The sequence below is a fragment of the Lissotriton helveticus genome, chromosome 9 (assembly GCF_964261635.1).
Source record: "Lissotriton helveticus chromosome 9, aLisHel1.1, whole genome shotgun sequence".
In the NCBI taxonomy this organism is placed as follows: Eukaryota; Metazoa; Chordata; class Amphibia; order Caudata; family Salamandridae; genus Lissotriton; species Lissotriton helveticus.
The window spans coordinates 378,708,920-378,781,008 of NC_136070.1; positions in this window are offsets into that span (position 1 = coordinate 378,708,920).

The window sequence follows — 72,089 nt, forward strand, 5'->3', positions numbered from 1 at the left end:
TGTGTCACTCTCCTTACCTCTCTCAGAGTTGATGATATGGTTAGATTGCCAAGTTTATAATATATTGACCTGTTTAGCTGATCTTTCAGTTCCCAATAGATTAAAGAAGTGGCTTTGCCTCCTCTCAATCAGTTCCCACCACCACCAACATATTGAAGTGCATCAGTTAACTAAGGAGGTCCATGTTCTCCTGTATCAAGAACATTGATGTCTGGAATCCGAGAGGTTATTTGCATATCAACAATGTGCAGTTAGTGTTTGGTAAACCGGTCATAATGAAGTAAAAGGGATTTTTGCAGCAAAACTAGAGGAATAGACCATTGGTGTGGAAGCTCTCACAAGCATTCCTGAGCCACAGTCCTCGTATATCCAGGAATGCTACTAAATGTATGTGTATCCTGCAGACCTTAGAGATATTTACAACAGTCTGCCTTCTTTCTACAGTATACATTCTGTCCAAGGACCTGCTTAAGAACAAACATATTTATGCTCCACACATACGTATGTTGACCGTTCCAATCAATGTGTTTTCGCTTTACTCATATGCTAAACTTGAGAATATTGAAATGGCTGAACGACTTGAATGCTTGAGTAGATCTGACAATAAGCGATTAAGCCTTGAGATAGATACAAAGTGCCTCATAGGATACACATCCCTTTGACCTCTCTCTTTGTTCAGTCCTGGGTGGCTTGTAAAATAAAGCAAACCAACACTCCGTCTATACCGACTCTTGGAATACAGAGTCCTTTGGCCACTTAATGCTTGCTGTCATCCCTCCAGACATAACATCCCTGAGACGATGTGCCCTGTGCCAGTGGACAACAGAAATGGATAAGAGCTAACTCTCAACAGTTATTTGGATTTGAAAGGATGCCTAGAGGGAAGCTCAAGATAAGGCATCTGACCATGAAATTAAACCTCATGTTGCTGTTATCCCCAAAGCTGGACCCAAGACTAGAGCTTTAAGAGCTATTTTGCTTCGCCCTTCTGGGGCTCTTTTATCTACATACTTGCTTACATGTAGGCAATTTGAGGGAAGCAGTTTGGTCTGAAGAGACAATATCCTACGAGACAGCTGACTGATGTGAAGTGAAGAATTACCTGATGACATCTGTATCACTAAGGGCCAATTCCGATGTCAGTTTGAACCAATGCTCTGCTGTCATCTGTTCTAGTCCAGGAAGTAGGTTGCGACCGAACCTTGATCGGTCGCATGCCTATTCTTCACAATGGGAGCATGCATTCCGAACAGAATGCATGTTCTCAGTGCAAAGAGCTTAAGGTGCCTGCCAATGGGTGCTGGGATTACAGGAGGGCCCCATAGGGGTGCCATTTATTTACCATTGGGTGAAGGCTGCCATTCGGCAGCCTTGCACACAAGGGGGCCCTGCTGGGGGCCCCCAAAGAAAGATTCCCAATGCCTTTCTGTGTCGGAAAGGCTTGCACAGAAAGGCAGTGGGAAGCTGCCATTGTACTCCCTCGGCTGGAAAGAGCCGGCCGAGGGATTACTGAGGGCTTTCCCAATGGTGGTCGGTCTCTCCGAACCCATCGGAGGCCATTCGGAAATGGCTCAGTCGGAAAGAAATCCAAACTGGCAATTCCGATGGGGTCGGACCGGCTCCGATCGACAGTCGGAGCTGTTCCCAACCGCATGGGAATTAGGCCCTTAAGGGTGAAGGATGGGTGGGGTCATTAAATGGCCACACCTGTTCATAAGCCTGCACTCCTTCTTAGCCCTTCCTATTTTATGTGTGTTTCTATTACCTTCTTTTAACACATGAGAGTGTGATCTTTTTTTCCCTAAGTCCTTGGGGTATGTCCATTGGTGCAGGCAGATTTCCCTAATGAAGGGACCTTTCAAACCACCTCATTATGCCCTACAGTTTCAGACACATGTTTTCTGCAACTTCGATACAAAAGATTAGAAAATTCCTCACGAGGGAGGCCCTGATCCAAGGTGTCCTGGCTTTGGTTATGTCCAGAGTTGATTACACAAACTCTCTCTATCTGGATCTCTCAAAATCCCTCTTGCGTAAGCTTCAGTTAATCCAACACCAGGCCGCAAGGTTGATAGTTCAGCTACCGAGAGGGGGCTCTATCACACGGGTGACAAAGGACCTCCACTGGCTGCGGGTGGCACAAAGATGCAGATTTAAGACATGCTGCATGGCATTTAAGGCACTGCATTTGAGCTGCCCCAGCTTTGTGGAAGTTCGAATTGTAAAATATCGTCCAACTGGAGAACTGAGATCAAGATACCTACACTACCTGGTCACCCCCACCTATAAGAAACTCAGGATAGGAGGCTGCAGGTTCTCTATCATGGTTCCACATGCCTGGAGCTCACTCCCCTTGAAAATTAGGCAGTCATCTGTCTACACCAAATTTAGGCAACTCCTGAATACGTGGTTGTTTACACGGGCTTAACAATAGTCGGGAATTACGACATCTCATTACCTAGCTCCAAGAGAACTACCCGGTGATTGTGTACTCTATAAATAGGCAATAACATACCACACTACTAAGACAAAAAGGACTGTCCTCGTTGAAACTTTTAGCATTTATATGTTAGACATCATCTAGAAGTAGCTGTGATGATTATAGGCTAAATATCATTCAATCTTAGGGTCTTGTAAAACAGAACAAAAAAGAAAGTATGTCAGTTTCTTGTGGGCGACCTTCAGAGCAATAAAATCACAGTTGTCCTGACTCTATTTGGTCTGCATGGCATTAGAATTAGCAAATCCATCCTAAAAAGATTTAGGATATTTCTTGTATTAACATATGCCAACCATGGCGGGCAATCATCAAGTTACACAGAACATTAAATTAGCATTAAACATCTGTTCCCTTTCTAGGGAGTTTAACACCATGTAAGATTCCATAGGTGGACAATTATCTGCTCATCACAGAAAACGGATCAATGAAAAGATCAGATTGCGACTGGGATTGTGAAAAACTCTTACATTAGTTTTTCACTGCTGCAAGGCCGGCCTTTCCCAAGGGATAACCTTGGAGTTACTGTAGCTTCCAATTGGGAGCAGGTGGACAAGTTGAGTTTGATGTCTGAAGAATTGTAATTAACAGCCCTCTTAAATGGTAGTCTGATTTTTAGTCACAACTCTGAAAATGCCACTTTTGGAAGGTTGGCATTCTCTTGTCCTATGTCAAGCAAAGACAGACTCGGCTGTTCCTATAGATAGAAGGTAGAAAAAGATGAAGGTACGGGCACAAGAAGGGTGAAGGTAGTGCTCAGTGGAGGGCTACCCTGGGTATCCAATTTGTTGGTATTAAGTGCCTCACACACCCTTGCGAGTGTCATGCTTCATCATTGGCGTTTGCTCCTCATTGGGCAGGCGGTGCAATGCCCAACGGGCTCACCTCAAAGAGGGGCTCTTTGGCGGAGATCTTTTTACCAACTGCCTAAGGGTGAAGTGCAGGTGAGGGGCCAGAGGGGAACGGATAGTGTAAATACGTGAATTAAAATGTGGCACAAGGTACCGGAGATCAATTTATTTTGGTGGTCCCCTGCCACAAGTAAAAGCAGTGGGTAGCCTATGATCTCTGGAAATTAGGATTCCACGTCACGATCCAGGACTACAATACATATCGTGAGGTCAACATGTTTCTCGCCTATGCACACTGGCTGCGATTCTTCAGGACCTAATGGTTACATCTATCTCTAATAAGAAATGACCTAGTTTAGTGTCAGTTTATAAATGGTTGTACTACCTGTATGGGACAGCTCTTGCCTAGGGAGACAAAAGAAATCGTTACCATGGTTTAGTGACAACAACCGCCTTTAGTGACCGTGAACACGCAGTGCTGTAGTGGGTGCAGTGACATAAATGTAGTGACATACCAGTGATAATTTTGTGACCAGTATGTATTGACTTATATCACAATGCTACATAACACCGCATTTGTAAAATAAAACCAAAGGTAAAGTTTAAAAACAGCAGCAATTACTTAAAAGACTTCTGTCGACAACCTGTAGCAAGGGTACCATGTTTACTCACCTAAAAGTCAAGGTGTCTAGGTGTCAACAGTACCCGGTAGGTTTTACATCAAGGGGAAAGAACCATAGGGGTTTAAGGCTAGAAGGGGGAACAAGCACAAAGGCAGTCTGCATGAATCACTTTCATTAATTCTATTTTCAAACAGTCGCCTGTTGGTGTTGGGAGGGGGGGGGAGTAGTTGGTCTGCTATGACCAAGGAGCACTATTAGATCACTGTGTATGGCTTCATATCGAAGCTACCAGTTGGATAGTTACTACCAATATTAGATATTAAACACATACAAGGTTAAGCTTCACGCTTAGACTGCTATGCACTGTTAGGTGGCATTATGTCTACCCTTCTTATGCCTATGTTCGGGGCGATATGGGCTCTAGTTGACCCTTATCAGTAGTTGGTTAAGGGTACTCTAAGCGCTTCAATCGTGTCTTAACAGCGCCCGCTCGAAAGAGTGCATTCAATGGCTCCCTCTCTCCACCCATCGCGTGTGGTTATCGCAGCGCCCCGCAAAGCACCTGGTAGATATATGTCATGGTGCTTGAGGCGGACTCGGGCCAATTACCCTTTCCTTATGTTGCCCGTATTGTGCGTCAAGCTCCCGCTCGGATTGTGCCAAATTGAGGGGAGAAACAAGTAATTCGCATACTGCTTAGGGCGGTCAATGCGAGGAAGAGCTGTCGGGGCAGAACCCTAGTTGCTAAGCAGCGTGTTGACAAGCGGGACGCGTTGCCATTCTTCCGATAGGCGGATTGCCGGACGCGCGTGTCGGTCTGAAAATTTTTTTTTGAAAACCTTTATTAACATCAAAAGGAGAGACAGGTCGAGGCCTACAACCAAGCCGGCCGGCCGCAACGTGCAAAACAGTCAGGAGTCTCAAAGCAAATTTTACACAATCAATCAACACAAGGCAGAGGCCGTACAATCGTGTAGGAGAGAAAAGATACAGGAACCAAAGGGCTAAAACACAGGAGTAAATAAGGCTTAATTTTATAATATGGGAAGAAGACTTACGACAGGCTCATTTTCAATACGGAGGCGTCCGATATCCCGTAAACGACCTCAATAATTATAAGGGGGCATGGGGCCAAAATATCGTGGGGACAATACAATGCATTCAAGAAAATCAGGATATGCGACACACAATCGGCCCCTAAGCAGTACCCTCGCAACATGCCCACCACCCAGGACACCACCAAACCAGAACCGAGGGATCGGAAAGACAATGCATCAAAACCCGCCCATCATAATAACCTCTGGGACACAGGAAGGAAAAAGGGGGAGGGGGACGAAGTTGGAAGGGGAAGAGGAAGGGAAAGGAAAAGGGAGGGAAGACAAAATAAACAACAGAATGAAAGTAAGGAAATAAGAAAAACAAAAGGAAGAAGACACGCCGACACCGGCCCCCCGTAGCGGGAAGACAGGAAACAAAAGGAGTAGCGGCCCAAGTGGGGGTATGGCGAACGGGGAGAAAGGCAGCCAAAACATAGCAGGAGGATTAACGACGACACACCCCCACCCGAAACATACCATTTGAGGCCGGGACAGACGCGGCCTCACGAAAAAGAGATACAAAAGGGCCATAGAACCAGAAGACAAACAAAAAATAGAACCCAATCCACCCGTCCCACCCTGCACCCCTGTAGAAGGCTATGGCCTACCCTCCAAACAGCGTGCCTGTCGCCCTAAACCAGAACCCGAAATATAGCGAGAAGTAAGAAAGAAGAACGAGACAAAAAACTACAAAAAACAGAAAAAAGGAAGACAGGAGGGAGGAGCAGAATAATTATAATCCGAACGGTCGGCCGCAGCCCTCCGCCCAACCAAACAAGCACAGTCGAAAACAGACCAGGACGACATCCCATCACGTACCACAAAACATTATGAGAAGGGGACCTCCCACCTTTCCACGCGTAGAAACAATTGTGTTACCAAATTGTATACCGGGAATCAAACAGAAGTCGTACATTTCACCCCCAACCCTTTCGAGCAACAAACCCCACCCACGACATGGCAGTGGAAAACCACATAGTTAATACGATATCAGCATACAATCGAGTGGAATGGTGACTGGCATAGCTACGTGGGGGGTAGAGAGATCCGCAAGGGAGCAGAAGTCCAAACGGAAAGTATAGATGCATCAACAACCGCAGCACGCACAATGAAGAACAGGAGTTCAGTTGCGCCCCTGGAGCGGGCGAAGTGGTCCCGATTATAGACACAGGCAAAGTCGTCGAAGTAAGCACAGGAGGCAGTCTATCAAGAGTCACAGGCAACAATGTCGAACAGAGTCGCGGTGCAGCATCCAAGTCCCCGGGGTCCGAATCTTGAAAAACAGGGCGCCCCAAAGTCACCGGCACACTACACGATCTTCGATCCGCGGAGGAGACACTCAAGTCAATCGAGGGGGGCGAGGCAATGGAGTCCTCGAAACAAGAGGGCGACAAGAAGAAGTGGCTGCCCAAAATGGCGGCGGATCGTGGCGGACCCACCGAGACGCCCAGGGCCAGGGATGCGTGCAGGGATCTCAGGGCTTCCAGGATATCCCTGACCGTCGGCTCACGCTCACCGGATCCGATCCCCGCACAATGAGGCAACACGGGCCCGCCGCCATGGGGTGATTCCCGTTCCAGAGGGCCGGCCGCCATTTCGTGAAGCAGCCCAATCGCCGCCCACCAAGACCCCCGGAAAGAACAGTTCTCAAGTGTAGGACTTTACAAGCTCCGGGGGTCCCAGCAAGGGCGGCCTCGATATCAAAAGGATGTCCGCCCAAGACGAGTCTCCGCCAGCACCAGCACCGGTGCCCCGAACAAGCAGAGTCCGGGCCCCGAGGACCAGGGCCGCCGGACCAAGCAGCGGCGGGGGGAGACCCCTCCACAGAATCAGGTCCCGGGACTTCTCACCCACATCGGCCGCGCGGCCACCAGGGCAGGCCCGGGTCAGGATCGCCGGGATCTTCGCACATCGGCTCCCAACACTGGTTCTCGCTCTCGGCAGGGGCCGAGAGCCGTCGGATCCCACCGGCCAGGTCCCGGTCCAAGTCTCGCAGAGGCCCCGATCTCTCGGAGGACACAACTCCGGAGCCACTGCACGCCGAGACCCCGGGGTCAGATGGTAAGTTCGAACAAGCCGTTATGTCACCAGTTTCCCAAAAATGTGTCGTCCCCGGACAGGATAAAAGACAGGATAGTCAATCAGGACGGAGGGCTGCGGGAGCCGAGCTAAAGGGCGACCATTACGGCCGCGAGCTAGGCTCCTCCCCCGTCTATAGCAAAATTGACCCTCACCAGTTTATCAGCTTTTTGGCTGCCTCCAGGACTCTCCCCCAAGATAGCCTGGAGGGATATGTTAATGGGTTTAAAACTTGGATCTCAGACACAGTGTCTGCTCTTGCAGTTCCCTGTTGACCCAAGTTGGCAAGAGACTCGCCTTCTAAACCATGGTTTTCCCAGGAGTTGAAGGCCCTTAAACATGAATGCAAGGTTTTGGAGAGAGCTTGGCGTTCCAGTGGCTATGGCTCCATGCCCAAACTTGCACTTAGGGCCAAACAAAAAAGTTATTACACTGCCATTGTTGCCACCAAAAGCCTCTACTATACCTCATGGATTGCCTTGGCTAATAATAATTCGAAGGAAATCTTTGCTATTGTTCAAAATTTGATGGCCCTTAGCACACTGGTGCGAGCAATGCCAGTATCAGACTCCTGGTGCAACACTCTTTCTACGTTTTTTGTGGACAAAATATGTAGCATTCAATCTACTTTCTCCGCCCCGGCGGGAGGGCTTACAGCTTCCTCATCTGTCCATTTGACGGCTGGTACGTCAAATATGCTGTCAACTTTTGCGCCTGTGGAGCAAAATTCTTAAAGCCTTGAAGTCTGGCTCTCCTAATGACCCTTGTGCTTCCAGACTCCTGGCTGCGGACATTATTAATCCTGAAGTCAACCAAATCATTAATATGTCCTTCAGAGAGGCCACGGTCCCAACTTCTTAAAAAGCTGTCTCTTGACCCTTCAATACCTGGGAACTACAGGCCAATAACAAAAAAGGAGGGTCTGAGGGAAAGTTTTAAGTCTAGTAAAGGTTCAGTCCCTCTACCTCTAATATGTTTAAACAACCAAAGGAACCTACCAGACTAGAGAAAACCTATAGATATTTATATTAAGGTTACCACAGCTCATGCAGATACTGTGCTCATATCAAAAACTCGAAAAAAGAGGAAAGAAAAAAATGCTCTGAACCACTTAAGGATCAATGGAACCCCAACACTACACAATCTTGTGCCCAGTGTCATCATCTGGGGTCATATACAACTCCTTAGTGCCTCTCTTATATGATCAGAGATAGCAACATTTCAAGAGTTGTAACCTTCTCTGTGATTCTTAAAGAAGAAAAGAGCAATACATGTGATTGAGTAGCTAAATCATCTATCAGGGTATCGTTAGTGTGCAGTGCAAGAGAAAAGTGAAAATAGTGCGTTAAAAAGGATAAACCCTGGAGACGGTATATTCTCCTATAATTCTCTGTCTCTTAAGTCTTCCTTCTAAAATCTGTGAAAGAGAGGTGAAAACAATAAAGCAGTTAGAAATTAATCACTGCTTTCTTGGTCGACATGTTTCAGCCTTATGGAGAGATATTCTCTGTGGCTTTCTTCAGGACCTACGAATATTTGTTGTCACTGCAATAGACCTATTTAGATGAGACAATATACATACAATATTGTAGTTTGTACTAATATTCTTCTCTTGATGTTTGCGTGATGGTTATGCCGCATCTATGGAAAAAATATGTACAAAAAAAAGGAGACTTTTTTAATAGACCTCTGCTTATTTCGAGATTAATACAAAACAATGCTAGCTTCACAAAATAGCTTGCACAGAAAAAAGGTTATTATGATATCGATAAAGGGCTTACCATTGCCATTCAAGAGGTAAACCTCACCTTACTCGGCATCAGCTCATGTGGGTTGGAGGCCCCGCCCTGCAAAAAAATTATTCAATAACATACATTCATCATGAATACATATGCCGATGTCATACAATCACCAGCTATTTAGCTTAAAACAGAATCATGTGTATCACTCTGAAGTGAGGCCACCCTGCCGTACAAAGGTGGATCTAGCATCGCCTGCCTCTCCCCTGCCTTCCGCGGGAGCTCAGACCTCTGCAGCCTTGTTTTTAAAACCTTAGTGCTTTACTTTGCTGTTCATTATTTTAAACTTTAAAACTTACTTGTTCTCCCCCCAGGGACCCTGCTTTGTCCTGTGGCCCTCGCTCGCCGCCACCAGCGAGCCGCCCCTTAGCCACGCCCACTTTCATTAGGACACGCCCACTTTTCAATTTAAACAGGAGCTGATTGCTAGCTCAGGATCGCCTGCCTCTCCCCTGCCTTCCGCGGGAGCTCAGACCTCTGCAGCCTTGTTTTTAAAACCTTAGTGCTTTACTTTGCTGTTCATTATTTTAAACTTTAAAACTTACTTGTTCTCCCCCCAGGGACCCTGCTTTGTCCTGTGGCCCTCGCTCGCCGCCACCAGCGAGCCGCCCCTTAGCCACGCCCACTTTCATTAGGCCACGCCCTTAACCTCACTATAAATCATGTGTCTCCCCCGTCCGCGCAGCGGACGGGCGCAGCGGGCGCGCCGTTTGCGCGCCAAAGGCGCGCCTAAGGCAAGCCCGTCTGCGCCCATCCGCGACGGTCCGGGACCAGGGGCCATGCACCCTGCCCCTTCTCAGGTGTATACCTCAGCCCAACTCATTGCTCTCACTGCGGTCTCCCCTCCCTCACCTTCACTCTTGCAACACATTGACACACTTGGTATTCTCGTTTCTCCCCCTGTTCACCCGACTCCGGCTTCTTCTAGTCCCATTCCTCCTGCTGCTGACTCCCTTCGCCCACCCTGCTTCCCCTTCGTCCCTGTCCCCACTGCAGCTTCTGCCTTACTGCTTAACACCCGCTCTGCTGTCAAACATCAAACAGCTCTTTTCAACCTCCTAACCACTGATTCCCCTGATTTCCTTTTTCTGACTGAAACCTGGTTCACTGCTGATTCCCTTCCCGACCTCTTAGCCATTCTCCCTGACACCCATTACGCCCTCCGGGCTGATCGCCCGGATGGTAAGGTGGGGGGAGGGGTGGCGATGATCATTCGGTCGACCTTCAAATTTCAACTCCTCAACTACCCCCCCTTACCCAACGTGGACTACCTTGTGGCTCGCTCTCTTAATCTTTCTGCCCCCCTCACTGTTGTCCTCGTGTACCGCCCCCCTCAATCCATGCCTTCCTTTGTAGCCTCCCTTCAGGACCTTATGGCCACTCTTGTGGTCAACAATTCCTCCGTCCTTCTGCTCGGCGATTTTAATTATTGGCCGGGCGACCCCAGGGAAGACCTCCCCTCCAAAGATTTTTCGGGCAGTCTTAAATGTCTAAACCTCACTTCTCACGTCTCAGTCCCTACTCACACCCAGGGTCATATCTTGGACCAAATTTGGTCCTCACGTCCCATTGTTTCACCCCCCCTCATATCCCCATGCGTGTGGTCGGATCATTTTAACATCTCCTTCTCTATCCATCTGGGAGCGGTCGATAAGTCTCCCTGTCCGAAAAACATCTTAGCTCGCAATTGGAATCGGACCGACCTTGATTCCCTCTCGCTCACTTTGGCCTCCTCTGCCCCTAACCTCACTAATATTCCTCTTGAATCCCAGGTTAACGCTATCGGCACATGGCTCTCCTCTTCGTGCGATCTAGTCGCCCCGCTTAGAAAGATCAAGGCGGTCCGTCCATATGACGCGCACAAATGGTTCTCCCCAGAACTTAAAACACTTAAACTCGACCTTAGGCGGTCGGAACGCCACTGGAGACGGACCTATTGCCCCTCTTTGCGCGTCAAATACAAATCACTCCTCCCTGAATATAAAAAAGCGATCCTAGCGGCTAAAACCGCATACTTCACCGAGAGAGTAGCTCTCGCGGCTAACAAACCCCGTGAAATCTTCTCTCTGGTCCACAATCTCGCCACCTCTGATCGCTCCACTCCTAGTTTAGTTCCCTCACAGTCCCTCTGTTCTTCACTTAACGATTTCTTTATCGACAAGATCGTGAAGATTAAAGCCAACATTCCTACAGTGCCTCAACCCCGTCCCACCTGCTTCCCTATCTGTCCCTCTTCCTCTTTCGCCCTTTTCCCTCCCATCTCCACCGATTTATTTTTTAAACTTTTGGTCAAAACCAAGTCCGGTTCTCCTGCGGATTGCGCGCCTGCACGCATTCTCAAAACTCTTTTCACCAACTGTCCTGCCCCCCCTCTTGCTCTTCTTAATTCTTCTTTGGCTCTTGGATCTGTCCCCTCTTCCTTCAAATCCGCTATAGTCCTTCCCATTCTAAAAAAAACTGGCCTAGATCCCTCTCTTCCTTCCAATTTCCACCCCATTTCTCTTCTTCCCTACCTCGGCAAGATCCTTGAAGCTCACGTCACCTCCTGCCTCTCCACTTACATAGAGGAGAACGGCCTCCTTGCATCCCACCAGGCGGGATTCCGCCCGGGCCATTCCACGGAGATGGTGGTCCTCGCAGTCTTGGACGAGCTCAAGGGGAAGGCCGATTCCAACCTCCCCCAAGCCCTGGTCCTTCTCGATCTGTCCGCTGCGTTTGACACGGTTGACCATTCCATCCTTCTCGACCGTGTCAGCGCAGCGGGCATTCGGGGCACGGCCTTGTCCTGGCTGGCGTCCTTCCTGCGGGACAGGTCCCAGGCAGTCCATCTCCCCGGTTTTTCTGCTCCCCCCCGCCCTGTCACTTGCGGCGTTCCCCAAGGTTCCTCTCTCTCCCCCCTCCTTTTCAATCTTTACATTCACCCCCTCATCACCTCTCTCCTTGAGCTGGGGGTCTCGGTGTACAACTACGCAGATGACCTCCAGCTCGTCTTTGATCTTTCCTCTTCCCCTGATTCTCTTCCCAAGTTCTGCTCCATTTTAGTCTTCATCTCTGACTGGATGAGCGCTAACCATCTGAAGCTCAATCCAGACAAGACGGAACTTGTTCTCACTGGTGGCCCCTCCAACCCTTGGTCCCCTGCACATTGGCCCCTTTCTTTCGCCCCCCCCCCCCCGGTGCCCGCTTCCTCTATTCGCACTCTTGGTATTAAAGTCAGTCATGATCTATCCATGCATAGCCAGATCAGCTCCGTCGTGTCTTCTTGCTTTCTCTCTCTTCGTTTAATCCGGAAAATTTCACGCTTTTTTTCTACCGATGCACTTAAATCCATAGTCATGGCCCTTGTCATCTCCCGCCTTGACTATGGGAATGGCCTGTACGTGGGCATACCGGCTTACGAATCCCGCCGCCTACAGGCCATTCAAAATCAAGCTGCTCGTCTTATCCTTTCCCTCCCCAAATCTTCTCACATCACCCCGGTTCTCAAATCACTTCATTGGCTTCCAGTTCACTTTAGATCCTTTTTCAAATTGGCCTGTTTAGCTTTTCGGGCTCATTTCCGTTCTGTGCCTCTGTTCATCACTTCTCTTGTTTCTTCTCATGCCCCGGTCCGCACTCTCCGCTCTTCTTCTCTTTCTCTTCTTCATATCCCTCGCTTCCGTAAATCCAGAACGGGGGGCACTCGGTTCTCAGTCCTGGCCCCCCAGTTCTGGAACAGTCTTCCTCTCTCTATCCGTTCCATTCCCATCTACACTCACTTCCGCAAAGCTCTTAAAACTTTTCTTTTCTCTCAGGCATTCCCTTCCTAAAACCTCCTTGGGTTCCCTCTGCTGAGCTCTGATCAGGTCCCCAGCGCCAGGAAGCCGTTTGGCCACCGTGCGCTTTATTAAATACCTTATTCATTCATTCATATGGGCATATAATAATCTACATTTTTATATATGTTTTTCATTAAAGTACCACTGCTACATGGAGTTCAGATTGAGCTGTACTTGGGTTTTTCATGTTAGTTTCAATGATTGTTCACATTTTAGCCCTGTTGGTCTTATAAGGCTTTATAAACTGCTTTCTATAAAGCTACAGAATTCAATAATCATTGAAACTAACGGCATATGGATTCATGATGAATATATGTTATTGAATCATTTTTTTGCAGGGCGGGGCTTCCAACCCACATGAGCTGATGCCGAGTGAGGTGAGGTTTAACTCTTGAATGGCAATGGTAAGCCTTTATTGATATCATAATAACCTTTTTACTGTGCAAGTTATTTTGTGAAGCTAGCATTGTTTTGTATTAATCTCGAAATAAGCAGAGGTCTATTAAAAAAGTCTCCATTTTATGTACATATTTTTTCCATAGATGCAGCATAACCATCATGCAAACATCAAGAGAAGAATATTAGTACAAACTACAATATCGTATGTATATTGTCCTATCTAAATAGGTCTATTGCAGTGACAACAAATATTCGTAGGTCCTGAAGAAAGCCACGGAGAATATCTCTCCATAAGGCTGAAACATGTCGACCAAGAAAGCAGTGATTAATTTCTAACTGCTTTATTTTTGCATTTGTTTTCACCTCTCTTTAACAGATTTTAAAAGGAAGACTTAAGAGACAGCGAATTATAGGAGAATATTCTGTCTCCAGGGTTTATCCTTTTTAACGCACTATTTTAACTTTTCTCTTGCACTGCACACTAACGATACCCTGATAGATGATTTAGCTACTCAATCACATGTATTGTTCTTTCCTTCTTTAAGAATCACAGAGAAGGTTACAACTCTTGAAATGTTGCTATCTCTGATCATATAAGAGAGGCACTAAAGAGTTGTATATGGACCCCAGATGATGACACTGGGCACAAGATTGTGTAGTGATGGGGTTCCATTGATCCTTGAGTGGTTCAGAGCATTTTTTTCTTTCCTCTTTTTTCGAGTTTTTGATATGAGCACAGCATCTGCATGAGCTGTGGTAACCTTAAGATAAATAAATCTATAGGTTTTCTCTAGTCTGGTAGGTTCCTTTGGTTGTTTAAACTACAGGCCAATCTCGCTCCTGCCAAGTTTAGCATCGCTGGTTCCGTCTCGGGATGTTTTAGGTCCTTCCTCGAAGCCCGAACACAGCAGGTCTGGCTTCCTCCGTGTGCCTCGGAGCCTCAGCAGTTGGCTACCGGTGTTCCGCAGGGATCATCCCTTTGTCCCCTCTTATTTAACATCTATGTTACTCCGCTGGTTTTTCTAGCGGAATCATTGGGGGCTAAGGTGAAGGCCTACACTGACGACACCCAGCTTTTGTTTTCTTGGGGAAGAGACAATGAATCTGTCCAGTCTGCGCAACACTGTCTTGCCTCCATTTTCCACTGGCTGGCCCAGGCTCAGCTGAAGTGTAACAAAGGGAAGTCATAGGTTCTCTTTTATGGGACCTTTCCGGTCGATTTTAGAGCAAAGCTGTGGCCCCCTGGCTTCCCCCTGTGCAGGGAACAATATTGCTAAAAATCTAGAAATTTGGTTCTCTGAGAATCTGAATTTCTCTACACAAGTTAAGAAGCTTGTCGGGACATGTTTCGGCACCTTGAAAGCCCTGAGAAAGTTTCTTCCCTTTCTTCCAGGACCTGCTAAAGAAACAGTGGTCTGCGCTTTAATTGTATCTTGCCTGGATTATGCTAATGCCCTGTATGTGGGCATTCTTGGTTACCTCTTAAGTAAATTGCAGGTTGTTCAAAACTCTGCTGTCAGACTCCTGCTAGGTTTATCCAAAAGGTGCAGTGTGTGTGCTCATTTGCGCTCTCTGCACTGGCTTCCTATTGAGGCTCAAATTCAATTCAAAATGCTTTCCATCGCCCATAGGGCCCTCAATGACAGGGGCCCTAGCTATCTTCAGAAGAGATGTGTCTTTTACACTCCAGCTAGACAGTTGCATCCTCTTCTCAACTTCTGCTCCAGACCCCCATATTCAATTGTCAAAGGCTGGGCGGCTGTTCACTTGTCAGGAAAGCTAGCCTGGCCTGGAATGCTTTGCCCTTGGCGTTGCGGAGCATTCAGGATCATGCGATTTTTAAGAAAAAGCTTAAGACTTTCCTCTTTTAGTTGACCCTCTAGTACCCTTTGCCTTTACCTTTGCACACACTGGGACACTCTGTCGAGTAGCTGAGCGCGATATAAATTAATTTAACATAACATAACTGACCAGGAACTCCCCTGCAGACCGCAGGCACCAAAACCACAGAGTTCGTTCCACTGACTTGCAGATTCCCAGGCCGACTGGCACAGCATCGACCAGGAAGAGGTACTTGTGCTCTCGAAACTCAGATATGTCTACCCAACTAGTGTGGTTGCACCAGGACTGACCAGAGAAATGCAGTACCAATCCCTGGGGTACTGGTCGCACTGCAGCCCACACTGAGATCAAAGAGTCCAGTCTGGACTCCAAATGTAGCAGAGCCCAGCTGACACCAAGGGACATCAAGACCCCTGAGCCCCATTTCGATAGTGGCCCAGCAGTCCTGAATTTGGCCCTGCCAGCTGTTGTCCCCCAACTGTGAGGAGCACCTTTATGCACCGGGCCGGCCAACCTACCTGCTCTGCAACCAGGGCAGTTTCTGCCATTAGGCAGGACTAGGCGGCCGCCTAGGGCGGCAAAATGGTGAGGGCGGCATTGTGGCAAAAGAAATCATGCAGTAGAGGGCATTGTGCAAGCGCACCTGCTGCATGTGACATGTTGCGCAGTTTAAACTTTAGAGCCGAGCGCACACGGTACACCCTAGAATATTGGGGGGGGCAGCGCGCACCCTAACTTAGTGGCGTGTGTGGAGCGGGACGGGCACACTAGTGCTAAGTGTGGGTCCCCAGGGCCGTCAATCTTGTAGCGCTGGATAGCGCTACCAATGACGGCCCTGGTCAACATTTTTGGCCAATCCGTGAGCAGTGCTTCAGCCAGGGAGGGCAGCCAGTGACGGTGACGCATGACGCGCACGGCGCACCACCAGTGCCACCATCGATCCCTCTCGGTGCGCGGGGGACAGCTGGCGCGCTGCTCCGGTGTCCGTGCCCGCCTGGCTGGCCCCTGTGTGATGGCCGTGAATTAACAGGCTGAATTAAATTAATTACTAATACTGCTGCTACTGCAGCTGCCACCAGTGCCTCACACATAGCTGCTAAGGTTTCAGATTGCTATGTGTGACATTTTCCAAATTTTTGTGTAATTATGAGTGACATTTCAGGGAATATGAGTGACACTTTCTCGTGCGCGAAATTAAGTAACAAAACTAGGGAGATATATAAATATATGAAATTACACCCATTTGAGTAAGGAGAAGCTCTATATCTTGCCCCAATAATACATTGTCCTACTCCTACATCGAATCTGGAAACCTCAGTGTTATAAGCGTGGTCGGTCTCTGAGTCTGCACTTATCAGTATTGTGTGATCTTTGTCCACACCCGATCTTCGTGTACTCTGTTACCTACAAAATCGGATTGCTTGGAAACAGGTGCCTGCCCATATTAGATTCTGTGTTTAAAACAGTCACCCTCGTTTAGGGATTATTAACAAACTCGGCTGCACTCACTATTGTTGCAAGGCCGCTCCAATTTCATTTCAGCAAGGTGACTGCCTGGGTCCCGTTCGGCGGCCGTCCTATCATGATCACTCCTCACCCCTCTAATGCAGCGCCGCCCGGACATGATGTTGCTGACCATTCTCCGGGACTAATCACTGTCTCAGGTCGATGCTGTGTGGTCCGCGATCTCGCCTGCCGGTCCAGCGCGGGGGGGGTAATTATTGCCTCGAGTCTCCCTCCGAGTCCAGCCCTGCAGAGCTGCATCATGCCAATCTATGACATAAATAGCGCGGCGGCCGGCGGGTCGGGCCTGCGCTACTTCTCCAACCTCATTTCCTGCCTGGACTGAAGTGAGAGGTCACGTCCGACACCCCGACTCCCCACCCACCCCATTATCGGCGCCAAAGAGTCTGTCAGCTGCCTGGTTACTGTTACGCAGCAACGACGACTCTGTTGGGCGGCAGGCCCCCCCGGGTCTCTCCAGGCAGGCCACAGAAGTTTTTAAAATTGTTACATTGTTGTAGCAGAGAGCTGCACAGAGCACTCTGCCTCAGAGCCACGGCATGATTAAGTCTGAGCCTGGCAAATGAAGCTGCGGCCCGGGCCGCCGGCGCATGGGCACACACAGCTGGGTGTCAGAGGCACTGGCAGACAGAGTGCCCAGTCAGTGGCTAAAATGCGTGACAATGCATTTCTGTGCGGTGATGCGGGAACACCACACTGAAATGCGTTAGCGTCACGCGTGATTCGTGACACTTGGCAGGCCTGCACACAGTCCCGACTCCGAGTCCCGGCCCTCTTCTTTTACTGTCTCCGACTCCAGCACCACGAGCCTGCAAACACAGCACAGCCGTGGTGGTCGTGGGGACGTAGGTGACTAGAGCAGTGCACCGGTGAGTCAGCGCAGTCAGCGAAGGCCGCTGGCTGCGAATATAAATATATATTTTGGATGGATCGCATTCTGATGCAATCCAAATATTATAATGTTGTTCACTCAGGCCTGCTAAAGTTAAATGAAAATGAGGCAGCGGCCTGTGAGTGAATCATTATCTCCGAGACTCCGAGCTCGTCCACTCCTCACAGTCACAGCCAGGCTGACGAAAAACACTGGGTGAGAGCTGGGTAGCAGCACTGTGAGGGGTGAGGTGACGGGTGTCTGAGTGAGGTTGGGATGGTGGCGCGGGCGGGGCGGGTCTGTTTGTTGCCAGGTGCTGCAGGCCAGGCAGGCTGGCTATGGTTCTCTTGAAGAAATGTTTTGGAGCACCTGTTGCGAGTGTTGATTTTAAAGTACAAAACTGTGTCACTGGTCAAAATGATCCTTATTAGATACAACGTTCTGTTTACAGAGGGTTCTGTTTGTGAGATTAGGGAACGTGAATGCCAAATGTACTTTGTAAAGTTTCACAAAGTTACATTAGTCAACATTTGGGAGAAGGGTGACAGAACAATTAAATACCTAACCTGATTTCACGGTGCGCGCTTTTGTTTTTTTGTGTTTTTTCCCAGAACACGGGCCATTCAGCTATGATTTTAGAAATGTTGCCTGAACTTTTGAGCTATGAAACATGCTGCACGCATATCAATGGACCCCAAATTTCAAACTTGGGGTTTCCCAATATTTAAATTCTGTTGTCCAACGGAGGCAGGGGGAGATGTGGCTAAAGATCATAAGATGGCGGTGGGCGGTTGTCCAGGCCTCCCTCCGGCCTGTGACTGAGGTGAGGTGACGGAATCTCCCTGCATGTGTGGAATAGCTGCCAAGGTTTCAGATTGGATGCTATGTGTGACATTATCTTGAATTCATTGTAATTATGAGTGACATTTCAACGAATATGAGTGACACTTTTTCACGAGCAAAGTCTAGCAATGAAAACAAGAAAAATATATAAATGACAGAAATGGCCCATTTGAGCAACAAGGACCTCTAAAACGGGTCACATCATAATCCACAAGCTGTATTACTGAGCAGTGCGCCCTGGTCCTGCATGCCGCCCACTACCTGCGCTAAACCCTGCTGGTGGCACCATCACCCCACTCACAGTTTGTCACACAGAGCTACACTACAACAAGCTCTGCTGACACTGATACTTGGCGCACTGAGAAGTTACGTTGGCAAGCACCACAGTGGCTCTCACAATCAATCACCTGACCCAGGTGCAAGCGGCTACTAACACAGTTTACAGTCAGTGAGAAGAAGACAGACTGCTATGTGATGTACAGTCAGTTCTCAGCGGTAACAGGGCAGACAGGTGGCAGCTCAGAAGAAAATCATGCCTGTGGCACAAGAATGAACTGTCAAGGGTATTGCCAGCAGGGTAGGCAGATTATAACATTGTAGCACTGACTCCAGAGCTGAGCAGTCAGATCTCTTTAACTATTAACTTACGGAGCCAGAGTGCTGCTGGCAACGCAAGTCTGTGGGAAGCAGCACAGACCCGAGGCACATAATATGCTATAGGCACCGGTGGCGCGCGCTGGCATCACCGTGCAGCCAGTTTCAGACTGGCATGATTAACAATGCGTGACAATGCATTTCAGTGCGGTGATGCGGATCACCACACTGAAATGCGTTAGTGTCACACCCCATGCGTGATACTTGGCAGGCATGATGTGGAGGAGTAGTAGGACACGGGAGAGGGGGTCAAGGAAGCGCGAAGAGAGTGTGCCTTAAAGAAGAGCAGAGGACATCTTACCTTGAGCTGCGTGGTGCAGTACTGCAGTGCGTGGACGGTGGAACTGCGCCTGGTGTCAAGAGCGCCACAGTATTTCACTACAGCAGCCCTCGTCTATATGCAATTATTTTTCTAGCCTGGATGACGGGGGAGAGAGTGATGGTAGAAAAAGGGAGGGGGCGGCATTTTTCAATTCTCGCCTAGGGCGGCAAAACACCTAGAAACGGCCCTGTCTGCAACCAGCCCGCCCGGCCTGGGTAACGACAAACTGGCTGTGCTCCCTTGTCCCTAAGGCCATTACAACCCTAGCTCCAGTTTAGGAGCTCTTGGACTTGCTTACAAGACCCCTTGTGCAGCCTGTCTTTAGAGAGCCCCCATAGCGTGCCAACTAACAACGCCACCAACTTCATGCTCCTGGCGGAATTTGTCACGTACCCAAAGAACTGTAGGTAGGACATTGGAACTTGGCTTCCTGCTACTCCAGACCCAGAAGGTGTCCCCTACAACTGTCTGTGCAGTGTGCTTTACCTATCTGCGTTATTCCTTCCTTAGGACTGAATGGTGCGTAATTGCGTTCAACCTTAACCTGTTTGCTATCTTTGCAAATTCATAAGAAATACAGTACTTTGGGCATAGTTTTTGGTTCGAAAATATATATAAAAAGAATTGGTATTTGTCTAAATTGGTCTAGGATTTATTCTTTGAGTGTTTGTCTCATTTATTGCCTCTGTGAGCATAACAAATGCTCAGCACTGCTCGCCCACACTACCACAAAAGAGAGAGGTGATAGTATCTACTTTTGCCTCTGTCAACCAATCGGGGACCCATAGAGCTCTCTGGACAGTGTACTTTGTTTAAGTACACTATATAGAGAGTCAGCTTCCAATACTATGCATCTTCTCAGCTGGACATTGCTTATCCTCTGCTGTGTGAAGCATCCTTAACATGGGATTCCAAATCTCTTCACAAAGGTAATCTTATTCAAAGGGCCTAACTGGGTGCCTGTAACTGGCCTGCACTTCATCGTAGTTGTCCTGAATTTGAGTCTTTGTCCTGGTCCGGCACGACCATATAACCAGAGTTGCTGCTTAGTACTTTTTTATGCTATTTTCACTGGAATTTTTAATTAACTTGAATATCTCCGGTTCTACTCATTGGCTTTATGTTGTTGTGTCCTTGATTTCTTTATTAAAATGTACTCTATTTTTTCTGCATAAATACTTTACACAAAGCCTCTAAGTTAAGTCTGACTGCTCTGTGTCAAGCTACCAGAGGGCTGAGCACAGGTACATTTAGGGTTTGCTTGTGTCTCACCAGGACAAGGATTGTAGTTCCTGCTTGAGTAGGGTTTTCACTACCCGCAAGCAGTAACCTAGTTTCTTACAGTCAGGCATAAGAGGGGTCGCATGTATATGAAAATATATCTCAGGAAAACTATTGAGTGAGTAATGTTTCCTCATTGGCCCAAACAATCTCGAAAAAATCATTGATTGGGAATGTGGCCTTTATTCATCCACATAATCTATAATTAGTTAACCATGATTTATTGCCTCTACCTTTTTTATTTTTATAACAGCATAATTAGTGCATCATGATATACTCTCATCATCAATATTTTTATGTGATTTTCATTTCTTTGTAATCTTTCTCTTGTATTTAGACAGAATATTGAAGAAAACAAAATCCCCAGCCAAAATATTGAGTCTAAAATATTGTGATATGCAAATATCGTCAGCTAGAATATCGATGTCAAGAATATCGGTTTTAAGGTAAGAAATATTGATTTGTTTAAAACATAGAAGTCATTAATATCATTTGCAAACATATAGTTGTTAAAAATATCGTTTTTTTAATTAGTGTTATGTATTTTGGTATACATTTTAAATGTATGTGATGTAATTTTTTTTATAAATATTGTTTATGTTTTTTAATATATGTGCTTTAAATTTTAGCAGTTATTAAATTTTATGTAATTACATTTTGTTTTTTTTAGTTCCGTAGTGGGTTGTGGGTTTAAAGGGGAATAGGGTTGGAAGAATTTTCATTATAATAAATTACTGATAATTTTTTATTGCATAATAATTATTTAATTGATATTTAATTGTGTTAATTGTGCATTCAATTTTTGGGGGTACATTTTATGTGTGAGTTGCGGGATTTATAGGGGTAAAGGCTGGGAAGTAATTTATTTTTAATTAATTAATATTTAGTAGGTAATTAATATTGATTAATTAATTGTTAATTAATTATTTTAATTGTCTAAATGTTGTGGGTGCAGGTTTTAGGGTTAAAGGGGTAAAGAGTGGGAAGTAATTTATTTTTAATAAATCAATAATTAGTTGTCAATTAATATTAATTAATTCATTCATAATTACTTGTGTTTATTTTGTAATACGTTTTTTTAGGTGCAGGTTGTGGGATTTATCGGGGGAAAGGGAGAGAAGTAATTTATTTTTAATTAATTATTAACTAGTTGATAATTAATATTAATTAATTATTTGATAATCAATTATGTTAGTTGTTGGTGGCCAAGTGCCGACAAAGAATCCTCAGTAGAATGCAACCCTGTCTGTCGCCTTCTCTGCAATTTTTTCTCTCTTCAGTAATGGCCTTTGAATCTTTTGATTGCATTTATTATTTTCAGTTCAGTCGTGATTTCAGTTTGGATGCTCACCAACACATGACAGACTTGAGGGGGTGTACTGGCCAGCACGTCAACACTTTTAGAAGCAACAACAGCAATATAAGATGTAGAAAACAAATGGAAAAATCATCAAAACAGATTTACATGGCTTCAAGGTGCATATTTCGTGTTTTGCTTTTTGTTGTTCGGCAGCACTCTTTGCAGGTTTCTAGTTGCCAGTCACAGACCCTCAGAATCAAGCTCAATGTGCTCTGCTTGTAGTGTCTCAACCTTTGAGCATGCAATACGCATCGACTACACTACCGTTGAGTGTGCTTCTAGCAGCACGTATGCAGTTTTTTTAAGTGGTTTAAAAAGCAACCATTCGTTCATTTATCTAATCATCAACATCTCCCACCAATACCAAAATATCTAAGGATCCGCTCGAGGTCATCAAGGTCGTTGTAGGAGCTGGGCGGGGAGTTTGTAATGATGGTGGGCGCTAGGCCCACATTGCTAAATGAATGTGACACGGACACCAGATTAGTAGTGGGTGAACTGGCCTAGAGCACATGGCTCGGCCCCTTTTATTAGCTGTGTCACCTGACCCGGTGACATCAGTGGTGGGTGGGTGTTCAGTGTGCAGGCATACAAACACTAGACTGCTGACTGTGATTCTGGATCACTACATCCCTCCCAAACTTCGGGGAAAATGAAAATAAATGAAAGTCCAGCCTGTGGAAGAAAAATGCAGTTCGCAAACCCCACAACAAAGTTCAACCTGTGGGAATGAAAAATGTACATACAATATAACACTGGACTCTGTAGTTTGAAGTGAGTCACTTTAGTGGATTGCAGGTTGCAGATGGTGTAGTTGCTGCATCCAGGACTCATGAGTCACTGTGACATGATTTGCCGTTGTTCAGCGGGTCCTATTTTCTATCGGCGCCGCTTGGACATTGTTCTCGGTCTTGCCTTTGCTTGGCACCACTGGTGACAGTTGGTAACTAGATAGAAGGGTGACGTGATCCGAGTATTGTTTGTCTTCTCGGTTCTCCTCTTCCGTCCTGGTCCTTGGTGATGTCTCTGGGCAGGCTTCAAAGTATTTCTGGGCAGATGAAAGGAGTAGGTGCATACATCCCTCTCACTAGGAAGCCCCTCTTCGCCGGTATTCCTCTCTCACAGGATGTCCGGGAGGACCTCTTTGCCAGGCTTCCACTGGACTGGTGTTGTCGGTCATGTTGCTCCACCATAGCCTTCGGGCCGTGAGCGGGGCGCTCCACGATCTTCACCGTTGTGTCCGAGTTCCACCTGAAGGTTACGCTGTTGACTCTTTTCTTGCACGCGAAGCTTTCCTCTCCGTGGGTCTTGCAGACGCACCGTTGTGAACCTGTCTCTCTTGCGGGACTTGCTGCCACCAGAATCCCTTGAGGCCTTTGCTTCTCGGGCTGCCACGGGTTGATGTGGAGTGGTCAGTTCCTCAGCCGGATGTGTGAGCACTCTCGCCATTCAATCTTCCGCTCCACCCCAAAGGTAGATTGTTGTGAACAGTCCAAACTTGCTCTCTTCTACGATCGCCACATGGATGGATGGCTTGTAGGTGGATATCTTTGACTTGTGCCGCCGGTGTTCATGCCAGGCCTTGTTCTCCGCTGCACTCCGGTGTTCTGGTGCATGTCACCATCTTCTTCTGATGGGTGTGAGAGTTGACTGGTCACACCTCTTCTCTTCTTGTGATCTTCTAGTGGCACCATGGCACTCACTTCCCTTCTTCTCCACCTTTCCTTTCACGACGTGGTTGGTCCCTTTTCTTTTCTTCAACCACCCAGGCCATCTCCGTGTGGCGTGCCCTCCACACGAATCTCCCTGGTTGCGTCCTACCCTTAGGACACGCCTTCTCTTCTTCCGGTGGCCAAACCAGGCATCGCACCTTTCTTCCTGTCGCTCCATCTTCATTTCAGGTCGGTGTCATCAGACCTCGTCTGGGTCCCGTCCATGGACCTCTTCTTGATCTATTCAGTTACCATGCCTTTGATCTTCTGGCATGTCTTCGCAGTCGTGATCTTTTGACTGTCAGCTTCTCCTTTCTTTTCCCGGGCGACCATCTGACTGGTCATCTTCTCCTTTTCTTTCCGGGGTGACCAAACTGCCTGGTCATCTACTCCTTTCCTTTCCCGGTGACCAACTGCCTGGTCATCTTCTCCTTTCCTTTCCGGGTGACCATCTGACTGGTCATCTTCTCCTTTTCTTTCCAGGGTGACCAACTGCCTGGTCATCTTCTCCTTTTCTTTCCGGGTGACCAACTGCCTGGTCGTCTTCTCCATTTCTTCTCCTTTTCTTTCGGGCGACCAACTGACTGGTCCGCATCTGGCGGTGACTTCCTGGCAAGTCATCTTCACTGTGACCTACTGACAGGTCTCCGAGGACGCGATCCCTGCGCTGCTCGGTCGTGGTGGCGTAGAGTTCCTTCACTCCTTGCGCTGTCCTGCGCAATGCTGTGCTGTCCTGATGTGTGGAGTTCCTTCACTCCTTGCGCGGTCTTGCGCAATGCTGTGCTGTCCTGATGTGTGGAGTTCCTTCACTCCTTGCGCAGTCCTGCGCAATGCTTTGCTTCTAGCGCATTCCTGCGCCGTCTCTTGAAATGTCCATTGCGCTTCTGGCGCATCCCGGCGCCGTCTCCTTGCGTGTTCCTGGATGTTCTGGAGCGTTCCTGCGCTGACTCCTGAACACTTCTTGCGCTTTCTGGGGTGTGCCTGCGATTGGTCAGTCTCCTTGGGTGCCTGCTAGGGCAGAGCTGCAGTACGCTTTTGGGTTGTCATAGGCTTGTTTGGTTCCTCATTTCTCAAGCAGCTACTTGCTTCTGTGGCAGGATGCTGGTGGCACTTGACCTTGTGCATAGCGGACCGTCCTGGGGTGACTGCTGGTACTCAGGCTTGGTCAAAGGGCTTCCCTTGTGACCCTGTCTATGGTTAGAGGCAGAGTCTCGTGTTGGGGACATCACAGGGTGCAGACACAGTGTGTGATGTATTTTATGCAGCGGGTGCAGTGCTGCGATTTCGCCACTAGGTGGCAGTGGTGCACGTTCCTACATGATGCCGTGTACCGGGCCTATCCAGGCTTGTTCCTTCCCGAGTCTTCCGATGCCGTCACACTTCCTGTGGGGAAATGCCGGTGCAGGCCTTTCCAACCTCGGCTGGTCCACGTTATTTTACCCCCGGGTCTTTCACTGCCAGGTAGGTGTCTTCTTTCTGTCTGTGTTTCACTGTTCTGAAGGAGGAGGGGGGAAGCAAGTCTCTCTCCTCGTTACCCCCGCCCGCAGCAGCCTTTCATTCACACGCTGCGCGGTGGGGGAAATGGCTAGCACTGCTCCTCTAGGTGCGAGGTGGGCACTCTCATCCGTCGGCCTCTGTTGCTGCGCGGGTGGGCTCCGCTGCAGCTCCTGATGTCTGGCCAGGCGGGGGCTAGGGCATAGCGTCGTCGGCACTGTTCTGACCAGCCACGGTTGGGCTCCGCACGGCTTGGCCTACTTGGGGGTGCTGTGGCTGACTCGGTGGGTGAGCTCCGCTCAGTCGTTCTCTCGCCCGGCAGCTCACTATGTGCTGCGGGCGCTCCAGTTCATTCACCCTCGCCGTAGGCTCTTCACACACACGGCGGGGGACACGGCAGGCAGGCCGCGGGTGGGCTCCGCGAGTCTTGTCTTAATTAACGGGGCAATAGTGGCCGATGCCGCGTCACTGCAGGCAGGCCGCGGGTGGGCTCCGCAAGCCTTGCATTATCACGGGGCAGTTTGCGGCCAACGCCGCGTCGCTGTAGGCGGGCCGCGGGTGGGCTCCGCTGGCCTCGCTATACTAGGGGCACCATATATAACGCGGGTAGGCTCCGCTTTGTGTTTTTCGGCGGTGCCGGCTGGCGGCCGCCATTATGCAGTCATGAGGGGGGTCGCTTCTCGCTTGCGCAGCCCCCTAGGCAATCTTTAGCGTCCGGCCTCACCTCTGGCCGACGGGCCTTCTTCCTCCACGCGGGTGGGCTCCGCGGAGGGTTCACCGAGCGGTGGCGGCCGATGCAGGTGGGCTCTGCACGGCTCTCTCTTCACCCCAGGCAGGGGCTCAGTCGCGGCCGACGCGGGTGGGCTCCGGTCGGTCCGCTCCTTTTCCTCTCACGCCGGGAGGCTCCAGCTGGGCACGGAGGTGCGGGGTGAGCTCCCGGTCACCTCTGCTTCATGTTCTCGGCCCGGGGCACTACACACGCCCCTCGGGCCTCTCGGCGGCCGGCGGCGCTTCCCCAGAGGGGTGCCCTGCACATGGGCACTTCCCTTCTTCTTTCCAGGGATTTTCAGCTGCGGCACGCGTGGTATTGCGTTACCGCCTCGTCGCCAATGTAACGATGGTGGGCGCTAGGCCCACATTGCTAAATGAATGTGACACGGACACCAGATTAGTAGTGGGTGAACTGGCCTAGAGCACATGGCTCTGCCCCTTTTATTAGCTGTGTCACCTGACCCGGTGACATCAGTGGTGGGTGGGTGTTCAGTGTGCAGGCATACAAACACTAGACTGCTGACTGTGATTCTGGATCACTACAGAGTTAACCATCCCTGAAAAATGGTATAATTGCAGCTGTATTTTACACAGACTGATCGAGCAAACCTGGTCCCCTGCTGCGAGTAAGGACATGTGACCCAGAAGAAGTATTTAAAAAAGGGGAAATAAATCATATTACATTTGCTTAAAAAAAAAAGTAGGCGAAAAGCTATGGATTTTCCAGGCCATCCTAAAAAAAAATACGAAAAATTCTAAAGATTCAAGTTTTTCAAAGTGGCTGAAAGAGTTCTTTCTCTGCAGCAACACATCACGTGTGTGCGCGTAAGAAACGTTTTTGTTGCTCTTACAGGGCTGCTTTCAGGGTTGGGTAGCTTGAGGAACCCTCATCCAATCTAGCACTCAAAGCAGCTTCCGTTCCCCGACCCACCTGGGCCACTTTAGTTCAGTGTCTTTGCACCTTACCCTAGTCTGGTAACCAGTCGCTGCAGGGCTGCAGCTCTCTGCCCACAGGAGGCTGATACACACTAAATAAAGATTACGGACGTAGATTAGCGAGCACACCTCATCCATCCCCCATCTATCTTCATCCCCAACAAAGGCCCTGCCACTTTCAGGTGATGAGAGAAAGATCCAATATTTATCGTCAACATTTCATTCCCCCTTTTAAATGTTAGAACGCTTACCTCTCTGTGTGTAAATGCAACCCTTCCTCACATAATGGAATTTTATTCTGTGAATGTATTTTGGTATTAAAAGGTTCCACTTTATCGTGTGTATGTTTCAATCAGTGATCTAAAAAGCACTTAAAGGCTTTGAACGTGCACACAAAAAGCTTTTATCGCAAAAGCTTCGCTGTAGCTACCAATTTGGCCATTGATCTCATTCCATGTTAGGCCGCTCTGGAAGCTGCCCATGGCTTATGAAATCACACGGTGGCTTTTGATCTCCAGATGGTGATTAAAGCATATTATGGAAGTTTTCGTGCCCCGATTAATAGCCCCTCCCTCTCCGGGAACAGTTCTGCGTTGACTGGCCGAGGTGTATCTCGGCCTCGTGCATCATGTTCCAATGAATAACATCAATCAATCACTCCGGTGAGTGCAGGTCACTGGCGCGAGGAAGGCTGGACCTTAAGTTTGTTATGTGGATGGAGAATTTACACTCCTGGTTAACGGTGTAACGCAAATTGTATTTATTTATTTATTTATGTAATGCGCTTATATATAGCTCGAACTTTACCGGAAGGTGTCAGCGCGTTGCAAAATGGTGGTGGTCCCTTGTGGAATGTGAAGAGGGGCCCCTGTTTCTTCCATATCTCACAGCTAACCATTAGGCCATGTGCTGAATGGAGGCTCACCGAAGAGCTGGGGGCCCCATTTGATCTGGGCCTTGCCTGCACCACATAGGCTGTAGTGGCCTGCCTTTAGCCTCTGCTCCAGGCATTTGATGAATCTGAATATGACCTTTTATTTCTACCACCTCTGCTTCTTAACTCTAGGATGCTAAGCGACTTCTGATCCATCTGCTATCCCTCACTATGAAACAGCACGTCACTATTACACATAGGTGCTGACAATAGGGGTGTGGGGGTGCTTTGGCACCTCTAAAATAACCTTGCTGAAGTTTAGAAGGAGTGTACATATCTTTCTCTGATTGCAAATTGTTAGGCTTTTAAAAACGGTACTATGTGGCAATCTTGATAGGGTAGGAGAAGTGTGAAAGGAAAGGCACTAGGATGTCACTATTTTCAAACACACAAAAGTGGATGGGGAATGCTTACGATTTGTCTAACCACTGGCACTCGCTTGGGGTAGCATCCCAATCCATCGTTGTTTTGCTCATCATATCACTTCAGTTTGATTTTGCGTGCTTGAAGTCAATATTTTCAAACACACAACAAAATGTAAATATCTGTAAATGAACTGTACAAATATTTCAAAATATCTCAGCAGTTAGGAACAGGGTTGGAAGGCAAAATAGGCATGGGAAACCTAAAATAAGTGGCCCTACGTTTGCGGATAACGCCTTTTCGCAAAACACTGCTTCAGTGTTTTAAGTATTTTGAAAAGAAGAGGGAGAGTTGTCTTTAAGAGACATGTTTTCTTAACCTCACTGAGATAAAAAAAAAATACAAATGCTGCCAAGACTCTATGTGCACAGATTAGTTCACGCTGGAGAACCATACCTGAATATAAGGGAGGTCACTTATGTTCAGGCCCCCTGCCCCTGCTCAATCTGCATACATTAATGAGCTGGCCCAGAAACTGGGAATGACTCCTCTGTCCCCTTGGTAACACATGCCTCCAGTAAGGCCGCTCAGCTCCCCATCGGGCCTCTGACAGCGTTGGAAAAGAACAGACACAGCCCAAATGGGCCTCCATGCTTCCTAGAAAAGCGGACCACTGCTGCAACTCACATACCAGGACATTGTTCAGTGTCCGAGTGCCCGCCTTACCAAGTCCGACCCTCGTTAGGAAAGAACAAATAATGCACTTTTTTTGTAATTCTGATGTGTGATGGAAACAAAGATATTAATATGATCAAAATAAATCCAAATACTTGTTGGTGATGTGCAAATGATAAATATTTGCTGAAATACAATTTCTGCACCTAGGGCCTGATTACGGGTTTGGTGGTTCAAACCTGTGGTGGCATTCCCTGGATCGGCAGACTGGTGGCCTGCCCACTGTATTACGAATACGGCGGTGGGACTGCCACAGAACCGTTGCAACCACAAGGAGTGGCGCAGCGGTCAGTAGGCCAAATATGCTTGACGGTGCTGCTGCGGCACCACCGAGCATATTAGAAGTTTCCTGACAGCCTCACTTTCAATGGAAGTGAGCCGCCATTAAAAGTGCAGTAGTAAGAAAACTTAGGGGACCCTAAGGGGCTCCCTTTTTGTCTTAGGTCCATGGGATGCATGCAGGGGAGGCACACGGTGTGCCCCCTGTCTGCATGCACCCCTTTCCAGCATGACATGGACTTTATAGTCCACGGAATGCCAAGGGACCTCCCACAAGACCAGGAGAAAACTCCTAATCTGGAAGGTGGTCTGACTACGGGTTTGGCAGTGCTGTAGTGGGGTGTTAGCGTGGCGGCCTGCTCCTGGACCACCAAACTCATAATCAGGTCCATTGTGTTTTGTCCGCTATATAATGTTATCAGTAAAATGGCTTACTGTGCATTTCAATCGAAAATGGGCTGTCTATTAATGACAGTGTACTACCACACCAGGCTTCAGTAATGTATTTATGATAGCCTGCTCCAAGACTTACCACCAGATAAATGCCATATACCCTACAACTTTCACTCCCCTGCTTAATGGGAGTGGGTCATTTGCTACACCTGTTCTTTGTGTACTGCTTGGATTTTTCACAATCCCTATGAATTCAGTGATGTAACATTAAAGGCAGCATCCACACTTTGAAAACCGTTTCAGCACCAGTGCTCTTATACCTCTCAGCCTTAAAAGTAGCAAGCCAGGAGCATAACTCTGACTCTTGAACCCCCTCTCACCGCATAGATCTGTATAAATGAAACTGCAGTTCAATGCTTTAATCCATCAGGGCAGCATTTGAACCTTCTGGTATCTATAAAATGAGTGCCTTTATTTGAGTAAATAACAATTCAAGTGAATAATGGTCCTGAAATACGATTTGGCACAATAATACAAGCCTTTGTCTCTCTTCATAGATAGAATCTATTAGATCTACACTCCTGACTGTTCTGTGTAACAAGTTGAATGTGTTTATTGAACTCGGCCTAGCCAATGAGGGGTCTGATATTCCTCGCTGGGGAAAAACTAATCTACTATATCAGAAAAATAGTTGGTGTATCTCGCAACAACCAGCAATTATTACTAAGTGGCATAGCAAGTGTGAATAGGCCCCAGGTAAGCAAGGAAAATGGGCACTCTTAACTCCCACATTGGATACTAAAAGTCAGGCATAACTGAGCTGCAGGGGCCCACACTGTCTTGGACTCTTGACCTTTTTTACAACGAAGAAAAAAAGTGATAGGGGGAATTCTTGTAGTAATTTCATCCAAAAGCAATCACCCAGGCTACATTTCCGCCTATTGTTTTTTTTCGCCCACCATGCCTCCTCAGAAATGAACCAGCCATTGTTAAATTAGTCTTGGTCCTGCTTCAATGGACAAAGCCAGCTGACCTTCATGGCCAGGCCCCTCTGAATGGAAAGACAAGCAACCGCAGACTAATTTGGAATTTTTTTATTAACTGTATAATTAATGAAAATCTTTACAGTGGAAACAATCGGTATAAAAAAGCTAAAAACAGGGGTTTCAGACCTCAGTACTAAATAAAATTTTACACCCCGAAGTCCCACTTTGTCTTTCCCTGGCATTAAGGGACGTGTTCTTGGAGCCCCCGTTTGTGCCCTGCAGATTAACTGCTTTGCAGAGCTCTTGAACTGCCCTCTATGGCTCAATTGGTCACTTGAGGGGCGATGCTGTATTTAGAGACCATGCGAGAGGGGTACTGTCGGTGGATCTTTGGTGCATCGTTAAAAAAAACATCAGCTATCCTCCACAGAGATTACTGTGTTCTTCCCCGGGGTTTCGCTGCTTTCGTTGGCGACTTTTAGGGCTATCCTAATTTGACGGATGAGTTTTGCCAGTCTCGCTAGTGCCATGGTATTGGTGGTTGAAAAAACACAGGGCTGATGCTTCGCTGCACGACTTTATGCCTTTAATGAGACAGATCGGACGCGGAAATCGCCGACGTTCGGTATTAAAATTAGGGCAGCAGCACATGAGATGCAGCCAGGATTCCCTGTTATAGGGACACAGTCTACAGGTTATGGATTCCCCTCTTTGGGCCCATGCAAGGTTGAATTCCGAAATCCCTAGCATGGTCAGCCTCATGTATAAGATTTTGCATCAAACTTGTGTGGTGATGGACTCACTTAGGTAAGGTTGTGCATTACCTACTGTGTAGGAATTATTCAACTGTTCTAAATGAGAGCTGCGGCGGAGAGATTTAAAGTCTTGTTGAAAGGAGATTTCGCGCACTTGTTTGTTGATTGCTCTCTTCCAGGCATTCAGGGGGATTTCCAGTCGCCGGATACTTTCTTCCTCGATTTTCAATGCTTTAATCGTGTTTCCTAGGCTAGAGTGCCAGACCGAGCCCGGCGTCACAAAGATTAGTCTCAGATGATTTTTTAGGGAGTTGGCCGGTGCCCTTAATGTCCTTAAGTATGCCTTTATAATCTCGGCCTGACACATCAGATCTGGCCTTGCCAGACCTAACATTATGTGAGAAAAAATTCCTAGGCAGTCTTATTAATAAGTAAACAAGTGACTTGACCAAAATTGCAAGAAGCACAATTAACAAGAAAAAAGAAGAAATTATCTGTATAAAACATACATATTTTTAATAATAAACATAGTAAAAATCATATAGATAACTGGAATCCATCAGACTATATGACAAATCAATTAAAATTACATACAATCATAACATAAATTTAACATGACATATTGAATAAAAGAAGGCACCAAGAAAAACCAGGTATCCACAAAAGGGTGACAGTTAATAACTCGACGCGCGTTTCGGCGAAAACGCCTTCTTCAGGAGCCACAGATGGAAGATGGTATAAGGGCACAGTCGTTGACTTTGTACAAGGAACAGGTAGTTGGTGTACCTGCTAGATAGTATTTATGATCTTTCAAGGGGTTTTTCTTGGTGTCTTCTTTTATTCAATATGTCATGTTAAATTTATGTTATGATTGTATGTAATTTTAATTGATTTGTCATATAGTCTGATGGATTCCAGTTATCTATATGATTTTTACTATGTTTATTATTAAAAATATGTATGTTTTATACAGATAATTTTTTCTTTTTTCTTGTTACTTGTGCTTCCTGCAATTTTGGTCAAGTCACTTGTTTGCTTATTAATAAGACTGCCTAGGAATTTTTTCTCACATACTGTGTTTACCCTGCCCCAGGAGTCTGCTTAGCAACTACCCAGGGGGTCCTTGTTTATCTCATCTTGCCAGACCTAACTCCAGTCTTAGCCTTGTTTTTCTGGCTGACCTCGGTATCAAAAGCACTGCCTTGTGTGCCTTGGCTTTGGCCGAGTTGAAGAGGGCGTCTAATTTCCCGGGAAAGGCAATATGACCGTAATTAATTGCTGGAAGGAGCTTCGCTCCTAAGACTGTGAGAATTGAGCTGGCGGACGGGCTGATCAGATGCTGACTTAGTAGTTTTAATAGATGTATAACCTTGCTGGCCTTGGAGCTCTGCTGTTTTAGATGTACATTCGCCTTGGCACATTCCGTCAGTCAGACCCCTAGGTAATTGTATGAGGCCGCTGAGTTGATTTGCATGTTTCCCAGTTGCCACTGTACATTCTTTTTCAGAAGGTAGGACCCAAAAGTGATGACCTTGGTTTTTCCTTGGTTGACTGTCAGGTTATTAGTGATGTTGAAGTTGGTTAATGCATTTAGGGCTCTTTGTAGGCCCACCTTCGTGTGGTCCATTATGACTGTGTCATCGGCATACTGTAACACTGGCAGCCTCATGCTTCCTAGTCTTGGCGCTACTAAACTGGCGCCTTTTAGGGCCTCCCCCATTTCCGCCGTGTACAGGTTGAAGAGGATGGCGGCCAGCACGCATCCTTGCTTCAGCCCATTCTCCATGCTTATTTTGGGGGATACTGTGCTGGCGCTTGTTTTAATCCGCACCCAGGTGTCCTCATATAATAATCTTATTGCCCTCAAGAGGAGTGATGGAATGCCCTAGTTTTCTAAATTCCACCATAGTCTTTTTCTGTCTACTTTGTCGAAAGCTCTACTATAATCCACGAAGCAGCCGAAGAGTGGGGGCTGATTTTTTGCGGTTGCCTTGGCTGAGAGATACAATATCGCCAGGACATTGTCCATGGTTGATGCCTGCTGCCTAAAGCCAGTCTGATACAATGGTATTATGTTTCTCTCTTCAACCCACTTCTCCAAGTCTGTCAGAATTAGATGGGTGTAAGCCTTAGCTTCCAAATCGAGCAGGGCGATGAGCCTATAATTAGACGGCTTAAGGCAGTCTCCTTTTTTGAAAATGGGGACCAATATGGAGCCCCTCCGGGACTCCGGAGTTAAGGCGGTTGAGTAGATGTAATTGAAGAGCGGGGTCAGGAGTGATGCCCAGAATTCTGGTGCCAATTTGAAAGCCGGTGCTGGGATCCTATTAGGCCCCCTGGCCCCATCATTTTTCATGTTCTTGATGATATTGATGACCTGTTGAGCATTTATCTTGGCAGGTAAGGTGCCTTGGGCATCGACCGGGGATCTACTGTCTGTGGAGACCTTGCCTGGGCTTGAGAGCCTGACTCCTGGCTTTATATTGACTGGCTCGGCTTGCCTGGCTGGGTCCGCCCTTTCACTTATTGGATCTCTGTTGGAGGGCGCTGTTACATATAGCTGTTTTAAATGTAACAACCATTCTTTTTCAGACACTCCATTTTTTCTTGAGGGTCCTCGATTACTCCGCCGGTTTATGTATCTCCAGAGTTGCGCTGGGTTCCTTTGTTTAAGCAAAGAAAAGACTTTGAGCCATTCGCTTTCCATGTTGGCTTTTTTGTGTTCCCATAATTTCTTCCTAAGGGATCACCTCAGTGATACGATTGATGGTCCCTCTGTTCGGCTAACCCCTCTTTTCTTTTCTGCGAGGCCCTTGCGCAGAAGCCTTTTGCATTCTCGTATATCTTTGTTTGGGAAGATGCTTCCTGGTCTCGGTTGCCCTTTCAGTCTCGTATTATGGATCTTGGTATTCCCGCACTTGATTTGTAGGTCCTCAATAATGTTCTCCCATCCTTTTATGGGTGAAGGCTCGGCAAGCGAGCTCCCTTCCTGGTTCTGGGCCAACTAAGCTTGAAGTCTGTTCCCAGTCTTGTCTGACCACATGATCCGCCTCAAAACACTATGTGTTTCCTCCCCACTAGCCACCCCAATGGGTTGGTAGATGGTAGCTGGCGGGACTTCTAGCTGAAACGCTGCTATTAATGGCCTGTGATCGCTTTCCTTCCGGCCTGCGACTTTCATTCTGGCCGCCATTTCTTCGCTGGCCATAATGTAGTCTATTCTTGACGCGTCCCGGAAGGTAAACTGAGGATGCCAGGATGCAGAGCGAGCTTTTTTCAGTACATGGGTTGACGTCAGCTTGTAAATATTGAGAAGGTTGTGCAGGGGAGCTGCCCTGCCTGCGCCCCAAGGGAGTAAAGGTCCTTCAGGTTAAAATCCCCAGTTAGGATGACCTGGTATGATTTATGTTTGTTTAGCAAGTCTTCGAGGTTCTGTGCCATTGCCTTAAGCTGATCTTTCATAAGGGTCTGTGCTGGGTTGATATAACAGTTTAGTAATAGGAGGCGCATTGGATGTTTAATAAAGTTCAGACCTCTGATCTGTAGGGCTTGTAGTCCGTTAGAGTACGAGTTGATAGCTGTGGCTGCAAGGGCACATTCATGTTTTATGAAAACCGATAAACCACCGGCTGGACGGCCAAAGAGGTTCCGTTTAATGGCTGGGACCTGATGTTCGTAGTACCCAGCCAAGGGAGTGCTGGACAAGGCCCATGTTTCCTGGAAACAGATTATGTCCCGCTTTCCAGGAACTGCTTCAGATTTTCATTTTTGCAAATTTTGCTAATCCCTGCTATATTCCAGGAAATTATTGTTAATTGCTGTTTGTGGATTAGACGTGGCCCAGCATCTCCGCTGACCGGCTGGCTTTTGTCATGATTAGGAATACTGTGGCCTCCTTCTTACGAGTCCCTTTTGGTCTATATTTGTCACGCCTGCCAGTTCGCCGACCAGTTCGCGCAAGCCAGCAAAGATGGCCGCCTTGCAATGCGCATGTGCAAGGGGTCAGGCAGGAGTCAAAAGCCTGACTTCCCCTTTGCACCGGTGCTTCGCGTTCTAGTGGTTCGTGTCCTCCGCGTCGCGTCACTTCCGCCGAGCCGTCCCACCAGTGCACAGTATCCAGTTTGTAGTAACCAGTCTCTCGTGGCTGGCGCCTTGTCTGTCGGAGTTACGAGGCTTCATACTCCGCTATTTGTGCCTTTCCAGTACTTCCGTCTCTCGAGGGGTTTTTGTTGCTCTCGGCTGAGAGTCCTGCTGAACCTCCCACTTCGCCTCCGTCATTGAGTCTTTGGCGGACTTGAGGTTCCCCTTACGCTGTTCTGGTGCCGGCTATCCTCTCCACTTTTCCCCGGGGCACCAACCTGCTACTCCCGGTTCCATCCGCCGGCCGGACTTACAGGTAGATTCATCAAGCATTTTTGCGAGCGCAAACGGTGCGAATCGCAAAAATCGCCATTTGCGCCCGCAAAAATGGTATTTGGAATTCATCAATGGGTCATGAACTCGCAATTAGAAAAATCGCAAATAATTGCGATTTCTCAAATTGCGATCGCATTTAAGGAATCTCAATTAGAGATTCCTTAAATGCTATTCATGAACCTAAGAAAAATTGCGAATTCGCTATTTTTTGCCGCTATTTACCGCGAAGTCTGACTTCGTGGTAAATAGCGAAAACTTAGAAAAATGCACTTTAGTGCATTTTTCTAAGTTGTATGTTACACACACACATGTCCTTGGGACATGTGTGTGCGTAACACCAGCATCCAATATCATTTCAGGGGTGCAACAGGGTGTCCTTTGGACACCCCTGCACCCATGAAATCGCAAACTCAAAATGCGAATCGCTAATAGCGATTCACACATTGATATGTCTTCCCATTCATTCCTATGGGCCTTTTGGCTCATAGGAATGAATGGGGAGTTATTACTTATTTGCGATTAGAAATTAGCTAATCGCAAATAAGGAAGCTGTAGGAATCGCAAAATAAATTGTGATTTGTACATGAATCCCGTTTTGCGAGTCTGTAATAGCGATTCCTTAATAATCGCTATTACAGACTCGCAAAACGGGACTTTGATGAATCTATATGTTTATGTTCCGTCCGGCCGGACTAGGGTAGGGCTAGTGTGTGGTTGCTCCTAGGGAATTGTGGTAGTTGTGGTCCGCCCAGAGGCCCCTTTTGTTTTTCTTATATTATTCACACCCTGTTTGGTTGGACGTCCACTGGTTTTCGGAAGTTGGCATTCGTCACGGTCTGGAAGAAAGAAGACATGGTGAAGCGCTTTGCGCACTTTCCTTATTTCCCTTAAAGTGAGCAATATAGATATATAGGTTGCTTATGCCGGTGTCCTTATATTTCAGATACTGCAGACCTGAGAACCCATTTATAAGACAGGCTTACCTCCGCTATTTTCCCTATAACCCAATAGGATAAGACCTTATCCCCTTCCACAAGTATACAATTGCTAGGGAATAGGCATATTTATTGAATTATCTGTCTTTCAATTGAACAGGCTCATCAAATGCATCACTGTGGAGATGAGGTCATACGATACTTATGGGAACACTTTTGGTCATTGGTATAGCTTGTGATTTCCAGACGCCTATTAGGTAAAACACATATATAGAAAGGACAAGATATTGTTATATGTATCCTTGTGGAGACTGTGGAGACTGAATGAGGTCGAATTCTAAACATTCGCTATGTCCTTGAATTAAATCCATCTCTAAGGTGATGCTATGATGAGTGATCTGTCCAGATTGTAATACACTACCATCTATTGTGGAGACCTTTTCCCATACCTCCTTAGGCTCCTGATCTATGTGATGTTCCTGTGCCCAGTCCTTGTCCATGAAATTCCCTGTGGCCCCTGAGTCTAGCATAATGTGGACCTCCACTGTTCTGTTATCCCATCCTAAACGAGCAGGCAGAGAGAAATGACTAGGATAGGCTGTCTAAGTGTCAATGGAAGGGACTATCAAACCGGAGTTACCCGAAACCCCAGTCTCACAGGGCCTCGGGCTCTTTAGTTTTCCGACTTTTTGGATTGTGGGGGTTTGGTTAGCATGTTCTCAGAAAATGACCAGATTTCCCGCAATAAAGACACAGCTAATTGTCTCTTCTCCGTTGCCTTTCTTCGGAACTCGAAGGTCCTCGTATGGTACGTATTTGCATGGGTTCTACTTCGTCTAAGGTCTTTTCGGTCTCTATCTTTCTCTCCTGATAAACATAATTCTTTGTGTCAGATCATCCTCTCTCTTTCGCTCTTGTATCCTTTGATCTAATTTCACAACTAGATCTATGAGATCAGGACAGCTATCAGGTGGGACCTGGTGGGACCTATCACTGTTTCCGACCTGTTGGAAGACCTGTCCGTGGAGTCTTTTTTTCCCTTTGCTTTCCTTGTTTTGTTCCCTCCTTTCCCTCTATATCACCATTGTGTTCTAGGGTTTGATAGACACAAGAGGTGTAGGGGGGAACGGGTTGGGCTTGTCTACGGTTCCTGGCACTCCTGCAGAAACAGCAATTGGATCCTTACAGAACGCGAAGCCCACGTTGTTTTTTTCTGCCCGGGTGCCATGGAACTGCGTCAAGTAACCATGGAAGATTTAGCTAATATGTTGGGGAATTTACAGCTAGAGACCCAAGCATTGACTACTAGAGTGGATGCTTTACAGAGAGGAATACGGTCTGATCCTGAGGTAGGGCCAAGTTCTTCATCCCCTGTCATACATGTATCCACTCCCCAGACCGTCCCTTTAGCCCCACCTGAACGTTTTTTAGGAGACACCGCCAAGTTTGCTGCTTTTATTAGCCAATGCCAGTTACATTCCATGTGTAAAGCCAGTTGTTTTCCAACAGACCAGTCAAAGGTAGCCTTTGTTATTTCATATCTGGGAGGGTCAGCAGCTAAGTGGGCTATACCCCTGATAGAAAGAAATGATCCTTTGTTGCAGGACTATTCAGCTTTTAGGAGCGAATTAAAGCAGCTCTTCGATAAACACACATTTACTCATTCTGCAGATACAGAATTGCTGTCCTTAAAACAGGGATCCAAAGAACTTTCCGCTTATATCACCACTTTTCACAGACTAGTGGCAGAGGCAGGATGGCCTGAAGAGAAACGCAGTGCTTTGTTCTATAAGGGGTTACGTGACGATCTGAAGGATGCATTGTCCCAGGTAGTAGACCCACCTGATAGCTGTCCTGATCTCATAGATCTAGTTGTGATAGTCCCTTCCATTGACACTTAGACAGCCTATCCTAGTCATTTCTCTCTGCCTGCTCGTTTAGGATGGGATAACAGAACAGTGGAGGTCCACATTATGCTAGACTCAGGGGCCACAGGGAATTTCATGGACAAGGACTGGGCACAGGAACATCACATAGATCAGGAGCCTAAGGAGGTATGGGAAAAGGTCTCCACAATAGATGGTAGTGTATTACAATCTGGACAGATCACTCATCATAGCATCACCTTACAGATGGATTTAATTCAAGGACATAGCGAATGTTTAGAATTCGACCTCATTCAGTCTCCACAGTTTCCTGTTTTGCTTGGGTTACCCTGGCTCCGCATACACAACCCCCGCATAGATTGGGTCACTTCCACCTTAGACTTTAGACCGGAGGTTTTCCGAGAACATTTGGTAGGGGCTGTGTATGGGATTAAGTCAGAAGACAGTGTACCCCCTTCTGTGGTCCCTTCATTGCCCTCAGAGTATCATGAGTTTCAGGTTGTCTTTGATGAGGAGCAAGCTACGAATCTAACTCCGCATAGACCATAAGAATGCCGTATTGATCTCCAGACGGGAGCTAGAATACCATGCAGTCGAGTGTATTCGCTCACTGAGAAGGAAAGCCTGTACCTTCGTGACTATCTTGATAAGATGCTCAAGATGGGGTTTATTCGGTCGTCTCGGTCACCTACCTCTTCGTCTCTCTTTTTCATTCCTAAGAGAGAGGGAGGCCTGAGATGCTGCATCGATTACAGAGCCTTAAATGGCATAACCATCAAGAACAGGTACCCTCTTCCCCTGATTTCCTCCCTCCTTGATAGAGTGAAGGATGCCATCATCTTCACAAAACTAGATTTAAGGGGAGCTTACCATCTTGTACGTGTCAAGGAGGGGGATGAGTGGAAGACGGCCTTCTGCACCACATATGGACTGTACGAGTACCTTGTGATGCCATTTGGGCTCTGTAATGCCCCCGCAGCGTTCCAATTTTTCATAAATGAGGTATTGAGAGACATGCTAGATGAATGTGTTATCGCATATATCGATGACTTGCTCATCTTTTCTTCATCTGTTTCAGAACATAAGACTCATGTACGACAGGTATTGAGGCGGCTGATGGATAACAATCACTATTGCAAGATTGAGAAATGTTTGTTCCATATATAGGAAGTAGCTTTTCTAGGCTTCATTGTATTGTCTAATGGAAACCACAGCAATGGAGCGCACACCGCTAGCCCCTCCTCCGGATCGCCCCTCGGGACTCTGGTACTTGTAGTTCAATAGTGGATCACCCAGGTGGGTGCAAGTCGGTACTTGTTGGACTGATGAATCTCTAGACCCGATACATGTCCCGGGTTTTTGGGTATCGCCCGAGACATGGCTCGGGTTTCGGGATAACTTCCCTCATCAGTAGAGAAAATGGTTAGGGGTGGAGGAGAAGGCCGCCAAACAACCGTCAATGGCTTCGATGCCCGAACCGGCACGCAGGCAGCATCCAGGAGCCCGTCGGCTCAACGCTCAAGGGAGCCAATTAATAGAAACCACAGCAATGGAGCGCACACCGCTAGCCCCTCCTCCGGATCGCCCCTCGGGACTCTGGTACTTGTAGTTCAATAGTGGATCACCCAGGTGGGTGCAAGTCGGTACTTGTTGGACTGATGAATCTCTAGACCCGATACATGTCCCGGGTTTTTGGGTATCGCCCGAGACATGGCTCGGGTTTCGGGATAACTTCCCTCATCAGTAGAGAAAATGGTTAGGGGTGGAGGAGAAGGCCGCCAAACAACCGTCAATGGCTTCGATGCCCAAACCGGCACGCAGGGCAGCATCCAGGAGCCCGTCGGCTCAACGGAGCCAATTAATAGAAACCACAGCAATGGAGCGCACACCGCTAGACCCTCCTCCGGATCGCCCCTCGGGACTCTGGTACTTGTAGTTCAATAGTGGATCACCCAGGTGGGTGCAAGTCGGTACTTGTTGGACTGATGAATCTCTAGACCCGATACATGTCCCGGGTTTTTGGGTATCGCCCGAGACATGGCTCGGGTTTCGGGATAACTTCCCTCATCAGTAGAGAAAATGGTTAGGGGTGGAGGAGAAGGCCGCCAAACAACCGTCAATGGCTTCGATGCCCGAACCGGCACGCAGGGCAGCATCCAGGAGCCCGTCGGCTCAACGCTCAAGGGAGCCAATTAATAGAAACCACAGCAATGGAGCGCACACCGCTAGCCCCTCCTCCGGATCGCCCCTCGGGACTCTGGTTCTTGTAGTTCAATAGTGGATAACCCAGGTGGGTGCAAGTCGGTACTTGTTGGACTGATGAATCTCTAGACCCGATACATGTCCCGGGTTTTTGGGTATCGCCCGAGACATGGCTCGGGTTTCGGGATAACTTCCCTCATCAGTAGAGAAAATGGTTAGGGGTGGAGGAGAAGGCCGCCTGGATGCTGCCCTGCGTGCCGGTTCGGGCATTGAAGCCATTGACGGTTGTTTGGCGGCCTTCTCCTCCACCCCTAACCATTTTCTCTACTGATGAGGGAAGTTATCTCGAAACCCGAGCCATGTCTCGGGCGATACCCAAAAACCCGGGACATGTATCGGGTCTAGAGATTCATCAGTCCAACAAGTACCGACTTGCACCCACCTGGGTGATCCACTATTGAACTACAAGTACCAGAGTCCCGAGGGGCGATCCGGAGGAGGGGCTAGCGGTGTGCGCTCCATTGCTGTGGTTTCTATTAATTGGCTCCCTTGAGCGTTGAGCCGACGGGCTCCTGGATGCTGCCCTGCGTGTCGGTTCGGGCATCGAAGCCATTGACGGTTGTTTGGCGGCCTTCTCCTTCACCCCTAACCATTTTCTCTACTGATGAGGGAAGTTATCCCGAAACCCGAGCCATGTCTCGGGCGATACCCAAAAACCCGGGACATGTATCGGGTCTAGAGATTCATCAGTCCAACAAGTACCGGCTTGCACCCACCTGGGTGATCCACTATTGAACTACAAGTACCAGAGTCCCGAGGGGCGATCCGGAGGAGGGGCTAGCAGTGTGCGCGCCATTGCTGTGGTTTCTATTAATTGGCTCCCTTGAGCGTTGAGCCGACGGGCTCCTGGATGCTGCCCTGCGTGCCGGTTCGGGCATCGAAGCCATTGACGGTTGTTTGGCAGCCTTCTCCTCCACCCCTAACCATTTTCTCTACTGATGAGGGAAGTTATCCCGAAACCCGAGCCATGTCACGGGCGATACCCAAAAACCCAGGACATGTATCGGGTCTAGAGATTCATCAGTCCAACAAGTACCGACTTGCACCCACCTGGGTGATCCACTATTGAACTACAAGTACCAGAGTCCCGAGGGGCGATCCGGAGGAGGGGCTAGCGGTGTGCGCTCCATTGCTGTGGTTTCTATTAATTGGCTCCCTTGAGCGTTGAACCGACGGGCTCCTGGATGCTGCCCTGCGTGCCGGTTCGGGCATCGAAGCCATTGACGGTTGTTTGGCGGCCTTCTCCTCCACCCCTAACCATTTTCTCTACTGATGAGGGAAGTTATCCCGAAACCCGAGCCATATCTCGGGCGATACCCAAAAACCCGGGACATGTATCGGGTCTAGAGATTCATCAGTCCAACAAGTACCGACTTGCACCCACCTGGGTGATCCACTATTGAACTACAAGTACCAGAGTCCCGAGGGGCGATCCGGAGGAGGGGCTAGCGGTGTGCACTCCATTGCTTAGGTTTCTATTAATTGGCTCCCTTGAGCGTTGAGCCGACGGGCTCCTGGATGCTGCCGTGCGGGCCGGTTCGGGCATCGAAGCCATTGACGGTTGTTTGGCGGCCTTCTCCTCCACCCCTAACCATTTTCTCTACTGATGAGGGAAGTTATCCCGAAACCCGAGCCATGTCTCGGGCGATACCCAAAAACCCGGGACATGTATCGGGTCTAGAGATTCATCAGTCCAACAAGTACCGACTTGCACCCACCTGGGTGATCCACTATTGAACTACAAGTACCAGAGTCCCGAGGGGCAATCCGGAGGAGGGGCTAGCGGTGTGCGCTCCATTGCTGTGGTTTCTATTAATTGGCTCCGTTGAGCCGACGGGCTCCTGGATGCTGCCCTGCGTGCCGGTTCGGGCATCGAAGCCATTGACGGTTGTTTGGCGGCCTTCTCCTCCACCCCTAACCATTTTCTCTACTGATGAGGGAAGTTATCCCGAAACCCGAGCCATGTCTCGGGCGATACCCAAAAACCCGGGACATGTATCGGGTCTAGAGATTCATCAGTCCAACAAGTACCGACTTGCACCCACCTGGGTGATCCACTATTGAACTACAAGTACCAGAGTCCCGAGGGGCGATCCGGAGGAGGGGCTAGCGGTGTGCGCTCCATTGCTGTGGTTTCTATTAATTGGCTCCCTTGAGCGTTGAGCCGACGGGCTCCTGGATGCTGCCCTGCGTGCCGGTTCGGGCATCGAAGCCATTGACGGTTGTTTGGCGGCCTTCTCCTCCACCCCTAACCATTTTCTCTACTGATGAGGGAAGTTATCCCGAAACCCGAGCCATGTCTCGGGCGATACCCAAAAACCCGGGACATGTATCGGGTCTAGAGATTCATCAGTCCAACAAGTACCGACTTGCACCCACCTGGGTGATCCACTATTGAACTACAAGTACCAGAGTCCCGAGGGGCGATCCGGAGGAGGGGCTAGCGGTGTGGGCTCCATTGCTGTGGTTTCTATTAATTGGCTCCCTTGAGCGTGGAGCCGACGGGCTCCTGGATGCTGCCCTGCGTGCCGGTTCGGGCATCGAAGCCATTGACGGTTGTTTGGCGGCCTTCTCCTCCACCCCTAACCATTTTCTCTACTGATGAGGGAAGTTATCCCGAAACCCGAGCCATGTCTCGGGCGATACCCAAAAACCCGGAACATGTATCGGGTCTAGAGATTCATCAGTCCAACAAGTACCGACTTGCACCCACCTGGGTGATCCACTATTGAACTACAAGTACCAGAGTCCCGAGGGGCGATCCGGAGGAGGGGCTAGCGGTGTGCGCTCCATTGCTGTGGTTTCTATTAATTGGCTCCCTTGAGCGTTGAGCCGACGGGCTCCTGGATGCTGCCCTGCGTGCCGGTTCGGGCATCGAAGCCATTGACGGTTGTTTGGCGGCCTTCTCCTCCACCCCTAACCATTTTCTCTACTGATGAGGGAAGTTATCCCGAAACCCGAGCCATGTCTCGGGCGATACCCAAAAACCCGGGACATGTATCGGGTCTAGAGATTCATCAGTCCAACAAGTACCGACTTGCACCCACCTGGGTGATCCACTATTGAACTACAAGTACCAGAGTCCCGAGGGGCGATCCGGAGGAGGGGCTAGCGGTGTGCGCTCCATTGCTGTGGTTTCTATTAATTGGCTCCCTTGAGCGTTGAGCCGACGGGCTCCTGGATGCTGCCCTGCGTGCCGGTTCGGGCATCGAAGCCATTGACGGTTGTTTGGCGGCCTTCTCCTCCACCCCTAACCATTTTCTCTACTGATGAGGGAAGTTATCCCGAAACCCGAGCCATGTCTCGGGCGATACCCAAAAACCTGGGACATGTATCGGGTCTAGAGATGCATCAGTCCAACAAGTTCCGACTTGCACCCACCTGGGTGATCCACTATTGAACTACAAGTACCAGAGTCCCGAGGGGCGATCCGGAGGAGGGGCTAGCGGTGTGCGCTCCATTGCTGTGGTTTCTATTAATTGGCTCCCTTGAGCGTTGAGCCGACGGGCTCCTGGATGCTGCCCTGCGTGCCGGTTCGGGCATCGAAGCCATTGACGGTTGTTTGGCGGCCTTCTCCTCCACCCCTAACCATTTTCTCTACTGATGAGGGAAGTTATCTCGAAACCCGAGCCATGTCTCGGGCGATACCCAAAAACCCGGGACATGTATCGGGTCTAGAGATTCATCAGTCCAACAAGTACCGACTTGCACCCACCTGGGTGATCCACTATTGAACTACAAGTACCAGAGTCCCGAGGGGCGATCCGGAGGAGGGGCTAGCGGTGTGCGCTCCATTGCTGTGGTTTCTATTAATTGGCTCCCTTGAGCGTTGAGCCGACGGGCTCCTGGATGCTGCCCTGCGTGTCGGTTCGGGCATCGAAGCCATTGACGGTTGTTTGGCGGCCTTCTCCTTCACCCCTAACCATTTTCTCTACTGATGAGGGAAGTTATCCCGAAACCCGAGCCATGTCTCGGGCGATACCCAAAAACCCGGGACATGTATCGGGTCTAGAGATTCATCAGTCCAACAAGTACCGGCTTGCACCCACCTGGGTGATCCACTATTGAACTACAAGTACCAGAGTCCCGAGGGGCGATCCGGAGGAGGGGCTAGCAGTGTGCGCGCCATTGCTGTGGTTTCTATTAATTGGCTCCCTTGAGCGTTGAGCCGACGGGCTCCTGGATGCTGCCCTGCGTGCCGGTTCGGGCATCGAAGCCATTGACGGTTGTTTGGCGGCCTTCTCCTCCACCCCTAACCATTTTCTCTACTGATGAGGGAAGTTATCCCGAAACCCGAGCCATGTCACGGGCGATACCCAAAAACCCAGGACATGTATCGGGTCTAGAGATTCATCAGTCCAACAAGTACCGACTTGCACCCACCTGGGTGATCCACTATTGAACTACAAGTACCAGAGTCCCGAGGGGCGATCCGGAGGAGGGGCTAGCGGTGTGCGCTCCATTGCTGTGGTTTCTATTAATTGGCTCCCTTGAGCGTTGAGCCGACGGGCTCCTGGATGCTGCCCTGCGTGCCGGTTCGGGCATCGAAGCCATTGACGGTTGTTTGGCGGCCTTCTCCTCCACCCCTAACCATTTTCTCTACTGATGAGGGAAGTTATCCCGAAACCCGAGCCATATCTCGGGCGATACCCAAAAACCCGGGACATGTATCGGGTCTAGAGATTCATCAGTCCAACAAGTACCGACTTGCACCCACCTGGGTGATCCACTATTGAACTACAAGTACCAGAGTCCCGAGGGGCGATCCGGAGGAGGGGCTAGCGGTGTGCACTCCATTGCTTAGGTTTCTATTAATTGGCTCCCTTGAGCGTTGAGCCGACGGGCTCCTGGATGCTGCCGTGCGGGCCGGTTCGGGCATCGAAGCCATTGACGGTTGTTTGGCGGCCTTCTCCTCCACCCCTAACCATTTTCTCTACTGATGAGGGAAGTTATCCCGAAACCCGAGCCATGTCTCGGGCGATACCCAAAAACCCGGGACATGTATCGGGTCTAGAGATTCATCAGTCCAACAAGTACCGACTTGCACCCACCTGGGTGATCCACTATTGAACTACAAGTACCAGAGTCCCGAGGGGCAATCCGGAGGAGGGGCTAGCGGTGTGCGCTCCATTGCTGTGGTTTCTATTAATTGGCTCCGTTGAGCCGACGGGCTCCTGGATGCTGCCCTGCGTGCCGGTTCGGGCATCGAAGCCATTGACGGTTGTTTGGCGGCCTTCTCCTCCACCCCTAACCATTTTCTCTACTGATGAGGGAAGTTATCCCGAAACCCGAGCCATGTCTCGGGCGATACCCAAAAACCCGGGACATGTATCGGGTCTAGAGATTCATCAGTCCAACAAGTACCGACTTGCACCCACCTGGGTGATCCACTATTGAACTACAAGTACCAGAGTCCCGAGGGGCGATCCGGAGGAGGGGCTAGCGGTGTGCGCTCCATTGCTGTGGTTTCTATTAATTGGCTCCCTTGAGCGTTGAGCCGACGGGCTCCTGGATGCTGCCCTGCGTGCCGGTTCGGGCATCGAAGCCATTGACGGTTGTTTGGCGGCCTTCTCCTCCACCCCTAACCATTTTCTCTACTGATGAGGGAAGTTATCCCGAAACCCGAGCCATGTCTCGGGCGATACCCAAAAACCCGGGACATGTATCGGGTCTAGAGATTCATCAGTCCAACAGGTACCGACTTGCACCCACCTGGGTGATCCACTATTGAACTACAAGTACCAGAGTCCCGAGGGGCGATCCGGAGGAGGGGCTAGCGGTGTGGGCTCCATTGCTGTGGTTTCTATTAATTGGCTCCCTTGAGCGTGGAGCCGACGGGCTCCTGGATGCTGCCCTGCGTGCCGGTTCGGGCATCGAAGCCATTGACGGTTGTTTGGCGGCCTTCTCCTCCACCCCTAACCATTTTCTCTACTGATGAGGGAAGTTATCCCGAAACCCGAGCCATGTCTCGGGCGATACCCAAAAACCCGGAACATGTATCGGGTCTAGAGATTCATCAGTCCAACAAGTACCGACTTGCACCCACCTGGGTGATCCACTATTGAACTACAAGTACCAGAGTCCCGAGGGGCGATCCGGAGGAGGGGCTAGCGGTGTGCGCTCCATTGCTGTGGTTTCTATTAATTGGCTCCCTTGAGCGTTGAGCCGACGGGCTCCTGGATGCTGCCCTGCGTGCCGGTTCGGGCATCGAAGCCATTGACGGTTGTTTGGCGGCCTTCTCCTCCACCCCTAACCATTTTCTCTACTGATGAGGGAAGTTATCCCGAAACCCGAGCCATATCTCGGGTGATACCCAAGAACCCGGGACATGTATCGGGTCTAGAGATTCATCAGTCCAACAAGTACCGACTTGCACCCACCTGGGTGATCCACTATTGAACTACAAGTACCAGAGTCCCGAGGGGCGATCCGGAGGAGGGGCTAGCGGTGTGCACTCCATTGCTTAGGTTTCTATTAATTGGCTCCCTTGAGCGTTGAGCCGACGGGCTCCTGGATGCTGCCGTGCGGGCCGGTTCGGGCATCGAAGCCATTGACGGTTGTTTGGCGGCCTTCTCCTCCACCCCTAACCATTTTCTCTACTGATGAGGGAAGTTATCCCGAAACCCGAGCCATGTCTCGGGCGATACCCAAAAACCCGGGACATGTATCGGGTCTAGAGATTCATCAGTCCAACAAGTACCGACTTGCACCCACCTGGGTGATCCACTATTGAACTACAAGTACCAGAGTCCCGAGGGGCAATCCGGAGGAGGGGCTAGCGGTGTGCGCTCCATTGCTGTGGTTTCTATTAATTGGCTCCGTTGAGCCGACGGGCTCCTGGATGCTGCCCTGCGTGCCGGTTCGGGCATCGAAGCCATTGACGGTTGTTTGGCGGCCTTCTCCTCCACCCCTAACCATTTTCTCTACTGATGAGGGAAGTTATCCCGAAACCCGAGCCATGTCTCGGGCGATACCCAAAAACCCGGGACATGTATCGGGTCTAGAGATTCATCAGTCCAACAAGTACCGACTTGCACCCACCTGGGTGATCCACTATTGAACTACAAGTACCAGAGTCCCGAGGGGCGATCCGGAGGAGGGGCTAGCGGTGTGCGCTCCATTGCTGTGGTTTCTATTAATTGGCTCCCTTGAGCGTTGAGCCGACGGGCTCCTGGATGCTGCCCTGCGTGCCGGTTCGGGCATCGAAGCCATTGACGGTTGTTTGGCGGCCTTCTCCTCCACCCCTAACCATTTTCTCTACTGATGAGGGAAGTTATCCCGAAACCCGAGCCATGTCTCGGGCGATACCCAAAAACCCGGGACATGTATCGGGTCTAGAGATTCATCAGTCCAACAAGTACCGACTTGCACCCACCTGGGTGATCCACTATTGAACTACAAGTACCAGAGTCCCGAGGGGCGATCCGGAGGAGGGGCTAGCGGTGTGGGCTCCATTGCTGTGGTTTCTATTAATTGGCTCCCTTGAGCGTGGAGCCGACGGGCTCCTGGATGCTGCCCTGCGTGCCGGTTCGGGCATCGAAGCCATTGACGGTTGTTTGGCGGCCTTCTCCTCCACCCCTAACCATTTTCTCTACTGATGAGGGAAGTTATCCCGAAACCCGAGCCATGTCTCGGGCGATACCCAAAAACCCGGAACATGTATCGGGTCTAGAGATTCATCAGTCCAACAAGTACCGACTTGCACCCACCTGGGTGATCCACTATTGAACTACAAGTACCAGAGTCCCGAGGGGCGATCCGGAGGAGGGGCTAGCGGTGTGCGCTCCATTGCTGTGGTTTCTATTAATTGGCTCCCTTGAGCGTTGAGCCGACGGGCTCCTGGATGCTGCCCTGCGTGCCGGTTCGGGCATCGAAGCCATTGACGGTTGTTTGGCGGCCTTCTCCTCCACCCCTAACCATTTTCTCTACTGATGAGGGAAGTTATCCCGAAACCCGAGCCATGTCTCGGGCGATACCCAAAAACCCGGGACATGTATCGGGTCTAGAGATTCATCAGTCCAACAAGTACCGACTTGCACCCACCTGGGTGATCCACTATTGAACTACAAGTACCAGAGTCCCGAGGGGCGATCCGGAGGAGGGGCTAGCGGTGTGCGCTCCATTGCTGTGGTTTCTATTAATTGGCTCCCTTGAGCGTTGAGCCGACGGGCTCCTGGATGCTGCCCTGCGTGCCGGTTCGGGCATCGAAGCCATTGACGGTTGTTTGGCGGCCTTCTCCTCCACCCCTAACCATTTTCTCTACTGATGAGGGAAGTTATCCCGAAACCCGAGCCATGTCTCGGGCGATACCCAAAAACCTGGGACATGTATCGGGTCTAGAGATGCATCAGTCCAACAAGTTCCGACTTGCACCCACCTGGGTGATCCACTATTGAACTACAAGTACCAGAGTCCCGAGGGGCGATCCGGAGGAGGGGCTAGCGGTGTGCGCTCCATTGCTGTGGTTTCTATTAATTGGCTCCCTTGAGCGTTGAGCCGACGGGCTCCTGGATGCTGCCCTGCGTGCCGGTTCGGGCATCGAAGCCATTGACGGTTGTTTGGCGGCCTTCTCCTCCACCCCTAACCATTTTCTCTACTGATGAGGGAAGTTATCTCGAAACCCGAGCCATGTCTCGGGCGATACCCAAAAACCCGGGACATGTATCGGGTCTAGAGATTCATCAGTCCAACAAGTACCGACTTGCACCCACCTGGGTGATCCACTATTGAACTACAAGTACCAGAGTCCCGAGGGGCGATCCGGAGGAGGGGCTAGCGGTGTGCGCTCCATTGCTGTGGTTTCTATTAATTGGCTCCCTTGAGCGTTGAGCCGACGGGCTCCTGGATGCTGCCCTGCGTGTCGGTTCGGGCATCGAAGCCATTGACGGTTGTTTGGCGGCCTTCTCCTTCACCCCTAACCATTTTCTCTACTGATGAGGGAAGTTATCCCGAAACCCGAGCCATGTCTCGGGCGATACCCAAAAACCCGGGACATGTATCGGGTCTAGAGATTCATCAGTCCAACAAGTACCGGCTTGCACCCACCTGGGTGATCCACTATTGAACTACAAGTACCAGAGTCCCGAGGGGCGATCCGGAGGAGGGGCTAGCAGTGTGCGCGCCATTGCTGTGGTTTCTATTAATTGGCTCCCTTGAGCGTTGAGCCGACGGGCTCCTGGATGCTGCCCTGCGTGCCGGTTCGGGCATCGAAGCCATTGACGGTTGTTTGGCGGCCTTCTCCTCCACCCCTAACCATTTTCTCTACTGATGAGGGAAGTTATCCCGAAACCCGAGCCATGTCATGGGCGATACCCAAAAACCCAGGACATGTATCGGGTCTAGAGATTCATCAGTCCAACAAGTACCGACTTGCACCCACCTGGGTGATCCACTATTGAACTACAAGTACCAGAGTCCCGAGGGGCGATCCGGAGGAGGGGCTAGCGGTGTGCGCTCCATTGCTGTGGTTTCTATTAATTGGCTCCCTTGAGCGTTGAGCCGACGGGCTCCTGGATGCTGCCCTGCGTGCCGGTTCGGGCATCGAAGCCATTGACGGTTGTTTGGCGGCCTTCTCCTCCACCCCTAACCATTTTCTCTACTGATGAGGGAAGTTATCCCGAAACCCGAGCCATATCTCGGGCGATACCCAAAAACCCGGGACATGTATCGGGTCTAGAGATTCATCAGTCCAACAAGTACCGACTTGCACCCACCTGGGTGATCCACTATTGAACTACAAGTACCAGAGTCCCGAGGGGCGATCCGGAGGAGGGGCTAGCGGTGTGCACTCCATTGCTTAGGTTTCTATTAATTGGCTCCCTTGAGCGTTGAGCCGACGGGCTCCTGGATGCTGCCGTGCGGGCCGGTTCGGGCATCGAAGCCATTGACGGTTGTTTGGCGGCCTTCTCCTCCACCCCTAACCATTTTCTCTACTGATGAGGGAAGTTATCCCGAAACCCGAGCCATGTCTCGGGCGATACCCAAAAACCCGGGACATGTATCGGGTCTAGAGATTCATCAGTCCAACAAGTACCGACTTGCACCCACCTGGGTGATCCACTATTGAACTACAAGTACCAGAGTCCCGAGGGGCAATCCGGAGGAGGGGCTAGCGGTGTGCGCTCCATTGCTGTGGTTTCTATTAATTGGCTCCGTTGAGCCGACGGGCTCCTGGATGCTGCCCTGCGTGCCGGTTCGGGCATCGAAGCCATTGACGGTTGTTTGGCGGCCTTCTCCTCCACCCCTAACCATTTTCTCTACTGATGAGGGAAGTTATCCCGAAACCCGAGCCATGTCTCGGGCGATACCCAAAAACCCGGGACATGTATCGGGTCTAGAGATTCATCAGTCCAACAAGTACCGACTTGCACCCACCTGGGTGATCCACTATTGAACTACAAGTACCAGAGTCCCGAGGGGCGATCCGGAGGTGGGGCTAGCGGTGTGCGCTCCATTGCTGTGGTTTCTATTAATTGGCTCCCTTGAGCGTTGAGCCGACGGGCTCCTGGATGCTGCCCTGCGTGCCGGTTCGGGCATCGAAGCCATTGACGGTTGTTTGGCGGCCTTCTCCTCCACCCCTAACCATTTTCTCTACTGATGAGGGAAGTTATCCCGAAACCCGAGCCATGTCTCGGGCGATACCCAAAAACCCGGGACATGTATCGGGTCTAGAGATTCATCAGTCCAACAGGTACCGACTTGCACCCACCTGGGTGATCCACTATTGAACTACAAGTACCAGAGTCCCGAAGGGCGATCCGGAGGAGGGGCTAGCGGTGTGGGCTCCATTGCTGTGGTTTCTATTAATTGGCTCCCTTGAGCGTGGAGCCGACGGGCTCCTGGATGCTGCCCTGCGTGCCGGTTCGGGCATCGAAGCCATTGACGGTTGTTTGGCGGCCTTCTCCTCCACCCCTAACCATTTTCTCTACTGATGAGGGAAGTTATCCCGAAACCCGAGCCATGTCTCGGGCGATACCCAAAAACCCGGAACATGTATCGGGTCTAGAGATTCATCAGTCCAACAAGTACCGACTTGCACCCACCTGGGTGATCCACTATTGAACTACAAGTACCAGAGTCCCGAGGGGCGATCCGGAGGAGGGGCTAGCGGTGTGCGCTCCATTGCTGTGGTTTCTATTAATTGGCTCCCTTGAGCGTTGAGCCGACGGGCTCCTGGATGCTGCCCTGCGTGCCGGTTCGGGCATCGAAGCAATTGACGGTTGTTTGGCGGCCTTCTCCTCCACCCCTAACCATTTTCTCTACTGATGAGGGAAGTTATCCCGAAACCCGAGCCATGTCTCGGGCGATACCCAAAAACCCGGGACATGTATCGGGTCTAGAGATTCATCAGTCCAACAAGTACCGACTTGCACCCACCTGGGTGATCCACTATTGAACTACAAGTACCAGAGTCCCGAGGGGCGATCCGGAGGAGGGGCTAGCGGTGTGCGCTCCATTGCTGTGGTTTCTATTAATTGGCTCCCTTGAGCGTTGAGCCGACGGGCTCCTGGATGCTGCCCTGCGTGCCGGTTCGGGCATCGAAGCCATTGACGGTTGTTTGGCGGCCTTCTCCTCCACCCCTAACCATTTTCTCTACTGATGAGGGAAGTTATCCCGAAACCCGAGCCATGTCTCGGGCGATACCCAAAAACCTGGGACATGTATCGGGTCTAGAGATGCATCAGTCCAACAAGTTCCGACTTGCACCCACCTGGGTGATCCACTATTGAACTACAAGTACCAGAGTCCCGAGGGGCGATCCGGAGGAGGGGCTAGCGGTGTGCGCTCCATTGCTGTGGTTTCTATTAATTGGCTCCCTTGAGCGTTGAGCCGACGGGCTCCTGGATGCTGCCCTGCGTGCCGGTTCGGGCATCGAAGCCATTGACGGTTGTTTGGCGCCCTTCTCCTCCACCCCTAACCATTTTCTCTACTGATGAGGGAAGTTATCCCGAAACCCGAGCCATGTCTCGGGCGATACCCAAAAACCCGGGACATGTATCGGGTCTAGAGATTCATCAGTCCAACAAGTACCGACTTGCACCCACCTGGGTGATCCACTATTGAACTACAAGTACCAGAGTCCCGAGGGGCGATCCGGAGGAGGGGCTAGCGGTGTGCGCTCCATTGCTGTGGTTTCTATTAATTGGTTTCCTTGAGCGTTGAGCCGACGGGCTCCTGGATGCTGCCCTGCGTGCCGGTTCGGGCATCGAAGCCATTGACGGTTGTTTGGCGGCCTTCGCCTCCACCCCTAACCATTTTCTCTACTGATGAGGGAAGTTATCCCGAAACCCGAGCCATGTCTCGGGCGATACCCAAAAACCCGGGACATGTATCGGGTCTAGAGATTCATCAGTCCAACAAGTACCGACTTGCACCCACCTGGGTGATCCACTATTGAACTACAAGTACCAGAGTCCCGAGGGGCGATCCGGAGGAGGGGCTAGCGGTGTGCGCTCCATTGCTGTGGTTTCTATTCATTGTATTGTCTAATGGTTTACGCATGGATCCACAAAAGGTGGAAGCGATCCATAGGTGGCCTACTCCATGGTGTGTTAAGGAGGTCCAGAGCCTACTAGGTTTTGATAACTTTTACCGCCGTTTTATTGAAGGCTTTTCTAGGATAGTGGTACCTATCACACATTTATTAAATAAAGAGGTACCCTTCCAATGGACTACAGCAGCTAATACGGCGTTTGAAACCTTGAAAACAGCCTTTACTCAAGCTCCTATCTTGCATCATCGCAACCCAGCCTACCCTTTCTTGGTAGAAGCGGATGCTTCCCAAGTAGCAGTAGGAGGAATCCTTTCTTAAGCAGACCCGGAGTCAGGAATATGTCATCCAGTGGCGTTTTATTCACGCACATTTTCTCCTGCTGAAATCAACTATTCTATCGGAGACAAGGAACTTTTGGCCATTAAAAAGGTATTTGAGGAGTGGAGGCAATATTTGCTGGGAGCCAACCATACGGTGACGGTGTTAACCGATCACCGCAATCTCCAATTCCTGAAGTCTGCCAGAGCGCTCTCGATGAGACAACTTAGATGGACGCAGTTTTTTAGTGAATACGACTTCACTATCAGGTATCGGGCAGGACACAAGAACAGCAAGGCAGATGCCCTCTTGCGATTGGGTTATGATCCCGTTGAAGAAAAGGTAGAACCACCTCCCATAATAGCCCCTGACCGATTCATTGGAGGGGTTTGTTCCGAAGAAGAGTTCTTATCTAAGGTGAAGATTGAGCAGGAGTCAGACGAGATGGGACAGATTGCACAAACCCATGATGTAGTGGTTGTGGGAGACAAATACTATGTCAACTGTGGTCTCGTTCTCCCGTCCATAGCGTTACAGCGTCAAGCTCTTGAATGGTGTCATTCTCTTCAGTTAGCGGGTCATCCTGGATATAAGAAAACCATAGAAACTCTGAAGAGGTACTTCTGGTGGCCAGGGATGGGAAAAGACACCAAACAGTTTATCCAGACTTGTTACATATGTGCCCAGAGTAAGACCTCGCGTCAGAATCCTGTAGGGCTTTTGCATCCATTACCCACACCACCGAACCCTTGGCATACGGTCTCCTTAGACTTTATTGTGGAATTACCCCTCACAGTCAGGGGACATAACACATTGTTAGTAGTGGTAGACACATCCACCAAGATGGCTCATTTTATACCATTGATGGGTCTTCCAACTGCATCAGTGTTTCTCCAACAAGTGGTTAGGCTCCACGGTCTCGCATCTGTATTAATCACAGATAGGAGCACCCAATTCGTATCAAAGTTTTGGCGAGGCCTGTGTGCGCTATTATCAGTAGAAGTCAGGCTCTCATCTAGTCACCTCCCACAGACAGACGGGCAAACAGAGAGGGTCAAACAGTGTTTTGAGCAATACATCAGATATCAAGCACTACAATCTCTGACGAAGTGGGATGAGTTGGTTTGGATAGCAAAGATAGCGTACAATAACAGTCATCACTCTTCCACTGACTTTACGCCTTTTTATAACTCCTATGGATACCACCCTAGAATTCTACCTAGCCCTACTTCCTCTTCTTCTTCTCTTTGTTCTACCCCTGCTGCAACTGAATTGATACAGGATATACAACGGATCCATAAGTTGACACAAGACAACCGAGAACAGGCTAAGACACGATACAAGAAGGGATCTGATCTCCACAGACATCAGGAACCACCCTACACTCAGGGAGATGAAGTCTGGCTTTCATCCAGGAACATCAGTATGAAAGGAGCTTGTAAGTTCAAACCCAAGTATATAGGCCCTTATAAGATACTAAAGGTCATGAACCCTGTAGCCATGATACTCGACCTTCCCTCATCCCTCCGAATACATCCTGTATTCCATGTTTCACTATTGAAACCGGTTGAGCCAGGTACCAGACTACCAGCATCCCCTCCTCCTGTGATTTTGGATGATGATCAGGAGTTCAAAGTGGAAGCTATTATAGACTCCAGAAGAGTCAGACATAGACTACAGTACCTCATTCAGTGGAAAGGGTATGGTATTGAAGAGCGTACTTGGGAGCCAGCTAGTCAGATACATGCACCCAGGTTGGTGAAGAAGTTCCACAGACAACACCCAAACAAACCCAAACCAGTGGGGGGATTGTAGGGGGGGTGTACTATCACCCCTGCCAGTTCGCCGACCAGTTCGCGCAAGCCAGCAAAGATGGCCGCCTTGCAATGCGCATGTGCAAGGGGGTCAGGCAGGAGTCAAAAGCCTGATTTCCCCTTTGCACCGGTGCTTCGCGTTCTAGTGGTTTGTGTCCTTTGCGTCGCGTCACTTCCACGGAGCCGTCCCACCAGTGCACAGTATCCAATTTGTAGTAACCAGTCTCTCGTGGCTGGCGCCTTGTCTGTCGGAGTTACGAGTCTTCATACTCCGCTATGTGTGCCCTTCCAGTACTTCCGTCTCTCGAGGGGGTTTTGTTGCTCTCGGCTGAGAGTCCTGCTGAACCTCCCACTTCGCCTCCGTCATTGAGTCTTTGGCGGACTCGAGGTTCCCCTTACCTTGTTCTGCTGCCGGCTATCCTCTCCACTTTCCCCCGGGGCACCAACCTGCTACTCCCGGTTCCGCCCGCCGGCCGGACTTTATGTTCCGTCGGCCGGCCGGACTAGGGTAGGGCTAGTGTGTGGTTGCTCCTAGGGAATTGTGGTAGTTGTGGTCCGCCCAGAGGCCCCTTTTGTTTTTCTTATATTATTCACACCCTGTTTGGTTGGACGTCCACTGGTTTTCGGAAGCTGGCGTTCGTCACGGTCTGGAAGAAAGAAGACACGGTAAATCGCTTTGCGCACTTTCCTTATTTCCCTTAAAGTGAGCGATATAGATATATAGGTTGCTTATGCCGGTGTCCTTATATTTCAGATACTGCAGACCTGAGAACCCATTTATAAGACAGGCTTACCTCCTCTATCTTCCTTATAACCCGATAGGGTAAGACCTTATCCCCATCCACAAGTACACTATTGCTAGGGAATAGGCATATTTATTGAATTATCTGTCTTTCAATTGAACAGGCTCATCAAAGGCATCACTGTGGAGATGAGGTCATACGATACTTATGGGAACACTTTTGGTCATTGGTATAGCTTGTGATTTCCAGACGCCTATTAGGTAAAACACATATATAGAAAGGACAAGATATTGTTATATGTATCCTTGTGCTGCCTATTGATCCTAATCCTTTCTTTTAGCACCTGTTTCCGACCTGTTGGAAGACCTGTCCGTGGAGTCCTTTTTTCCCTTTGTTTTCCTTGTTTTGTTCCCTCCTTTCCCTCCATATCACCATTGTGTTCTAGGGTTTGATAGACACACGAGGTGTAGGGGGATGGGTTGGGCTTGTCTACGGTTCCTGGCACTCCTGCCGAAACAGCAATTGGATCCTTACAATATATGGGGAGATGGTGCATATGACCCGATGGTTGTTTTGGCATGAGATCCTGATGCCCATTAGGTCCCTTTGGCCCGCCTGGCTTCTATCCGAGGGTCCTAAGCTATTTGTCCCATGCAGGACAGACCGGGAGGTCTTGCCCCCTGAGTCTGGGATCGAGACATGTGGATATTTTGGGAGCGATAACTTCTGGACTTCGATGCCCCACTCGGCGAGTAGGGTGGAATTATTCACCACTTCTTGTTGTATTTCTTTGTTCTTCAGGCCCACCACTGATGAGTCGCCGTGCGTGTCTCCCTTCATGCTCACGATTTTCACCCATTCTAGGTCTCCTGTTTGTATCTTATCTAAAGTGTCTAGGTGTTTGAAGAGACGTAGAATGTTGCTCTGATTCAAAATGTCATGCTGTCCCGTGCTAGGGAATCTTGGTGTGAGGACCACCTCATATACCACTGCTGGTACACCCACTGTTAGGGTCCTTTCTCCCCTTTCTGTGGCTGTCTCTGCTGGGATTGATCGGAAGCTAGAGCTTCCTTGGTGATTTGAGGTAGGTCCTGCTTGGGGCCGCTTGTTTTGGCCGTGATTACTCCTAGTAGCAGTCTGAAGCCCCGGACTTAATTGTGGAGGTTTTGGAATAACCAACTGTAGTGTCTGTGTTGCCGTAGCTGTCTGGATCAGGGATTCTGCAGTAGATGGACTTTTTCTCGTCGATGAATCATTGTCTGTGGGGTGATTCACCCTTTCTGGAGACTTTTGGCCATTCGCATTAGAGATGCTTAGTGGTGGGGTTGGCTTGTGCTGAGTTTCCGAGGACGTAGACACTAGGGGGACATTTTTGCCCCAGTTTTTGTCAGTGAAAATTGGGTAAAGCTGAGTTACTTTTGTGTCCCCTTGTAAGGGTGGTTGGGTGATCTTTGATGGCTGCAGTTGTCTCACTTTGAGCTTTGATATTTTCTGCTGCTTCTTCAACTTTTTTTTTGCTCTCCTTGATAGGAAGGGTTTTGTTGAAAATGTTTTATGTTTCTGCGAGTCTATTCCAACTGCATCGCTAGCCCTAAAGTTTGGACTTTATACAACTTGAATTGTTTCGGGGCTGCTAACAGGAGTGTTGATTGTGTGCACTGCGCTTTTGCCGTTGTCGCCTGTGATTTTCTGGTCTGATGAAACTCCTGCTGACTGTGATGCTATTGGAATATGATTATTGGACCTTGCCCGATTGTCTGTGTTATTTAAAATCGGTGCCTCCATGCGACATTTTACTATCTCGACTATGTCAACTAGAACCTCTGGAAGGGAGGCCCACTTCTCGATAAGATTTGAACAGCTACAGGAACCTTCGCCCCGGTTGGAGGCCGCAAATTGGGAGATCCTTTTGTCTATGTCCTCCATCTTGGAGCTAATGTTGGCTAGGCATCCTGCAATTGCTTTAGGAGGTCTATTTGCACTTCCATCTTGGTCGATTGCCACAAGAGGGCTTTATTTGTGGCGCTATTTGTCACGGTCGAGAGTGATTTTTCCAAATCCTCTTCAGCGCTGATGTTGTGTAGAAGATATTCGTTTTTTGAATTGGGGGCCCATGGAGACGCTGAAGGCCATGACAAATTAGGAGTTAGCTCGAGAGTCCTTTCGATCTTTTGTTCAAGGTTAAAGAGGAACGAAGGTGTGAGCTCCCCAGCCACTTGAGACACAGGCACCAAGGGAGCTGATTGGGGCAGGAAGTTTGTTGGTTTTGGCGCTATAAAATCATTTTGGGGCTCACTGAGCTCCATGGTCTGGAGGTTTAGACAGGGGGTGTTGGACCGGTGGATTTGCACAGCCGTCGTTACTATGTGGCTGACTTTATTCGGGACTTTGCCAAGAGTCTTGTTGGATCTGGTGTCCTGCCCCACATCTTCTTTGAGAAGTGGCGGGGTTCCACACCTGAGTGGACCTGGGTTCATCACAGGGGAGGTTTTATCCTTCGGTGTGTAGGTGTAATTGGGCTGTCTTCGGCTGGGTTCGTTAATGCTGCTGATTTGAGCTGAGTGTGGGCCAAAGGGAAGAGCGTCCTGTGTTGTACCATTTCTAATCGAACCCCTTTGATCTGCCTCCTGGGGCATTTCTTTTAGGTGATCAGTTAGTGATTTGCTCCTCGTAATCCTTTTGGTCCTTTTATTGGGCGGGTTTCTTGTGAGCAATTCTTTCGAGGTCTTGTGCAATCGGCCCTTACTTTTGGGCCCCATGTGCCAGATGGTTCGCTGGAGTTTGCCACCAGCTGCTGGGCGGCTGCTCCGAGTCAAGCCCAAATCCCTTATTGCCCTTTCGGCGCTTTTAACTTTTTTGGCTCTCACCGCGCTCTCCACTCTTTCTTTGCGGAAATTGCAAGGGCTGCTTTTGCTCCTTTGGGTGCTCCTTTAAAAGGTATTGAGCTGATGCTTGAGTTAGAGGCGAAGGTGATATCATTGGGGTCTTTACTACTGCCTTAATGATGCCAGATTCCCCCTACCCCCGATGCGGGGAAGGGCTGGGGAGGAGGTGGAGGGGGGCAGATGGATCTGTCTTTGAGGGGACAATTGAATATGAATCAGGTCACAGGCTCCCCCTGGTCTAGTCAGGCCGCCTCCGTACCCGCCGTGCACACTCACTTACTGCAGCCACTTGTGTGCAGCTACGCTCACCACTGCAGTTAGTCCTTTTCTATACTAATGCCTGTCGGAGGTTGCTGAGAGTCACTCCCCCGGTGCCCCCACTCCAATCCTTGTATTGGTGGGGTTATAGAGGTCGAGGAAGTTGTGAGCTTAGTCACCCCAAACGCCGCTCCAGAAAGGGCGTGCGGGGGGAGTCCCGGTTTACCACATGCTCGCCTTGGGCTGATCCAGTTGCGCTGAGGACGTCCAGATGCCAGGGGTCTGCAGCTCCCACCGCGGCTCAAGGACCGAGTTACGCGGTGGCCAGAAACACCTTGCTTCACCCGCCAACCGCCCACAGCTCACTGGCACATCGGTTGATAACCCGCCGCGTAAAAATCAGCGGGAGCCTCAGGCAGGCAGGACGAATGTTCAGAGCCTTGAGGGGCTTGAGGCCAGGCGGTAGTAGTAGCAGGGTAAAAGCAGCGGGGGAGCTGTGCGGCGTTCTCCACCTCCTCGCACTGCTCATCGTCTCACATGCAGCGTCAAGCGGCAAAGTCTCAGGGTCTCTAGGGTCTCTAGGTCTCCATATCTGTGCTTGCTGTGCCGCACGCTATGCCTTTAGCATTTAGCCTCTTTAAGCCACTTTCAGCCCGCCGTCACCGTGCCCTCTACTCCTGCTGCTTGTGCTGGACGTCGAGAATCGCCGAAAATCGCCTACAGCTTCTTGCCACTGGGTGTCACTGTCTCCCCAGGAACTCCAGCTACCTCTCCCCAACCGCAGACTACGTTCGGCCAGTGGCAGCCGGGATGGCTCACAGGTGGCAGGGGGGTATTGCAGGCTGGGTGTCAGGGTGATTGTCAGAGGGGTGCTGCAGGGGGTGTCTTGGGGGAGTTGTGCAAGGGGGAGGGGGTTTAGAGTATGCAATATAACAAATAAAAAAACTTACCTTGCCACCGGTCCTGCGTCTCTGCTCCCTCCTGCTCTTTTTGTCTTCGGACAGAAAGCACAGCCTGGCCCCACTGACCAATCACAATGCTGCAATGCAGCATTGTGATTGGTAAGCACCCAGGCTCTCCTGACCAATCACATCACTACAGTGCAGCGTTGTGGTCATGGCGCTCAGCTAGGGGCTTAAGGGGTGGGCATATTCTCCATGCAGGCTTTAATGCAGCCTGAATGGAGAACAGGGAAAGTGCACAAGACTGGTTTGGGCGGCCCAAGAGGGTCGATCAAACAGTCAATGCGCACTTAGGAGTGGGCAAACTACTCCTCCCCTGCCCTGCTCTGAGAGCAGAGCAGAGCAATGCCACCCACCCGCCCACAAAGCAGCACAAAGAATATTATCATTTATGTTCACAAAAAATATTTTATGTTTCTTGATTTTCACTGCTCAAAAGTAGTGGGGCGATGCTCTTCTGCATAGCGGAGGAGCCACCAGTGGGTTAGGCTTAGAAAGACTTCATCAGTATCCTATTGCTTGGTTTCAGTGGCACTCTGATAAGGGGACCCACTTCTTGGCATTACCATTGCACTTAGCATGTTGCGCTGGGGAAACAAAAATGTGGGTAGTGGAATGCTTGAATGAATAGCAACCACTGGTAATTACTCGGACTCTGGAGCAGAAACAAGTTTGATTTTGCTATCACAATTCTCTCTGGAGGTTGGCATAGTGGATAACAAAGGATGATCTGGAATGGAGCTCTGAACAAGCACCAGGGATAGAGTAATTCGAGCATTCATTCCACCTCCTTGTCGTTTGTGGCTGCTTTCTACAATGAAAGCAAAGAAAATAAATCATTTCTGCTCATGAAAGATCCTGGGATTGTGAAGGGTGACAAAATAACATCATTTCTACTTTCTTTTTTTTTTGTTTAAGAGATTTTTATTAAGAATTTTGCAAATACAATACATAAGCCATATGAAGACAAATGTTTAACTAACTAAAATAAAACATAAGGTATATGACATATGAAAAAGATATATATGAGAGGAATGAAAAGAAAAGAATAGGAGGATAGCAAAGAAGAAAGGAGAAAGAAAAGGAGAAAGAAAAAGGAAAGGAAATGAGAGGGAAAGGAAGGAAGAGCAAAATCATATAAGAAGGGAATATTTGCAGAAAAGGAAAAGACAAATTAACAAAACGGAGAATTAGATGAGAGGTAGGTAGTAAAAGGAAGCCAAAGGAGATCAGATTTAATTTTTACAGAAACAGAAGAAGAGGAAACGGCAGCAATTCTGTGTTCATCACAAATAAAGTTCCACCAGGTAAGTACAGACAATTTAGAGTTATCCTTCCAGGAGGATAAAATAACATTAAAAGCTAGAGCAATGAAAAGATCAAGCAATCTAGCAGAGGAGGGTACAATATCTATATCAAGAGATAAGGAACCTAGAAAAACATTCAACAGTGATAAAGAAGTGGTACAGTTAAACATTGGCATGCAAATATTCCAAACAGAATTCCAAAAGGATAAAACAGAGGGACATTCATATAATTGATGTTTAAGCGTGCCCGTTTCATTAGAGCATGACCAGCAAAGTGGGGAAGAGGTTGGTGAGAACTTACAAATACTAACAGGGGTAATAATAACTCTATGATAAATAAAAAACAAATATTGAGTAATACGTGCAGAAGCAGAAACTTTAAACAATTTGGACCATAGTCTATCCCAAGTTATAACAGGGAGGGAAACGGACAGGTCAGTTTCCCAAGCAATCTCAATAGTTGACTTAGAACAAACTATAACATTTGATAACAGTAACTTGTATACAAGAGCAGCTTTAGGTCGTTGGGTCGAAAATAAAGGATAGAGAGGTGTAGAGGGAGTGAGAGGAGGTGATATAGAAGGCAGTGAGAGTAAAGATAAATGAGATTGTATGGCAGTCGTGATGATGGTATATTCGGTATTTCGTTGAGAAAAGAGTCAGGTAAGTGATAAATGGTTTGCAAATCAGGGAATGGAATGACAGAGAGATTAGAAAGAAATTGATGGACAAATAAGATATCCTTTTCTTTCCAGTATTTGTAGTAAAAACATTTGCCTTTGTATTTAAGAAATTTGTTATACCATACAATAGAAGACAGAAAGCATTTAAGAGGTGTAGGGTCCTTAGAGAATGTATTATAAAGAATATTTCAAAACGAGGACCTTGACCAAAAAAGAACAATTTGACATAAAAACATGTGTTGAAGAGAAAAATCCTTTAATAGCGAGCGTTCAAAAAGAACCCATCTGGGAACAGGGATTTCCCAAAAATCATAAGCTAAAGAAAAGGATTGTTTAATCAAAAAAGCAGAATGGTAAGTTTTAAAATTAGGGAAGCGAACACCACCTTCATTTTTAGGACGGATACGTTTACTTAGAGCAATACGAGGATGTTTTTTATTCCACAGGAATTTAGTACAAATGGAATTTATACGACAAAAATATACATTAGGAATTTTAGTAGGAAGCATAGAAACAGTGTATAATACATGGGGGGGTAATCATCATTTTGATAGTATCCAGTCTACCCCACCAGGAAAGATATAAGGGGGACCAAATTTGGAGGAGGGAATGGAGTTTCTGTAAAAGGACGTTAAAATTAAATTTGAGTGTATCAGCTAAGGACGAAGAAAACCAAATACCAAGGTACTTAATTTTGGAGGGACACCAAGTGAAATCGGTAGAGTTAAACATGTATTGATAACATATAGAGTTTAAGGGTAGAACTTCTGTTTTGGACAAATTAAGTTTATACCCCGAAATAGAGGAATATAAGCGAACCTCGTCTAAAAAATGAGGGATAGAGTCGACCGGATTAACCTTATAAATCAATATATCATCTGCATATGCAGAGATTTTAGTTTTAAGAGAGGAGAGCTTGAAGCCAGTAATCTGAGAGTTAGTTCTAATACGTTCTAAAAAAGGTTCAAGGCAAAGGATAAACAATAAGGGGGAAAGAGGACATTCTTCTCTTGTGCCTCTAGACAATGAAAAAAACTTTGAGAATTGATTATTAACAAAAATACTTTCTCGGGGGGAAGAATATAAAAGTTTGACAAATGAAATAAAAGAGGGGCCAAAACCAAACCAATGGAGAGTATGAAACATAAATTGCCAATTGATACGGTCAAAAGCGTTCTCAGCATCTAAAGATAGGGCTGCAAGGGGGTCTTTAAATTTTTTGCCATGAGAAACAATATTAGAAAACATACGAGCGTTGTCAGAGGCTAATCTGCCTTTCACGAATCCAACTTGATCAGTTTTAATCAATAGGGGGATAATAGATTCAAGGCGGGTTGCAAGAATTTTTGCGAAGATTTTACAGTCATAATTAATTAATGATATAGGTCGATAATTTTTGCAATGGGAATGGTCTTTGTCAGGTTTAGGAATAATGACAATCAATGCACCCATAAAGGACCCAGAGGCCCAGGCCTCAGCAATGAACGTATTAAAAAGTTGTAATAGTTTAGGAGCAAAAGTGGAGTGAAAAGTAGAGTAAAATTCAATAGGAACACCATCAGGCCCTGGTGCCTTCGATTTCCTTTGATTTTTTTAAAGAATTAATGGCCTTAAGTAAAAGTAAAGTCCACATTTCTAAAGCGCACAATCACCCGTAAGGGTCTCTAGGCGCTGGGGGCCGTAGGGAAGATTAAGCGAGCTATTGCCCAGAGTCACATGGTGCTGGGCTAACCTGCCGCCGGAGCCGGGGATCGAACCGTGGTCCCCAGATTCCAGCGTCAGTCGCCCTGGCCGCGGCGCCACACCTCTCCCCGAGCACACCTCTCCCCGAGCACTTCCTGAAGAGTAATATCCTTCTCCGATTGATCAGATTCATCAGGAAGTGATGGTGGTTATGGGAGACCAGCAAAAAAAGAAGTTAAGTTCTGGGCAGAGGGGTGAGTGTCATCAGTATAAAGAGATTGATAATAATTATGGAAAACCTCGGCAATTTCCTCATCCGATGTGACTAGTTTATTAATAGATTCATTGAGAATAGGACCAATGGTTTTACGTTCAGATTTGATTTTTAAATAGTTTTTTAGCATTCTTCCCGCTTTATTCTGACCCCCATGGAATTTGGATTTTATCTTGAGCAGGGTATTACATGCTTCAAAAGTGGCAATTTTATTAAGTTCAGTTTTTGCTACAATTAGATCTTGGAGGGCAACAGTGGACTTAGAGGTGAAGTATGTATGTTCTAGACCCTTAATGTTCTGTAGTTGATCCTCATGTTTAGTTCTATGTAGTTTCTTTTTTTTAGAGACATAAGAAATAGTGAAGGCCCGAAAGGCAGCCTTAAAAGCATCCCAATTATTAGAGATAGAGGTATCCAACGGATTGTTGAGAATAAAAAATTCAATAATAAAAATAGTAACTTCTTTTATAAAAACATTATCAGACAAGAGGAAAGTATTAAATTTCCAGCGACTAAATTTAGAAGAGGTAAGGGAAAGGTCCAGGACAGCATAAACAGGTGCGTGGTCTGAAATAAAAATTGAACCAATTTCGGATTTTTGAATAGAGGGGAGGAGAGATTTACTAACCAAAATGTAATCGATTCTGGAACGGGTATGGTGCACATTCGAGAAAAAAGTATATTCAAGTACTTCAGGATTACAAGTTTTCCAAACATTATATAACGGACGAGAGGTAATGGCAGATTGAAAAGATTTATGGGATTTGTCTGGCTGAAATTTACAAGAAGAGAGTCTATCAGAAAAAGGATCCAACTATTGGTTAAAATCACCTGCAACTAAGATATTGGGGCAGTCAATGGAGGAGAGAAGAATCTTAATATCATTCCAGAATTTGGGATTAGGTCGAACAGGACCATATATATTTAATAAAACTAAGGTCTTATTTTGAATCACAATCTTAGCCATTACCCATCGACCATCATCATCATTTTGAGTAGAAAGTATTTGAACAGATAAAGCTTTGTGAAATAATATAGCAACATCCCCTTTTTTGTTAGTGGTAGGAGAAAATAGAACTTGACCCACCCATTGTCTTTTCAATTTAAGCGATTCGACATCCGTACAATGAGTTTCTTGAAGAAAAACAATTTGGGATAGTACCTTTTGGTGCTTGACAGGATGTCCAAGACCTCGAACGTTCCACATAACAAAATTACACATGACGGAAGGTAGGGAAGACGGGAGACAATTGGAGTTGATACACTTCAAGGAGACAACTACAAAAAAGAACACAATGGACATAAACATTATACGTGGACAAATCACCCAAAACGCTCATATTATTAAGATACATTAATCCCAAAGCTGTAGTAGAGGACAACGAGAAATACTAAAATATAAAAAGAGATTGTTCAGAAAAATGACAAAAGAAAGATACATGTGGAGTGAAAAAAACCAAAAGAAAGAAAGAGCATAGGAGGGTAGAGGCAATAAGAAAAGAGATGAAGAGAGAGAAGAAGAAATAAGTAGACATATCAAGGCATAAGAGCCAGGTCTGAAGAGAGAGGAAAAACCAAAGCAGCGGGAGCGTAGTTACGCCAAGAAGGACACGGACTCCAGTAAGCATTGAAAAAAAAAAAAAAGGGAGAAGAAGAAGCAAACAGAACCCCAAGGGAGAAGTGGAGACACCTAATATAAAATTACAAAGGAGACATGTGAATTACAAAAGAGACATGAATTACAAAAAGAGGAACAATCTTAGCAAGGAAAAATATAAAAATCAAGTATTAGTATCCATGCCAGAGGGAGATACATTCTGTAAATATGAATAAAGCTTCTGCGGATCATCAAAAGAGCGAGTGCGCCCATTGTGAGTAATTTTACAGAAACAAGGATGAAGGATGCCATATTGGATATTCAACTGTCTCATTTGAGGACGGAGATTCAAAAATTCTTTGCGCCAAGCATTTGTTGCGTTAGAAAGATCTTGAGAAATGAAGATATTATGGCCGGACCATATGAGATGTCTTTTTAGCTTAGCAGCCTTCAACACAGTCATTAACTCTGTAAATTCAAGAAATAGCATAATGATGCCGCGAGGCTTAGTGGCGTTAGAGTTGAGACGACCTAAACGGTGAGCTCTTTGAATATTGAGAGGATGTGACGCATGTTGAAGTTCCAAAAGCTCAGGTCAAAATTTCTGTAAAATGATACCATGGCAGACCCTTCAATATTTTCTGGAAGACCATAAAGACGTAGGTTGTTCCTACGGTTACGTTTTTCAAGGTCCTCTGTATGGAGTTTCAGCCTATGAATCTCTTGTTCCAATAGAGGGATCTTGGAGGAAACATCTTGAATATCACTGATACGTTGTTCCAAATTCAAAACTTTACCTTCCATGACAACCCACTTTTCTTCGATTTGTTTAAGTTTTTCATTGGTTGCAGACATAAAAGCTTGGAGACCACGAACTTCGGCCAAGATGGAGTCCAGAACAGGATTAGAAGATGAGGAATTAGTAGAAGGCAGGTCATTTTTTGGTCTCTTAGATTTTGTTCCGGTTAGAGGAGATTTTGTAGTGGCTGAGTCATGAGCCATTTTGAAAGCGTGAAGAAAGTCACTAAATAAGGCAAGTAGCTGATAATTTGATTTGAGTAAGTTCTTCGCAGAAACCAGAAAAAAAATACACCTCTAAGGATTAGATGTGTGTATAATCTCATAGAAGAGCATCCAAAAATATGTAGAATATATCAATTCCAGGATATGGGGGAGATATACATGAGCATGAAAGAAAAGGACCATTCCTTGACACAATATGGCAGAGTCAGTCAGAGAAAAGCAATCTCCACACAGAAGAGAAAAAAAAAAGAAAAAGTAGAAAAGTCATGGAGATATATATGGCTACTGTAGATATAGGAAAGCCATTAATAGTGAATTATATTTTTGTCATGGCAGGAGTAACAAGGCTTAAAAAAAACGGGCTTTTTCGCCGATATTAAAATGGCGGCTAAAACAGCTGACAAAAGGATTAGCCAAAAAAGAAGAGAAACATTGCGTTTTACACCACAGTTGATTAAATAGCATGAGCAAAGTGGATACGCGATATATTTACAGTAGAATGAGGCAGCAAACTGGCAACAAACTTCAACTTTGGTGCAAGGCGAAGAAAAGTTACCGGCAGCTTAATGAGGTGCGAAACAAGCAGACAAGCAGCGAGCGAGGTATTCCTTATGTGCAGCCCATCTTCCGACGGCGAGATGACTGCAGCAGGGCTCTACAAGGTGGCAGTGGGGTCCGTAATACGCCGTGGAGACCCGCGGGTCTGCGGAGCTCAAGGAGAAGCCGCCATCACTCCTCGGCGTCCAAGCCACGCCCCCATCATTTCTACTTTCTAACCAGAGGGCTAACATCACTGAGAAAAAGCTGGAAGACGTCATCTGAATTTTAGCACAACAATTCATTCTAGGGTGAGAAAAGGCATACTGTGTGAGAGAGAATGTAAGAACTGAGAACTCCGTGGACCTACCAAAGAGAACTCGTCTTACTAAACTCAACGGATCGCTGATATTAGAGGGCATGAAATATTCTAGCTTAGGGGAGGGGGATACAACTCAAAGAGACTTAAGTAAAGTGGAGGAATTTAAGCCTATATTTATCAGAAAAATCAACTCTTGAAAAAGAGAAGGAACAATTTGGAATGCTCTGAGAAGGGAGTGGTACATTTCTGGCTTACTGATTACAACCACTTTCCTTTACTTACAGTAAGCCCCACAAAGTATAAGGTGTTCCGTCCCTACTAACACATGAAGGGTGAATTTGAGGAGAAGTGTGGCTCACTTGTTAGAGGAGGCAGACCCTGAAGCAGAGGTCGGACCCAGGACCAGGGTTCAATTCCCGACGCGGCAGGGTCTTGAGCCCAATTATCCACGGACTTGATCATTCTCGTTTCGGTGCCTACTCGAATCACGGGTTCACACTCTGCAGCTCTGGGCATTAGCCTGCTTAATCTCCACTACGGCCCCCCCGCGGCGGGATGCCTGGCTTTCACCTTGGGGATGCCCAGTACGGGTATCTCACAGGGAAAAGCCAGGACGGGTTCCCAAGGCAAGCGCAGAGATGCCTACGGGTAATCGTGCGCTATATAAGAACGCATACTAATAATAATAATAATAAAAATTTGCAAAATGGTTACTGAAAATAAATGGGCCTGACCTATAGTCAATCCCGACCAACCCTCTCTGAGGTCACCAGGGTACTAAGAGATACTACTATTCCTCACTCATAGTCCAAAGAAGTCTCTTCATCCATCACGCCTCCACCGCAGAGAAGGGAGCAAACATGGGGACTATGTGGGGAGCCACTTTGTAGATACAAACTTTATGTCTATCAACAAAGAAACCTTCTAGGCTAAAACCCTCAACTCACAAAAGACAAAAGGTTTAGGATGCTAGGTTCATCAACAGTGCTATGGAGATATTCAGATGAATTTGAAGATCTCGCTCTTTCAGAGGGAATATAGATGGACCGATATGCAACGTGGTATCTCATTAGCAGAGTCTAGTAAATAGAAAAAGGCTCTTCAGTTTTCTGATTGTTATTGCTAGTATTGGAGTATTGCCCTCTCCTGAGGGCTATAATGTTGTTGAAGACACTCTTCCTGACAACAACAGAGAACACCTTATCAACTGGTAGAGCCCAAGGCAGAAGGGCTGGAATTCTACAATAGCCTTAGAGCCCATTATAGCTGGCTCTACCAGCCATAAACGCCTGCTCCAGTAGTAACCTCTTGGGTGCTCATGACAGCTCGTCATGAGGCACAGTTGCGCTGTGCTCATGGCGAGCTGAGCTCATCATGACCTCCGCGGAACGCCCATGCGGAGATAATTGCCCTGCTGTGCTGGGTGTTCCATTCAAACGGGCGTGGTCATGACGAGCTCAGCTCGTCATGAGCACAGCGCTACCGTGCTGCGTGACGAGCTGAGCTCCTCACGAGCACCGCATCGCCGCGTGCGGCCCCACTTCCCCCCACGGCAAAGGGGCTAGAATCCCGGGCTGAACGTGAGGCCTTAACCAGGGAGCGAGCCTTTAACAGCCGGGAGAGCTCACTATGGAGGGCCCTAAGGCAATTAGAACATTCTGCCCCTAGAGAACAGAATGTTGTAATATGTAAAACAAAGGCCTCACGGAGCCCGAGGGGGTTTAAATCCCCTTGGGTTCCGTAAGGCCTTTGTTCACACCTCTTGCTATGAACAACTGTTGGAATGTTGATGCTCCAAGCTTCTACCAGCCATTAGAAGCCCAGAGCATTCCATTATTTTCAATGAAGCGCTCAACATTCCAATGTTCTAATAGAACATTCTACCCACTGAAGGTAGAATGTTTTGAAATAAACAAGAGGAAAGAGAAAGACAAGCATGGGAATGATGGAGTAGCAGGCTTCTGCAGGCCATTACTGGTCCTGAGCCACTTCATTGTCTTCAGTGGAGCACCTCCAACAAACCAGTGTTCTAATGATAACTAACCCTTTTATAGGACACTAAGACCAAATCACTGAGAGCAATATCTGTAGAAGCAATGCACAAAGTAAAGTAATGGTAAGACAGTGAATATGTTAATGGCAGCCTGCCATGGTATCACTATGGCAAGAAGGACTTGAACATATAGTTTGAAGTCTCTGACAAATCAACCTTTACAGACCCTTTTACTTTTTATAAAGCAGCCCTAATTCTTCAGACAGGTCCCTCCCTCAACATGATTCTAATCAAAGACTTTGTCACTCCGAACTTCGAAAACGCATCAGTCTCCTGTGCTGACCATCTCCTGACAGCTTCTCTCACATGAATTTATTCTCACACAAAAAAAAGAGCTAGTGCATGAGATGGCAAGCTTCAGACCCTAGGTATGCTTAACTTTAGATTATTCAGTTCTAAGTTTCTGACTTCGAGGCCCTGAAAGGTCTGTGGGCGACTTGTCAATCATTGCACTTCCACAGTCTAAATTTATGACATTTTGATCCAATATCGAACAAATGTTCTCAAGAAAAATAGGCAGAGATTTTCAAAATGTGCAGACAGTGAAAAGGCGAACCACTAAGAGGCCCTGGAAAACTAGGGTGATCATTTCCTTCCATGGCATCATCATGGACACTTGAAATTATTGCTGGCAGGTGTCATTCAGATTAGGTCAATGACAGCAAACAAAGACTACTACACCAATAATGCATCTGTTAAGTCATCACATAACTAGATCAGTGCCCGTGATGAGATGGAGTGATGTGGTCATCAAAGAGATAATCCATGCTTGTCTTCTAACAGCACAATTACCAAAGGGCATTGATAGATTGAAAAACTGCATCTGCAAAACAGTTTATCATAACGTACAATTCATCTCCTTAATCTTCAGAACCAGGCACAGAGAATTCATCAGCTGAACAGTGAACTACAGTCTTTGTAAGACATATGACTATTATTGAAAGCCAGATTCACAAACACCTGGACTTGTTACACAATCCAATTTCTCTTCAATATCATATTTAGATTCAGGCTGAGCAATATTGCGACTACATGCACAACTGGACCTTGGCCTGGAAGAAATGGTCTAAATGTAAGGCGGAGCATGTATCACTTATGTCACAGCTGTCATTAAAGATCTTTCCTGGGATGGTGTGCCTTGAACGACTTGCAATTTACTACTATAACCCTCATCTGGAGCCATTCTTTCCTCAGGCAAGGTCAACCCCAAGCAAAATCAATGAAAAGCATGTTGACTGCCGTGAATACGGCTATCAACATCTACGCAGCACTGAATAAACTATGATTAAACTTCGCAAGCCCATCCTTAGGAAATGTCAGAAAGTGGCCCACAATTTGAATCCTTTCAGCATTGCAAAACAACTTTAATATTGTCAACCACCGATCACTCCTTAAGGATTGAACTGGAGTGCCATACAGGGACATAATTTGACTGCAATTACTCCCAAGAGTGAGTGCAACAAATTAAAATAGGCTATTTCCTCTCCACAATCAACAGACAAGTCAATGGACTCCCACAAGGATATGCCATGTTCTCCTGCCTATTCAACAAGTGCCCTGTGCCTGAGGGTTTGAGATGTTTTAATTTGTTCCACAGCTATCATCAACCACCCATGCTGCTGATAACAGAACCTGATAATTGTTCCAAAACCTGCCCTGCATTGAGAAAAAATACAATGTTTATGACACAGATAGCATGATTGAATGGACATTTAGAAATGTGAACAGATTCCTGCCTTTCAGGCCCGTTTCAGCTGAAAAAGAGAGACTATATGCCATTAGCCCACAAGGCTCTGTATTTGGCTGGTGTCTCAGATCTCTTTGCTTTTAAAATCCTGTGCATTGTGTTTGAGATCCATTAACACACTCCAAGATACTCCTCTTCCAAAGTCACGTTGTTGATGTATGCTCAAGATTGGCATAGTAATATTAAGGCTTCTCATGTGGTCCTCAAATATAACTTACTCATTTTCAACACAGGCTCCCTTTTTGGGGAATTATCTTCTGATTAACATCAATCTCTACACCACGCATCAAAGCTTCAGAAGAAAGCTGAAACCTTGGGGGTTAATTAAGCCTCTGGCTGTTGAACTCTGTTGGACAGGCTAGTGGAGACTGAGAGGTGAACTCCGCTGACCTTGTCTCCTCTCTTGACCTGGAGGACTACAGCTTGTTATATATAGAGTTCTCTGCTAGGGAGGCAGAATTTCTGTGCCTTCTGGGTGCTGCTATCTTCATTATGCCCAAACAGCAATTTTCTTTACTTATCAAAGACAAACTCCTAAAGCAGGAGTTTGGTCATGAAAAACACAAAAATCAGCCCTGTTGTGCTAGGGGTGTTTTTTCCCCAGGGTCTGAGGGTCATTAATCATGTTTTCTGTTTGGGACGGCTAGGTTTTTCCTGGCAGTCCCAAACAGAA